This window comes from Vipera berus (assembly GCF_964194415.1).
Source record: "Vipera berus genome assembly, chromosome: 7".
NCBI lineage: Eukaryota > Metazoa > Chordata > Lepidosauria > Squamata > Viperidae > Vipera > Vipera berus.
In genome coordinates, this window is record NC_138209.1 from 40,661,506 (window position 1) to 40,725,530 (window position 64,025).

Consider the following 64,025-nt stretch of genomic DNA (forward strand, 5'->3'; position numbering starts at 1 on the left):
TTATTATTTGTTTAAAAGGAAATGAAGTTGTCCTTGCTTGAGCATAAAAGGAGTAGATTATTATTCAGAAATGTCTAATGAATCTAAAGGTCTGTAGGAGAAGCCACCTGAAAGGCATAAACTCAGATAAGTTAACTATATACAAATAAGAAAAGCAGAAGTTGCTGGCTAACTGAAACCGCAAGCAGAGGAAATATAGAAATAACTATAGGAGCCAAGCTTTGTTAACAGAAAATTAGATGGTGATAGGATGTGTACAAAGGGGCTTCCTGGACCATGGGAGGGATAGTGGTTTTAGGCAGTCTGGATTAGTTATAGGATGATTGGGGAAGGGGCGTTGAGAGCAATAGGGGAGGGGGGAATCTGGCTCGGGGGTAGGATATAAAAATGTGTCAAACAGCTCTTTAAGGTGTGGCTGAACTCTTACGTGTTTCAGCTCACGAAGCCTTTTCAAATACTTCTTTTTGAATAAAACTTTGTTGCTGGAATTCCAATTGAGTTTGTTGTTTTTTGGGGATCTTGAGCCACGTTCCAAACAAGCAGACATCAGGAATAAAAAGCATGAGAAAATGTAACAGTACAGTAGGGCTGCTGCTTAAAATAAGTGTTGCTTCATTTAAACAGAGCACCACTTTTATTTTCATTTCTTCTCCTTACCAGTAATCATCTAAGCTTTTGTTTCTGTTGTCCATCCTATTTAGAGGGGAAAAGAGAACTTAGTAATCACGACTCTACCAAAGAACAGAGGCAATATTTTTAAGAGATAGAATTAAATATAATAGATTTATTCTAATTATATTGAACTGAACACATTGTAGTGATTTAATTTTATAGGGTCACCTGACTATTTGTACTTTAGTCAGCCACATCAGTGTATGAATTGCTTTCAAGATAAGTAAAAATATAAATCACCCCTTCAGAAAGCTTTACTCTAGCCTGGATAGGAAACCTTCTTCAGTTCTACGTGTTTTTTTTATTGCAATAGCTAACAACCATGGCATTTGATGGCACCTGGAAAGTGGAGAAGAGTGAAAACTATGAAAAGTTCATGGAAGTAATGGGTAAGATCTGCATTTCCTTGATTCTTAAGAAAAATAAATTGCCGATGCAATTCAAGACACTTGCTGGAATTCTTCCTGGAATTCTTCTTTATTGTCCATTATTAATCACTGGACTTTCATTCTAGCTTTTTTTTAAAATTTTCTTTCCCTCAACTGGTAAACCTACATACTTTCAGGTTTGTATATTTCTTTCTGTAATGAACAGAAATATTGACAAATGTTTGTTTCTTCATGACTACGGAAGGGCTTAAAACAAAGTCCACAAGGCATCCCCCTTGTCTTTTTCTGTGTTGACTCTTCAAATCTTGGGGACTTGATTTTCCTTCTTCCAAATACATCCAATTCCAATCCCTACTTTCTTGTACAAGTTGAGTCTATAAGAGTTTGCTTTCTTTCTTTCTTTTTTTCTATATTTAATTTATACGGTCATTCTGCTGTTATAGTCAGAAGTCATTGCTGACTTCTACTTTCTCAAAAACTAGCTTCCTCAGACTCTTAGGATCTGGCTTCCTGAGACTCTCAGAATCTAACCTCAGTGGCTTTGCTTTCTACAAAATCTAATCTTAAAAAAATCTTGTGATTTCTTAAAGATCACCCAGGGATGTAGTCAAAAAGTTTAGGATCCTGGCAACATTAGACCACAAAATCAAACAATGAAAGCATTAGTTTATTTACTGAGTTTCAATTATCAATTCCTGCTCACATACCATCTTGCATCCATTCTGGGTAGATTCTGCTCTGGTACCTGGGGAAGATGCTATGCAGCAGATGGAGATCAGAGTCCAAAGTCTTCCAGCAAGATTTTTTATTCCATCCTCTATTTGTAACATTCTCATTACTGTTGTCTCAAATATAATTTCACAGATTCTCCTCTAGGTCCATATTTCCTTTTTAAATGGGATTAATTATTATTTATTTTCATATATGCTATTTGCCATTCTAGAAGACTCTAGAATGATTGGTTTTCTATTGTTACTAAATAGTATTTGTGTTCCCTGCAGTTGCACTAATTTCAAGTTTCCTTAGGCTTTTTATTACAAAAGTAGACTAAATACTGTATAGCTATGCAGTTTTAATTCTGCATCCAGAGCTTCCTCTTCTTTTTTTGTAATAACATTATTTTCCAGTACAGAAGTATGAGGTACATTTAGCTGATCTGAGCAATTTGACCTTTGACAATATTCTGGCTTCTCTTTAGATAAAAAGGTTCTGACAATTGTTTAGTGGGGGTTGGACTTATGTGCTTACACATATATTGCACATATATTATTTGACTTGGGGTTAGTCTGTTTTGTGAACTCAGCCACTGGGAGATATGGAAAAGAGAACATTAGTAGTCTGAGATGTACATCATGTATAATTCCACATTGACTAAACGACCCTAAGAAATCATAAGCAGATCCTGGTAAACTGGTTGTATTTGCCCTTAAAACCAAAGCCTAGACAAACAAGAATTACAGAGGACAGACTCAAATTGTCCAACTCTAGCCACTGTATTTAGACAATTTATCTAAAAATAATTATTTAAAAATAAAAATCTGTCTGCTGTGCAACTGACTTACATTCATCTTAACTTTCATAGGTATTAATTTAGTGAAGAGGAAGCTTGGAGCCCATGACAACTTGAAGCTCACAATCAAACAAGAGGGAAATAAATTCACCATTCAAGAACACAGCAATTTCCGCAGCATAGAGATAGTGTTCACTTTGGGAGTGAATTTTGACTACAGTTTAGCTGATGGAACTGAACTCAATGTAAGAAAACATTTTTTTTCCTTAGAATCATAGTTTTGCTGTTGATGTGGGCTTACCATAACCCACCTCAGTTACTGTTCTCAAGGACAAATATTCCCAGTTTCCTCAACCTTTTCTCACAGGAGGTAGTTTCTCATCCTCACATCCACTTTAGTTATAACCAGCTACAAATATGTTCAAACACATCAAAAATCTTCCTTCCTCTCTCTTTCCCTTCCTTCCTTGTATGCATGCCGTGTACTGTAGGGGCACTGGGACTTGCAAGGAACCCAATTGATAGGCACATTCACCCGGAAAGATAACGGAAAGAAACTTGATGCACTGCGGGAAATTGTAGGAGATGAAATGATTCAGGTAAGTATATCATAAATATTTTTATATACAGTAATCAACACTGGAAAATCATATTTTCTTAATAGGGAACTGAAAAGATGTAACAAAAAAACAAAAAAGTATTAACTTGCAGTTATAATAGTTGAGAAGCCAGTTATGAGGCTGAAGCAAAAAAAAGAAAAGAAAATCAGATTACAACCTAAGAAAACAATCTCTTCTAAAATTCAAAACATGAAAAACCATTTTTAAAATGTTTGATAATATATTAATCATAAGCGGGGCCTTGCCGTGAACCCTGGCCAGATGTAGCGCTCCTTGCAGGATTCCATTCCACAATCTGGTTTTGCCTATGTTTGCTTATTCCAATAGTCTCATCTCTGCCTGCTTGCTAATATGTGCCCTGCTGCAATAAACAATTTCTAGATCCAGCCATATATGCTTCTTGGGTTTTATTGTAGCTCAGCTTAGGAATGAATTTCTTAACTTCTGACACAATTTAATTAACTATTCCAGGATTATTGATTTTAATCTATTTATGTCACCTTAAAAAGGGCTGGTTTCTGGAATATAGATTGAAACTATTTCTGGGAAAATAAGCACTGCAAATCCAGAAAAATATTGCTGATATTCTGATTTGTTTTATTTATTTTTTAAAAAAAATATTTTCAGACTTACACCTATGAAGGAGTAGCAGCCAAAAGATTCTTCAAGAAAGCATAAACAACTATTGCTGAAGACTGAAGACCAATGGAAGACCGCTTGTGTATTCTTTACATTTTCTTAACCAAATACAAAGTAGCTAAGTACTAACATTCACTTAAAATGTATTTATCTTTTATGCAACATGACTATTTAGCTAAATGGTGTTGCTGAGTACGAATATAAAATTTGCTTTTTATAAATGGAAAAATAAACCTTATTTCTACTCTCTATTTTAGAAGACACTGTCTTTCATTGTTGTTGTGACTAAGTCTGGATAATTGCTTATTTAACTGAATAATTAACATAAATTATCACTCCTTTATAAAACACTTATAAAATTACTAGTCTGATCCAAATACCAAATATGTTAATTTTTTCAAATTCACCTAGTTCTACTTTTTAAATTTGACACATTCCCTCATTAGTTTTTATTTTTGTGATTTCTTAAAAATGTTAACATAACTATTTTTATGTACATTTTGACAATAAATTTTGTACACACCTTCTCATACACTTTCTCAAAATGTCACCTAATGTAATGTATCCTAATTTCTGTCCTGTATTCTTTCTTCACCTTTATTTGGTACTGAAAAACTAACAAATCACAAATTTCTATTTAAGAAGAAATTCCTCTTTCAAGAAATCCAAATTTAAAAATTACAGAACACTTTAAAATACACCTATAAGAAACTCTACATCATCTGTATTGAAATTAATTTGGCTTTAAAATGAAGAACTAGACAAACTTCAGATTCCATTGAGATAAGTCTATCAATCATGGTCTAAGTACTCATTCTTCAAAACCCCCTACAATATTCACATTAATGGCCTCAGTTTTTAGGGAAGTATATGCAGTTGGTTTATTTCAGTTAATCTGTTCATGAAGTGCTTTTAAAAATGATTCCTATTATGTATCTGTGAACAATGAAAGGTTCCTGGGCTCCAACAGTTGAACAAGCTTCATTTATTTTTCTAAAAAAAAACAAAACATTTTACTGGAGCATCTATTAATACACAGATCTAACTCAACAGTATGTAACTAAGTCTATTGCCCCCATATCATTTAACAAATAATATCCAAATTAGAAAATAGAGATTCAATGTTGTATGATTTTCAGTATTTGCCAATGCAAATCCTAATACAAATGATTAGGGGAATTTCAGCTGGGGTCTTCTTGTTCAAGAACTCTTGATTATTTGCTATTATGTTAGTGTCAACTTTTAATGATCACATAGTTAGACCTTCTATAGGATTACAGGTAGTCCTCAACTCATTGGCGACTGTTCAAAGTCACCAGAATTGAAAATATTGACTTATGATCATTTTTCACACTTAACAACAGTTGCATTGTCATGTGACCAAAATTCGGAAGCTTGGATTTATTTATAATGGTTCTAGCATCCAGGGGTTATGTGATCACAAGCAAAGTCAATGGAGAAGCCAGATACTCAACCTGGTCTTTCAGATCTTTTCACTCTATTGCTGTTATAGCTGAGTCTACCACCTTGCTACTCACTATCCTGTTTTCTTCCACCTCAAAACATTTTTCATAAATGAGTTAAAATACTTTAATTCCAAAAAATACATGCAAATCTGCTCATATCAATAAAACACAAATCTTAAGGGAAATTGATTATTTTATCTTACTAAAAAGTATGCATCAATTATATTTAATATATTTTAAATATATATTAAAATATGTATTTTGTTTGGACAAACAAAAAATGAAAAGGAAAGCTGAAGGAGAAAGATGGAAGCTGTTTAATGAATATAAATGGGTTGAATGTTCTTCCAAAAATACTTCAATCAAATTTTCTTCCTCAGTCCAAACTATACAAAAACAGAGGAAGAATTACTTGATTCAAATGTACTGACTTGAAAAGTTATTTGGCAAAGGAAGACAGCTAGAGCAAGACTGAAGAAAATAGAGGTTTTGACCTATTAGATGGGATATTATACTATTGGTGGAACAGTGGTCTAATGTCTCCTTAAGTAACACCAGCTGCCTGCAATTAGTGCAGGTTCGAGTCCCACCAGGCTCAAGGTTGACTCAGCCTTCCATCCTTCCAAGGTAGGTAAAATGAGGACCCAGATTGTTGGGGGCAATAAGCTGACTTTGTAATAATGCCGCTTGGGGCCCCCCGAAAGCCCTAATAAGCAGGCATATACATAGAATGAAGGCTATTGCTAAGCACATTGATTTGTGCTTCTTAGATTGTAAGCCGCCCTGAGTCCTCGGAGAAGGGCGGAATATAAATGGGATTAAAAATAAAATAAAAAAAATTAAACAGAAGTTTGAATATGGCTAAGAAAATAGATAACCATTAGAAATAAAAGTATTATTATAATTGGAAGGATAGGATTTGTAACTAGAATATTATATTGTTATGAGATGGAAAATATGAAAACTCTAAAAGGGTTTGAATAAAGGAAGCCTTTGGTTACCCAAATATAATTTATTATGACAAGGACGCTGAGCTTGTCGATCAGAAGGTTGGCAGTTTGGCAGGTCAAATCCCGAGTGCCGCGTAACAGAGTGAGCGCCTGTTACTCGTCCCAGCTTCTGCCAACCTAGCAGTTCGAAAGCACGTAAAAATGCAAGTAGAAAAATAGGGACCACTACGGTGGGAAGGTAACAGCGTTCCGTGCGCCTTTGGCGTCTAAAAATGCCAGCCACATGACCATGGAGATGTCCTCGGACAAACGCTGGCTCTTCGGCTTTGAAACGGAGATGAGCACCGGCCCCTAGAGTCGGAAATGACTAGCATGCATGTGCGGGGGACCTTTACCTTTACTTTACCTTTAAATTATCCTTTGGAACCAACTGTAAAATTCGGTAGGAGGTGTCGTACTATGATTTATTTATTAGATTTTTATCCTGCCTTTACTACTTTATAAGATACTCAAGGCTCTGATTATACATAATACACCTTCTTCTCCCACAATAAACCTGTGAAGTGGGATGGGCTAAAAATGGAATACAGAATAAGAGTTGGAAGACCTTGGAGGTCTCATAGTCCCTGCTCAAGCAGGAGATCCTATACCATTCCAGACAGACAGACTGTGCAATCTTTTCCGAAAAACCTCCAGTGATGGAACTTTTATGTAGTGAGTTACTTCAATAGGCAAGGAGCAACACAGCGTCATAGCATAGCTTTATTGCAACAGGAACAGAACTTTTTGGAACAACAGGTAATGGCCGGTACTTATACTCTTAAGCCCTCAGGTGTTCACCCAATTACCTGCCAGGAATCTCCCGCCCAAATACAAATGTTCCCGTTGAAATGGTTAGGACTGCCTGTCAGGATCCCCTGAGGGCTAGCCTCCGCTTGGCAGGAAATACCCGCTTAGCTTCTCCACACTAGGCGGGGGTCAATGGCTTAGCATATTTACAGTACAATACATAACAGGAACACCCACGACTTCCGGACATAAACCATTCCAAGTTTTGTCCTGCCTTCAGATGCTCTGAAGATACACCCGACAGTGATTCCAAGGCACACACACACACACACACACCTGAAGGTTTCTGTAATTGGGAAAAAAAGAAATTGTTTATTGGTATGTTCCAGATTGTTTGCCACCCAGCTGCTGTATTTGATCAATTAAAGCACTGTTTCCTCGAAGCCTCTGTTTGCCTTGCCTGATTAGACTTTTAACAGTATCTGGAACCTTACACAACTTTCATGACTAAGGAGGGACTAGAACTTAAGTGTTCTTGCAGTACCTTAACCATTACACCAAACTGATTCTCCTTCCTCTGTGGCTAGTGTGCCAACGGCCTTTTCCTTTGTCATCCGTTTGAAACCACTAGGTGAGGTCGTCCCTTAGCTGGGAGTCTTGTATCCGTAGTCAGCAGATGGTGGAAATGCTTGATCCCTCCAGCATTCTGTCTGGAGAGCTCTGCTAATTCCACACGTCTTAAAAGTCGCCAACTTTTAAAAAAAAAAACCTGTTATAAATTAACCTCCACCGCGAGAAAAACGATTGCTTCCGTTTAAGCTTAAATGAAAATAACACAACTCTGCAAGGCACGAAAGCTCCTTATTATCTCTATGCAACGCCATGGGCATCCAGCCCAGATTTCTATGTCAACCACAGTTTCTTGTACTGTACAGAATCCGCCTTCACGTTGGATGAACCGCAAGCTTCTGCCTTCGCCTAAAACCAAGGGTAGGCAACCTCGGCTCTTTTATGACTCATGGACTTCAACTCCCAGAATTCCTGAGCTGACTCAGGAATTCTGGGAGTTGAAGTCCATGAGTCATAAAAGAGCCGAGGTTGCCTACCCCTGGCCTAAACAGAGACATAAGAGCCCCACCTCACCGGAAGTCTCGACCGGAAACATCATTTTTGTGCCTCTCCTTTTCTTTTTGTCTCTATGGTAGTGACTGTCCTGCCTGCGCCGGACGCCGTTCGCGGAACAAATCCTTGCCTTGTGAGGGACGATGGAGGCTGCGGAAGGCGTTGAGGTACGAGAACGCCGAAAGACTGAACCTGAACCGGACCGGTTCGCAGCCGAGGTGACCGGAACAACGGGGAACATCGCCTGCGGGCCCGCTCTCTCCGGGACCTCCTATTGGCTGGACCTCTGGCTGATGATCCTCTTCGACCTCGTACTCTTCGTCTTCGTTTATCTGCTACCTTAGCGGCAGCACCAAAAGGGTGAGCCGAAAGGGGCGGCGGCGCAGGGAGACTTGACACGGGGGGAAACGACTGGGAAATGCCCAAGGCTAGCGGGGCCTTTTTTTTTTTTAAATCCCATTTATATCCCGCCCTTCGCCAAAGACTCAGGGCGGCTTACAATCTAAGCACAAATCAAATGTGCTTAGCAATAGCCTTCATTCTATGTACATGCCTGCTTATTAGGGCTTTCTCCCCCCCCCAGCGGCATTATTACAAAGTCAGCTTATTGCCCCCAACAATCTGGGTCCTCATTTTACCTACCTTGGAAGGATGGAAGGCTGAGTCAACCTTGAGCCTGGTGGGATGCGAACCTGCAATAATTGCAGGCAGCTGGTGTTACTTAAGGAGGCATTAGCCCACTGCTCCACCAAGGCTGTTTATTATGCCTAGAGCAGGGGTAGGCAACCTCGGCTCTTTTATGACTCATGGACTTAAACTCCCAGAATTCCTGAGTCAGCCACGCTGACTCAGGAATTCTGGGAGTTGAAGTTCATGAGTCATAAAAGAGCCGAGGTTACCTACCCCTGGCCTAGAGTGATTACGGGTCCCAAGGGCGAATTCAAGATTTGAAGAGAGATCAGCAGGATTCTGTTTGATTGCTTTGAGTTTTGTAACAGTGTGAAGCCGGCGGTTGGGGATTGTGATGTGCGTTTCCACCCCCCCACCCCCCTTTTCGGTTGTGAGGACACGATTCGCTAGCTGCACTGGGACGCAGTGAGCCCTCTACTTCCGGGATCGCCTCAGGCCATAATGTAATAATGTCATCCTAGACGGGTTTCCACGATGGGTGATGCTCTGGGGTGCTTTGAGATAAAAGCCAAAGTTTCTTGGTCTGTGGCAGGTCACTGAGCAAAACAGAAATCACATCTTGTTCTGTAATTAGAAGAATTGATGTTAAGTCGATGAAGCCTAATAAGTCTTGGAACTGTCAAAACTGTACTGTGGGGTATGAGAAATTGTTATTCACCAAAAAGCTTTAATAAGAAAATAATCAAATGGGAAAATATGAGTTAGAGAAACACGTTGTGTAACACTTAGGCAAATGACTTGGTGGTATTTCTTTAGTTAAGTCCAGAAGGTTTGTATATAATGGGACAATGATATATATTTTTTTTAGCATTTGGCCTCTGTACACCACCACATTGAATTTGAAATGAAACAGTCGAATGAGTGAAGACAGCCAAGTTTATTTCAAGAAGTTTGACAAAAGTGTGGCATTAACATTGAGGAATTACAACCATTTTAATACCCACACCCAGTTTTGGTGGCCCATTAAAGATGGAACAAACTAACATACCGGTAATTACAAATATAAGCATTGGTTTTAATAGTTGGATGAAAATCCTTTGCAGTCAATGACTGCCTAAAGTCTGTAACCCACAGACATGACTAAATACTGAGTTTCCTTATTTGAAATACTTTGCCACACCTTTATTGCAGCTGCTTTTATCTGTTGCTTGTTTGTGGGTCTTGTCATTGTCCCAATGTATACAAACCTGATTATAATTCCCTTTTCCTCAGCTGGAGCAGGTAGTTCCCTTTCCTTTGATACAGATGGTTTCTCTTCTTCAAAATGTTATCCTTCAACACCAGAACCCAGTTTCCTTTCCCTTCCTGCTAAGAAGCAATTTAATTCTTAAGTATAAATATGCTATTAAATAGCTAGTCCTGTTTCTGCAGTATCTGTACCTCAGGGTTAAACTGTGGAGTTCTTGGTGCTCTGTAAGCTTTGCGTTTATTTGCACATTTATTTACATGATTAGGTAATTTCATTAGTGTCTCTGTGGAGCTTCCTTGGTGGTTTCTTGATTGATTGTCTGACGTTAATCCCTGTTTATCTAAAACTTGATTGCTGAAGAGAATGATTTTTAGCCTTTTTGTTTTTTTCTTAGGTTTTCATTGTCTTTTTTGAATAGTGTGTGATCATGATTAATCTCCTTGTGTCTCTCGTCCTTTTTGGAGCTCTAGCATTTTTTTTGGGGGGGGGGGCGGGAGGAATCTGACTTGGTCTAAGACTCTAAGATGCTAATAGTTTTCCAGTTGTGAATTATTCTGCAACTGAATCCAGTTGTGATTATTCTATCCAAGTGTTAGATTAAGGAACTAAAAGCCATATCCCCACATAGACAGCAAACACCACACGTAATCACACTGATGATGTTGCATAATTGGGTAAGGCAGGGGTGTCAAACTCAATTTCATTGAGGGCCGCATCAGCATTGCAGTTGCCCTCGGGGCCAGGTGGGTATTGCCAGGGTGGGCGTGGCCTACTGGGTGGGCGTGGCTACAGTGCATATGGCCTACTGGGTGGGCATGGCCAGCTCTACATTGTTCGCATCAAGGGTGCCTGTGGGGGCCTGGGCAGGAGTGGGACAGATCTGGGGGTCTCTGGCAGGAGGAGGGTCTCTGGGCCAGGGCCAAGGCAGTGGGGGCCGTTCCCTCACTTTCCAGGATGGGTTCGCGGGCCACATGAAACCACTTCGCGGGCCGCATCCGGCCCCCGGGCCTTGTGTTTAACATGTCTGGGGTTAGGAAATGTCTACAAACACGTTTTCAGTGTACCAAAAGCTCCACCTAAAATTTAAGCAATAGCATGTGGCTCAGGTCCAGCTATATAGTTAATTAAAATAAGGTTCACTGTATTACACAAACCCAGGGCACAGGGTTAAGGAGTAAGCATGTTATACAAATTCAGCTTTATTGTAATATAGGAAGCCAAAATGCTGTGAATTGTGGATTAGTCCAGTGTGGATTAATCCAGCATTGATAGTTTTATTCATGTTTGATTACAAGTAAATCTTGTGAGACTCTTTGGGGAATATTGGTGTATAGCATTATTACGCCTGTAAGACGACTACTGTAAAAATACTAGAGTCAGTTTGGTCTAGTGCAGGCATGTCAAACTGCTGGCCCATGGGCCGGATGCATCATACTAAAACCGTGCCCACCCCATTGCCGGCAGTGGGGAAAAAGTCATGATATGTTACATGACGTCACGAGTTTGACATGCCTGATCTAGTGGTTAAGGCACCAGACTAGAAACCTGGAGACTATGGATTCTAGTCCTGCTTTAGCCATGAAAGGCAGCTGGGTGATGCTGGGTCAATCACATACTCTCAATTCACATCCCAGGTTTGTTGTTGGAGGGAAATGGGAGGAGGAAGGTATGTTAGATATGTTCTGCACCCTGAGTTATTTGTAAAAATAATAAAGGTGGGATATAAATAATATAATGGAAATGTGTAGTTTGGCAGGGAAGACAAAAATTTAGAATTGCAGCCTAGGATGTCTTAGATGGCATCTAAAATTGCTGAGGCAGACTGGATGCGTGATTTATTATGAAAGTTGGATCTCCAAATATTACTGCCACGCATTTCAGGAGGTTGTGTAGCAAGAAATAATAGTAAACACTGTAGAATAGGTGGGAGATAAATATGTCTAATTCTATGGAAGTGATATGTTTAAAACTTTTGAACAACTGTATTTATGAAGTACCAAGTTTACAGAATAGGGTTTTTTGTGTGTGTGTTTGAAAAATTCAGTTTTAAATGATTCAAAAGCATGTATATGAAACTTATCTATACTGCATTAATGGCTAGTTTGTTAATCCAGAATTATGGTTTGTAATTCCTTTGAAGTAAGATTTTTAACTGCACTAATCAAGTAGAGCCTTTGTGGAGCAGTGGGCTAATGCCTCCTTAAGTAACCCCAGCTGCCTGCAATTAGTGCAGGTTCGCATCCCACCAGGCTCAAGGTTGACTCAGCCTTCCATCCTTCTGAGGTAGGTAAAATGAGGACCCAGATTGTTGGGGGCAATTAAGCTGACTTTGTAATAATGCCGCTTGGGGGGGTGTATGAAAGCCCTAATAAGCAGGCATATACATAGAATGAAGGCTACTGCTAAGCTTGTAAGCCGCCCTGAGTCTTTGGAGAAGGGCGGGATATAAATGGAATTAAAATAAATAAAATAAATTGTCTTATTTCATTTACTAAAAAAATACAATTCCATTTTGGGGTTAGTGATTGAGACTGTTGGACTAATTCAGAAAACGAAATGATAGAACTCTTTGCAATTAAAAAAATTGAATGCCATTTATATCTTAATGGATATGATTGTTTTTACCTGTTGCAATCAAGAAGGCTAAGCAAAAATGTAAATCACTTTATGCCACAAAGGAAAAAAATTTGGCTGTCTGGTTATGTCTTTATTATGGCTCCATAACATTATACAGGTAATCCCCAAGTTTTGAGCGTTCACTTAATGCTCGTTCAAAGTTATGTGATGAGCGCCCTCTAGTGCTTACGAGAAGTCCTGAAGTTACGAATATTGCAGCACCACGGCAGTCGTTCGCCCTTATGCGTGACTGCAGTGGCTCTGCAACATTCACCCTGGTTATTCCCTCCCTTCTCACCTGTGCCCCGGGTCTCCCTAGACACCAGGCCTTCAATACTCACCCTACGAAGATTGAGATCCTTTGCTTTCTTGGCTGCTTCAGGCCTTCGGTGCATTCGCAGAGAATGGAGACCTAAAGTAATGCAAGATCACACAAGATCAGTGGGGTGAGATCTCACACTACTGATTTTGCGTGATCTCATGGTACTTTAGGCCTCGGTTCTCTGCAACAGAGAATAGAACCAAAACTGCAGGATGCTTCCAGGTGCCTCTGGAGGCTAGACTGGGGCTCCGGAGGCCTTTTCCAGGTTGCTGCGGCCCAGATATCAGGCCAGGGGATGCTTCTGCGCCTCCTGCGGCCCAATCCAGGCTCCAGAGGCATTTTCCAGGCCACTGCTGCCCAGATATGAGGCCAGAGAATGCTTCTGCGTGCCTCCCATGGCCCTATCTGGGTTCTGGAGGCGTTTTCCAGGCCCAATTGGGCTGTGCAGGGGGGGCGCAGAAGCGTTTGCTGGCCTCAGATGCAGGTGGGAGTGGCCTGGAAAAGCAGGAACCGTGGCAGAGAGGAGACGGATCTTTTACAGATGAGTCCGTGTCAGGAAGGGAAGGGGAAGTATGGGGTATCTTACAGTAGTGGGTTGGGGAGTCCTTGGGGGCCTGTTCCATCACTAGGCCCTCCATAGCCTTCCCCACCCTGAGGTACTTCATGTTTGCTTAACGAGCCATGTGTATTTTAATAAGCAAGGGAATGATCTCGTTCAAGGTATGAGATTTACAAGTTTTCAAGTTACGAGTGGAATGGGCAGGCTCCACTGCACTCATAACTTAAGGACTACCTGTACAATGCTTGAAAAATCTAACACAAAATGATGAATTAGTTTATAATTTATAATGTGGTTCAACCAGAAGTATCAGTGGCTATTAAAAATAGCTTTAAAAGTGGATCAACATTCGTGAAATATAGTTTTGCTGACTAACAACTGGAACAAATATATGACTAAAGCAAAATAAAAATAAAAAAGTATGAATAAACAGTTGGCAAGGAGCAACAGAATAAGTTATGTTCTATATTTAGGTTTATCAGGCAACTGATGATGCTGTACTAGAAGTCTGATGTGACAGGATTATTTTGTGTACAGGTTTTTCCACTGATGGATCTAATTTTTGTTTTCTTTATCCAGCAGACAACCAGACTGCCTTCAAGAAAAACCGGCCAATATTACTCCTTTAGCTGGCTTTGCTTCAGAACCAAAAATAAAAGAACATTGGAAAACTCTTACTTCAGAATTTTTAATAACAACTACTTTTTCTATTTGAACTGTTGAGATATTTTTGCTGGTGAACTTGCTCTGTGAACTGTCATTTTTCACATTATTCAGTAAGTTCAAATTGTGTTTTATGTTAAATATAACAACTGACATTGAAGTGACAGAACATTTTGAATTAAGTCGTTTATTTTCAGCAATCAACTCTGGACTGGAGACAGATATCTTTCTAACAATAATTTATGATGAACTCCTAGCATAAAATGAGAAAATGTAAACTGATCAATTCTGAGCACTGTTTTAGCTGCTTTTATGTAAAGAAGTTGCATATATTCTTCTCTTTGGCAAGGAAAGTCATTTGCTGTGTTTGAAGTTTTAAAGTACTTTGTGCCTTCAGCTTTGTGCCTTCAGCAGCAACGTGTGCTTGGACTATGTCAATGGTATTTTTATGGTCGTTTTTATGGTATGTAAACAGACCAACCACCTGAACAAATTTTGCTGTGTCTAATGTGGTCCTGATCCCCATTATGCTTTGGATTTGCCCTTTTGGAGTTTCATGTTCTAAAAGAAGTTGAAAATTAAGTCTGTAGACATTCCTGTTAATTTTCATAATTGAAATAATGTTTTTCTTTCAATCAGTTTTGTGCTCCACTCTCAATAATATATGAATGGAACATTTATTTATATTTATATCCTAGAGGAAATGGATTCTCCCCATTTTTGTCAGGCTGGGACCAAGGGCTTTAAGCATTGAATTAATTACATTCTACTTGGGCTGTATAAATTTGTTGTGTTGAGCACAAGACCTGAAGCATTGGTAGAGGTAGGGTGAAGTTCATTTGATATTGAGATTGAACTTGGGCTTATTTTCATTCGGAAACTTTGGAGGGCCTACGACCGGCCCTGTTGGAATGTCAGGGACAACCCCTTTTTATAAACAATAGGCTGGAACTAATCCAACCAAATTTATTTGCAAAAGCTAAATGAAAAAGTTCAAACAAAAGTTAAACAAATACAGACCAAGACTTTATCAGAAGCTGTTCAAACGGGTGCCTTCAGCAACTAGCACCTCCCACACATTCCCCTTTTAAACAGCAGTCCCAAGGCGTGGCTTCTCATTGCCTTCTCCCGAGTTGCCTCATTGCTTTTCTTTGCTCAGTTCTGCTAGATTGCCTCCTGCTCCTAGCGTCCCTGAACAGAGCCAGCTGTGGATCGTCTTCTTCCACTTTCATGTTCACACAGGTGGGTCTGAGGAGGAACAAGACGGGAGGGGCCTGGCTGAGAGTTCTGCGGTGCATCAGAACCTTCCTCTGACACCAAAGGCTCTCCAAACCCCTCCTCTTCCTCCTCCTCTTCAGAATTGTCAGACTGAGCTGCTGAAACCACATGCTGACGCTGAATCACAACAGGGGATTCTTGAACTAAAAATGTCAGAAATTTGAAGGCGAGGGTTATTTTTAAAGAATTGCTGTTCAACCTACGTAAGTAGATGTGTCACTTCCTCCACAAGAATTTACTGTATAGCCAAGCAGTAAAGTCTGAAGTGATTGAATCAGACATATTAATAAATATTGTAACTTGCATTCTTTGTTCTAAGTTAATATTCTAAAATTGTTCTTCCCTCAACTAATGAAATAAACCTTGTTATGTAAATGTGAATTCTTGTCTGCATTTACAAAATACAGTGATGACAGCAATAGTTTGTTCTCTGACAAACAATATTTTGAATGATTTTTCTTCTCAAATTCTAAACAAGCAAAGAATAGGAGTGTGCCCCAAAATATTAGGTGTTCTCTTAATTTTCTGAGTTGAGAAAGTCAACCTATTGTAATGCAATACATAGAGTATGAATCGAACTGAATTCACCGTCACTTGTTTCACCGTAGAGTCTAATACAATTCATCAGAATGAATTAACAGTCTTGAAGAAATGGGCGATTCATAGCCATACTCGTGAGTAAGAAGACCATCACATATGAATTCAAGTAAAACAATCCATACCTCATGATTTACTTATATACACATATTAAATATGTGTAGTAAAGTTATTTAGAATCTTTTATAGTGTCAGTATGTCCACCCCTACCCATTTAAAAAATTGGAGTCTTGGCAAACAGCATAGTGAAATGAAAACTGGCTTATTTAAATGAGTAAGGGTTTAACAAATATTCATTTGGTAGAATTGAACATTTCATCTGCTTTTACAGATCAACTGTAGTTTAGAGTGATACTATGATATGGAGCTGAATGCAAGTGTTACATTTTTTACCAGATGTTTAGTCACTGTATTTGATAGCAAATATTTACACTCAAACTGAGAACTGTATTCTTAAAACTAACAAATAATGATTTGCTCCTGTTTCACAGAAAAATTATACATCTGTAAACTAAGCAAAGAGATATCGGATATCTTATTTTTGTTTTATCAGCAGGTAAATGCAGGACAATTTTTAAAAGTTTAACAAAGATATTTCTCTATAACACGTTAAATGTATTTAACATTACAAAAGCCATATAGTCTAAAGGGAACAATTATAAAAATAAAGTTAAAAAAAATCAAATATTGTAAGCATATATTAAGACTGTACAGCCAGCTATAAAAAGTTGTCAAAATTCCCATTATTTAATAGCAATAAATTTGTGCAAAAAATGTCTATTAAGACTTATATTTCTTTAAAGCACATATACTCACAAATCCAACATTTCTCATTTATACAGGAAATGAAAATTTGGTTTACATTTTTAAAATACAGTAATATTCTTAACAGAGGTAATTCACATTAGTGTATACATATATTACAAATTCAAATTAATTCAGAAACAGTTTTCAATTGTACACTTTGATTCCAGTACTTATAGTTCTATTTTTACCTATAAAGGTGTTACATTATTACATATTACCTGCATATCAGGAATGAAATGAGACTTTTTTAATTTAAAAAAACTTAAAATATCAAAAATTAATTTGTTACTTTGAGTTCAAGTTACTTCTCTCGGTTTTATTTGTAATCATGAATATGTTAACTATACATGCTTTAAAAAAACCAGTAACTTCTGAAAAAGCACTCAAGTATGATAGATATCAACAAGATTAAAAGCTAAGTCAGCTCCATAAAAAGAAACCAACAATGTGGAGTTACATTCATAGTTAAGATGGAGAGTCAGTCTGATGTGCTGGTTAAAGCACCAGAACAGAAAACGGAACTCTTGTGTTCCAGTTCCATCTTAGGTACAGAACCAGCTGGGTGACTTGGACCAGCTTACTCACTTTTACTCCTAGGAAGGTAATGGCAAACTACTTTCAAATATGTTAAGACAGCAAAGGACTTGTCCAGGCACTTGTCAGGAGTCAAGACTAACGAAGATATGGAGAAGAAAATAGGTAAGATATTGTCAGTGAAAAAAGATATTCCATCTTTGTTTGTGCCTTCAACTCAATCTTGACTGCAACTTTTGGGGAACAGTTTCTGAAATAATTTTGCTAGTGCATTCTTTCTAGGGCTGAGGGAGTAATTGCCTCAGTCACTCAGTTGGTTTTGTATCTAAGACAGGACAAAAACTCCAGTCTTCTGCCTCTAATCTTACATCTTAGTCACTAGACCTACTGGTAGTCTTCAACTTATAACCATAAATGGGGCTGGAAAATTTGTTAAGCAGGGCAGTTGCTAAGTGAGGCATGTGACCCAGTTTTTATGAGCTTTTTGCTGCTCAGCAAATCACTGCGGTTAAGGGAAATATGTGACTGATATTTGTAACTTTCCAGCTGGCTGGAAAGGTCACAAATGGTGATTACAGGATTGCAGGACACTTCAACTGCTGCGTGAGGCAGGGGTCAAACACTCAGATCGCAATCATATGACAGATTTATGTCAGGTTTAAGTGCAAGGAGTGGTCATAAGCCACTTTTTTCAGTGCTGTTGTGACTGCAAAGGCGCATTGAACGAATGGTCGTAAGTCAAGGACTGCCCATATTTTTCAGACATTTGTTCTCTGAAGGTTTAGAGAGCAGGAAGACTCCTTCATTAACATAAATGTGGAACTTTAATGTAATCCTTATTGTAGGGAAGCATGCAAGCATCTCTATTTTTACACTGCTAATAATGTTCTGAGTAGGCTCAACCACCAATTTTAATAGCATTTTCCCCATTTGGACAAAATCACAAATTTGTATTTGCATTTACTCTAATTATAGTGCAAACTTAGAATGGAGTGTTCCAAAACACACAGCAGCTATCATGCTGAAAACTAAAACATTTGTTCAGTATCATTTTGTAGCCATTATTTTAAAAGGTACTGTGTCATACATTTTTACCTAAAAACTGCTTGTGTATTCCATTTCAATCTTTCAAAAGGAATAATCTTCAAGCTGAACTGGTCAGAATCAGTTTGTGCCTCTTGTTGGTAGTATCAAATAAGACTTTAAGAAAACCAGAGTACTTTCTATACATGCAATGATATTCTCCACAGCAGCTTTAATATAAAAATATATTTATACAATTTATCACATTTTTGCAGCCCAACAATATACTTAAATATTTTTATTACAAACAACTGCTATGCATAATTTTTGTATTTAAAATACTGCACGATGCAAGAAACTTGCTATTTAAAACTCTAGCTACCATAAAATATACTGTATATTAAAATAAAATCTAAGACTTCATTAAGGCATTATTTCAAATATTTAAAAGATAATAATGCGATCCTGGATAACTGATTCAAGAAAATAGATAAATGGTTAATATTTGTCTACTACAAAAGGTAAGTTTTTAATGCTTATGCCATTCTGTGCATATTTCTAATATCAGCATATGCTTCTAGCATTTAATACATTTTTATTAGTCTAACAAGGAGTTTTAAAATAATTCTGTCATAAAATTTCTTATGCTGCTTGTTTTATTTGGCAAAACAGTAGTGTAGACTATTAAATTTCTAATTAAGAGTACCTGATTATAAGGGGAAGTGAAAACCCAGTTAATGCACTTTTTCACTTTCTTGCAAAAGTTCTAAATATCTCACAAACAAAATTTCTAAGTGTTTCAGAAATACTTTCCAAAACTCTCTGGCTACTCAGGTCATTAACAAGTACCATGTTCCTCGGGAAGCAAATTTAATACACTTGTAACTGTGTAGAAAATGCAGTATTTCACACTGTGAAAGTTTTGTCCTGGAGCTAATCAGTTCACAGGGAAGTCATAACTACAAAATGACATCAGACACAAAAGCCTGGAAAATTGCTACAACATGCAGCCCATCCATATCAATCCATAAAGCTCTCTATATTTCACTTGAAAGGGAGCATTTCAAAACTGAAGTGTTTGGCACACTTCTGATACACACATGCACACACACATTTTTTGTGTGTATATATATATATATGTGTGTGTGTGTGTGTGTGTGTATACATACACTAAGTATAGTAGATACAGCATGTGTGTGTATAAATATACCGGTATACTGTACACATACTAAAATAATCCCATGTTGTCATACTGAGGTAGTACAGTGTATGTAGACTATATTCAATTTTTACATAGCAAGCTTGAAAGTGCCTTTACATGAAAAAAATGAAGTGCATGTAAACAATTCATATCTCTAAAAATTTCCTTTTGTGACAAAGTTTACATAAAATTTTCATAAGACGACAAAAACTCTCAAGGCCATTATAAAGATTGTACTACCTTGTTATTGCATTGTATCCTTTGGTGCATAAGAATAATCCTTATATTTAAATCTTGTTTCTTTAATCTAAAGCAGTACAAATTACTGTCTATACTTGTGAAGGTCAACTTATCTGTAAAAGGGCTTATCTGAGAATATATATCATACTCCCCATTTCAAATTCTGTGAAAGATTTTTTTCATGAGAATTCAACATTCAAAATAAGTTTACAGTTATGCTTTAAAATGTTCTGTCTTAAATAATATGGAAATTGCAAATGGATACATAATTGAGGTTTTATAACCTACAAAGTGCTATAATTAGTAAGAAATTTAACCAACTGTGTAATCAGATCCAAAACCTATTTTCACCCCAGCTCCGGCAATGTGAAAAAAGTTGCAATATGTCGTGAAACATCACATGATGCGGCAAGTTTGACACCCATGTTCTAAATCAAGTCATTTTTAAAAGAAATGGTATTATTTTTTAAAAAAACATGTGTCTATTTATCATATGAAAGCAAGTGTAAATATTTTATAAATTACTCATTTAAAAGAATAGCCACTTTGATTGAACCTATGCAAAATTGGCATTTCCACAAGCATAAAACCATCTTTGATATTTCTTGATCACGCATGCACATGCAAGGAACAATTCATTAATGTATACTTTCCAAATGAAATGTAGCTAAAGTATGTAAACTTAAACATCACATTGGGTTGGAGTTCTAAGGATTTATATTCATTTCCAAATTATTCATATTACACTATACTTTTCCAATATTAGATTTATGCTTCTGCTGAGATGTGGCATGATTTGATTCAGAAGTGTGGTGGTATGTAGTGTCCAACTGCATTCCAGTGGATAACAAAGATCTTTCTTTGTTTGACCCACTAGTATCTGCAAAATACAGTTTTGGTCTCTGGTGGTATTTAATTCTGTAAGTATCGGTCATACAGTTATCAACTGAAAAATAAGTAGTAAGCGATATAACATCATTTGCATTTGCATCCAGGGAACTAGAATTTGGTTCTGTAAAACAAGTCTGTTTCTTTAAAGGATTATTGGGTGCAGTGCATAAATCCTTTCCTAATAAGCTCGGTGAAAAACTCATCTTAGAGGACTCATTGTAATGAAGTGCTTTCAATCTTTCTTCATTTGCAAATGAACTTGTTTCTGGTATACTTTTTGAAGTAGCAATAACATGCTTTTCAATTTTTGGATGTTCTGTATAGTTCAACTCCACAGTGGATTCTTGTTCTACATCGTGCAAATGGGCCAGAGTGTATTTCTTTGGTGGTAAAGGTGGTGGAAGATTTTGGTAAACTGTTTCTGTTGCATCATCATGCTTATTACTGTACATGCTGGTTTTATGTCCAGTAGAAGGAGCAGATTCAGTACAGCAAGGCTTGGGTTTATTCTGTTGTAAGAAAAATGCAAGGGTAGGAGTGGAATTAACAGTCTTGGTATGAGATACCGGGCAAGGGGCTTGCAAATGGGTAGATGAAGATTCACAGTTGTTTTGAACTTTTTCAGACATGATTCCATTCTCACCAATATAAGAAAAAACCGAACTATCAGCACTATAGATATTTGTCTCAATAGGTACATTTTCACCAGACCATGGTAAAGAGCTTTGCTCATTGATTGTACTGGTTTTTATTTCTTGTTCAATGTGATCTTTTATAGCTGTCTGCACTGTTAATGTAGGTAAAGACTTCTTATTGCAATCTGGTACGTCAGTCCTAGAAAGCAAAGTACGGTATTTAAGGATGTAAGTATTAATATAACTATTGCAAAACAGTAAATATAATCCAATTCTATTTGCAATCATTAAAATAAAATAATCTTTGTTATTTCATGGTGGGATGGGGGAAGCCTATACGTTTTTAAGAATCTAGTAAAAATCAGAATTCTGTGAACAAGTATACAGGTATGAGCAGGCTTTATATTCATGACTGAAATTAGTAAAGGCAGCAAATGCTCTTGGGAAAGAAAAGAATCAGCCAGAAAATATGGACAGTAAACTGGTACAGGGAAGTTATGGAAGAAACATTCAGATTGTCTGTCTTCATTAGTTAGGCATTAAATGTCTAGTTGCCAGATGAAGCCAATGCTTCAGGCTCAGTGAAAAGATAATGTTTACAAAAATTCCAATGATAACTGGTATAAAGACAGAAAGTCATCAAAAGATGGGAATGCTTCTGCATTTTATTGCATAGTGTCAAATATATGTCTATATGACATTTGCCATGAACAATGCATACTGTTTGATACAATAAACCAATGTTTTTCAAATTATTCCATAGAACTCTAGAGTTTTGTGAGATCCTAAGAGCAAAAGAATAAGGGAAAAAAGTTTGCTGAAACAGTCAATTTTCTATCACAAGAGCTTTAATTTTTGATCAGTAGATCCAGGTTTAGTTTTTTAGCTAACAGTTTCCATGGCCTGAAAAGTTTTAAAACCCCCTGCAAAATACTACTGACTTTAAATCCCCTGAATGAACTGAAAATTCTTACACAGCCAGAGGTTTCTAGAAAAGATGTTTTAGGATACAATACCTGATTCCTATTCCCAAAATAATAGATTCTTTGCTGGTTTATTTCATGCCTCATATTTATGTGTATGTCTAGGCATCAGATATAATCTGCATTGTCCAATGGCCAAGTTCTAATCTGCTTAAATAACAAGGTTTGCGAGTGATCTCACTCTTACAAATTAACTGTGGGACAATATAAGAGTACTGATTGGTAGATTTCCATGTGTTCGTATTCCATCCATTCAAGATCATCAGCCAGCAGGACAAAAATTATCAATTGTTCGATTTACTGTGAGGTGGCATAGACTTGGGTAATCTCAGGCAAGAGTCACCTAAGTGAAAAGTTGCTGCTGGTACATTTTCAGTTCCAGCAATCTGTCACTTGTGTTATTTCTGAAAGTGTGAAGGCTGATAATGGGGGAATTTCTGCGAAAGCTATAGTCAAGCAGTTTGAAACCACACTAGTTTGGTTTCAAAAAAACAAGATAGGTGTTATGCCAAAAATAGAGTAGCTTCAGCCCATTATACTGCACAGGCAAGAGAAAAGGTCCAAAAACATGAACACTGCTTTTATTATAAGCATTTGATAAATAGCTGTTGATGGAATTCTTTCACAATGGCTTCATTAATTTACCAATGCTCAAATCAAACTCAGTCCCAGAGGAGTAGAAGCCAGCCATTTAAAAAAAGGAATTATAAGCCAGTTATATTAACAGTTGTTTCAGAGAAAGTGGTAGGAGAAATCAAATTAAAAGGAACTAAGAACAAAGAGAAAGATTTGCTGAAGAAAAATTGGCATGAATTTTGCAGATAAATCTTGCCTCACCCACTTTTAGTGTTTTCTGATAGCACCAATAATCAGAAAGCCCTAAGAAAGCCTTTTTAAAAGTTTCTAATTAAAGGCTTTTGAGTAAATGTACTGGCCATGGGCTGTGAATATCTGTGCTTTTGTCAACAGCTAACTGGCTAAAATACAGAAAACAAAGTAAAAGTGAATAGGCAGTTTCTCAATGGATGGAAGCAAGAAAGGAATTCAAATTTAGGAAGTATGAAGTGATGCACCCTCAGGCAAAAACCCCTAATTTCACTAACACCTTGATGCATCTGACTAGTCCAGGGGTCTTCAAACGCCTTGCCCACTGCTTGTGTGGCCCAGTTCCAAATGGATCACGGCCCGGTACCAGGCCACGTCTGAGGGATTGGGAACCCCTCCTCTAAAACATAATTAATTTGTGGAATTCATTTCTACAGGACATGATGATGGCCACTGATTTTGATAGTTCCTAAAAGGGTAAATTCATGGAAATTTATCAAAGAGTCTTAAAGAGTAAATATTATCTCTAAGATGGGGGTAGCGTGTCCCCAAATACTAAATGCAAAACAACAAAAGCAGTAAAGGGATATGTCTCCATTTCGTTTGTGAGCATGGACACAGTTTGGTCATTATGAAAAACAAAATGCTGGATTAATATAAATCTGTTCCAAAGGAAATGTTTGTACACAGATATAAATCCCATCCTAATAAAGCGCTTTAGTATGACCCTTTTGTCTGAACAAAAAAAAATAGTTTATATTTATGGAGGAAAGCAATAGAATGCAATCTTAAAACACTTATGAACATAGGCTGCCCCCTATCTGTGATACTGAATGGTCTGGATAGTAACAGAGAGTGCAGCATGTGAGCATTAGTTAACCTACATGACTATAAAAACTTACTTTTCCACACTGATTTTTTTCATGGTTGAAGAAAAGATGATATAGATAATACAGTCCTTTTTTATATGTATTTAACATCTCTAAAATGGTAGGTTACAATACATCATCTTTTTCTTTTGTTCAAATATTCACATGTGCTACATTGATTTTATGTGGTATTGAAAAAATTGAAGACTCCACATTTCACAAGTAGTCCTCGATCTATGACAGTAATGGAGCCTGCTCAGGTTGGTTGTTAAGCACCCAAATGGGGTATTGTGATGGGGGAGCAACCCTCAGAACTTTGGAACTAGGTCATAAGTATCTTTTTGGGGAGGGGGTCCATAGCAATTTTGACTGGTCGTAAGTTGAGGATTGCCTATATGTATTTATAGAACTCATTGAAACTTAAGCATCCTCAATGTAAAAACTTGCTACCAATCTAAATTGAAAGCAAGGCATTTGCCATTAGTCACAGTTACTAATGCAGTTACAACAGAATGTACATTCTGTTTAGAATTATAAAGAGTAACTTCAGAACTTCAAGGAATGTCTGGAGACCTATATAGCCATACAGAGTTACATATCCCTGCTACACATTACAAGATGCATAGTTAAAATTTACCTTTGTATCTGCAGATAAGAAGTTGATGATAAGTTAGGTGGCTTGTTGTTAATATGCGTATTAACTTCACCTTTCTTCAGTGCTGAAAAACAGTGTTTGTTATTTACTTTCAACCTATTTCTTTATAGTTAAGATTTACTCAAGTTAAACTGGTACAAAGCCTTCCAGCATAACACTCATAATTTTAAAATCCAAGGAGAAAGTATCAACATTTGTTCACATGTTTTCTAAATTTATCGTTTGAAATTCCATAATTAATAGTGAATAACAAGCAAGATATTCAAAAGATCCTTTTAGACCTAAGGAAATCAACCTAACATAAACTCCTTCAAACCCAGTGTTTCAACAGGAAAAACATATATGCATTTGATGCAGATAAAGGCCGACAATAATATTTAGCTCACTGAACATTTTCAGTTCCATGCTCTATGGAACTTTTCAAAATAAACAGGTTTATTTGTCACTGGTCGCTGGTTTTTCTGCTGCAGTGGAGAATCCCCAGAAAAGATCTTGCCAAACTACAATATTAGCATTCCTTATTATTTACCATGTTGGCTGGAATTGCTGAAAGTTTTAAGTCGGCAACACCTGCAAGGCTATGGGTTCAACATTCTTAGATTATTACTATAAACACAGCTAGATTTGAAGGAAGTAAGGAAATGGAAAGACTAAAGAAAGAATGAAAAGCTGGAGCTCTCAATTTCAAATGTGTACTGCAATGTGTATCTTAGATTTAAAAATAAAGAAAAGACAGTTACAAGTAATCCTCAACTTACAACAGTTCATTTTGTGATCGAAGTTACAAACAGCAATGAAAAAAGTGACTTACGACCGTTTTTCATACTTATGACCATTGTAGCGTTCCCATGGTCATGTGATTTACATTCAGATGCTTGACAACTGACTCTCTTCTATGATGGTTGCAGTGTCCTGGAGTCATGTTATCCCCTTTTGGGAGCTTCTGACAAGCAATGTTAATGGGGAAACCAGATTCACTTAACAAGCGTGTTTCTAATTGAACAATTGCAATGGTTCACTTAACAAATGTGGCAAGAAAAGTCACAAAATGGGACAAAACTCACTTAAATTTCTCACTTAACAACATAAATTTTGGGTTCAATGGTCGTAAGTTGAAGACTACCTGTATTAAATTTCTATTTTGGCTCAGTCTTTCCCAATAAGAATTACTAGACTACTGAAATAGAGACAATATTGCCCTAAACTCCAAGGAAAAGAAAAAGGAACTATAGGAGAATAAGACTGACATCAATACTGGAAAGATTCTATAGTGGATTGATAGAAAAAATTAATAAGCCCTTTTGGAACAATGTGATCATTACTAAAAGAATACATCTTACCCAACTAACCTTTTTAATTCATCAGTAGATTGTAACAATTTTAAATGTATAAATTTAAGCAACACATCTGATTAAGTCTCCCATGACATTATCATTTAGTAAGCAAGTTAACTGTGGAGTTGATTGTATAATCATTAAATAGATACTTAGCTGATTTGAAAAATGTGCCAAGAGATCATCAGTGACTTTTCATTTAACTGGACTAAAGTTATCAAAGGGGAAACCACACATTTACAGTAAATCCTGATCCCTTTGCTTTTCAACAATTTTATTAATCAATTAGATGAAGAGGAGGGCAAAGTACTTATCAAATTTAAGATGGATGGAGTTTAAGAAGATATAAATATTTTTTAAAAATATTTTGATAGTTAAGGGAAACCAACTGAAAATAATAGAATAAATTCAAAGTTGTGTCCATTGAATACAAAATACAGTATAAATGCTCAGATAAATGGTAGGGGATATTTGTATACCTAACGTGATAACAGTACTTACAAAAAAGATATTGAACAGTGAACCGTACAGAAGTTAGTAGTAGAATGTGATTGCAAAAAAAAAGCCACATGCAATTTAAGGTTGCATGGCCTAGGTTCTCTAATAAAGTATCTTGAAACACCATGAAAGTACTATTAATTATTACTATTTATCTTGAACAGGAGGTGGCGGTACAAGCTTGCAACCAAATACTCCCAGTATAGTAGCACTGTGGCAAACATTCAATGAGAATAGCTGGCTGATGTGCCTTCAGAATTCCAACTAATGTAAAAATAGATGTGTTATTTTTCTCTTCTGCTGACATGACAATCCATGCATGGCTAAAATCAGACACACTTGAAAGTAATTTTGACTCTACGTTCTAGTCAATTAATACTGTATGTCTGACGTTAGGACTGCACTTTTATTGCTACTATTAATGAAACAATGTTTTAGAAATTGAGAATAAATTTCATTTATATTATTTTTTTAATGTTTTATTATTTGCACATTATAAATTTCCACAAATTGGGTACTAATGATTTTTTTTCACAAGAGTTGGAAAGCAACAAATAATTTGCACAGAAAACCTACCAAAAGTATCAAGAAAGAATCTGTAGATAGGAAGTTGTAATAGCTCTAACATTTAAACAGTACATTGTTCACAGTCAAATACCAATTAACAATTCAATAAGCTGATGTAACACATATATTATCCTTACCTTCAAAAGAGTTTTTGTTCGGCTGGGAGAAAGACTGCAAGACATTTCCAGAATATCTGACTGATAGATTTTGGTCACTATGAAACAGGATACACTAATTATCAACAGCCTGTACAAATAGTATAACAGAGTTCACCAATCCTGAAACATTCTACTGAAACTTTTACAAAACACCTAAATGTTTCTACACAGGAATTTAGAAATTCAACAAAGAAATATATTTTATAGAAAAAAGTCAAACCTCGTTCCTCTTTTCTCTAACCCCTCCCATCCACTATTATAACTGGCAACACAAAGCAGAAACATCAAGAGAACATATCCAATTAAAGAAAAGTTAAATGGAATAAAGAGAAGCAACAATATTTTACATGATTATAATCTTAGTACTTTTACAAAACCCAGCTTCATTATTCAAATACTGCCATTTAAATATAAGTAATGTTACACATGGCTCTTAATAAAATGTGTTAAGTTTCCCCCCCTCAAATACAGGAAATCTACACAGATAATGTCCGTAATAAAGATAAATAAGCAAATATTTTCATTTGACAATTTATATCTTGATAATCAAATATAAATAAAATATCAATGCAAGCAATTCTACATACTAGACCAGGGGTGTCAAACTGCCGGCCCATGGGCCGGATGCATCATGCGGAAGCCGTCCCCACCCCATTGCCGGCAATGGCAAAACCGTCCCGATACGTTGCACGAAGTCACTTGACGTCGCGGGTTTGACATGTCTGTACTAGACAATTAGTTTTGTATTTCTCTTCTCCCAAGATTTAAATTACCAATAGAACTGGAATACCACAAAATCTATTATGTTAAAAATGTATTTTATTTTAAAGGATAAAATTTCTGGGAGAGAGTTTTGTGCTATGGTATAACAATACATAACAATACAACATGTATACAATACAACATATAACAATACATATGTATTTTGTATAATCACAAATATATTTTTAACATCATTACCTGCACAAAATGTTTTCTTTCAGAGTGTTTGGGTCAACTGGGCTATTTCCTTCAGTAACTGGTGAATCCAAATTAGCAGATGCATTGCAGATATGATCACTGCTGTCATAGCCACATTCAGTCCTTTGTGTCTGCCGATTATCAGGATGAATCTTTCTCTCTATAAATCCTGTTGTTTTTCCTCTATTTCCTTTCTTTCCCAAATCCAGTGAATTGTGGCTTCCTCCTTGTTTTGCTTCATCTTCATAGATAGTCATCAGACCCTTCTGACTCTGATTTTCTTTCGGGTAGTTTACTGAACTCTGCTCCTTTTCATGTTTTGGTTTATTGATTGCATTTAGCTTGCATTTTGAGCTATGCTCTCTTTTCTCTGAATCAGTAAAGATGCTATCAACATTCAGTGTTTCTCGCATGGGTTTCCAGCCTCTGCTTCGACTTCTGCTGCTACTGATACTTCCTTTGTCTTTGGAATCTTGGCTACTATCTGTTTCATAACCAGCTGTGTTGTCAGTTTTCATACGGTTCATCTTCTCCCCGTCTTCTGTTTTATTTGAGCTGAATGTCTGTACAGTGGGTCTAATTTGATTGTGCACCTTCTCATGTCGATAAGATCCTCTCCCTTGACTACCATACAAACGTTCACTGAAATGATGCCTAAATCCAGTTCCAGAAGGTGGTGATCCTGGCTTAAGATTAGTATGTATTTCTCCTGATAGATCTTAAACAAAGTACCAAAACAAATTATTTATAGTATTCAACTTTATTCTTTGAATAAAATATCTTTTAGTTCCTTAGAATTTCAAGGCAAACTTAGGTAGGTTTGGTGTATTGGGGAGGAATTAGCCAGAGGAAAATTCTGTTACCTTTTTGTTTTCCAGATTCTTTCCTTGATCCTCTGTCAGGGTTTTTTCTTAATGATGATGGGTAATTTTTCATCTCAGCTGCCTTTTGAGCACATTCTCTGGAAAGATCTTTTGCTTTTTCTCTATGATCATTATGTCCCAATTTACCTGCAGCAATAAATGCAATTATGCTGTACACATTCATGGTAATGGAACAGACAAAAAGATAATCTGATTCAGCTTTCCCTAATTTTTTTGGATAGACCAACAAAAGAAAATAACTTCAGCAAATATAAAAAAGTTTATCTCCTGCAACATATAATGCTTAGCAGATTACAATTAAATTATTAAAAAAGCAGTGGGTTACTATCCTGTATTTGGGGGGAATTCTCTAATTTTTCTTCAGTGGTATTAGAAAAATGTTGGATCTCTGAGGTTTCTTTTTTTTTCTGAAGAAGGTGCTGAAAATGATAAATCTTAAGAAGCAGCATATATAGGTTCATTTTCATACCTTCCCTTTTCCAAAGCTTAATCAGAACAGGAATGAGGAAAGAAACAAGACTGCTTCCAGGAGAAAGTAGAAACTATATTCTAGATTCTGTGGTAAGAACTCAATAATTCTAAAACAAGTCCATTCATTTGTAAATATACTATCCCTCCATACTCAACCAGATTTGGAATAACCAGACTATTTTTTATTTATTTATTTTAATTCCATTTATATCCCGCCCTTCTCCGAAGACTCAGGGCGGCTTACAAGCTTAGCAGTAGCCTTCATTCTATGTATATGCCTGCTTACTAGGGCTTTCACACACCCCCTAAGCGGCATTATTACAAAGTCAGCTTAATTGCCCCCAACAATCTGGGTCCTCATTTTACCTACCTCGGAAGGATGGAAGGCTGAGTCAACCTTGAGCCTGGTGGGATGCGAACCTGCACTAATTGCAGGCAGCTGGTGTTACTTAAGGAGGCATTAGCCCACTGCTCCACCAAGGCTCTTGAAACTACAGGTAGTCCTCAACTTACAACCACAATTGGGACCAGAATTTCCACTGCTATGCAAGGTGGTTAATTAAATGAGTAACACACAATTTTTTGATGTTTTTTTGTCATGGTTGTTAATCAGCACAGTTGATAAAGAGAATCATTCATTCATTAAGCGAATCTGGCTTCCCCCACTGACTTTGCTTGTTGGAAGCCAGATGGGAAGGTCGCAAATGGTGATCATATGACCTCAAGATGCTGCAACTACTGTAGATACATGTTGGTTGTCAAGTGCCCAAATTTTGATCACATAACTATGGGGATGCAGCAATGGTCATGTGAGGACCAGTTCTAAGTCATTTTTTCAGTGCCATTGTAACGCTGAATGGTCACTAAATGAATGATTGTAAGTCAGCGACTACCTGTACTGTAATTTCAAATATTGTTTTTTATTCATTTGTTTCACTGGGTTCTCTTTATCTAGTTTGAGGGTTTATGTGGAGAACATATTATGTTTTAGATCATATTTATGTAGAAATATAGAAACTTCAAAAGATATTTGATTCACAAAATTTGAGCACCACTGTAACGTGGTAGTTTGCTAAACATTTTATATAATTAGCTTATATAATGTTTAATTACTTGTAGGTAACATTTTTAAGAGCAAAACAAAATTATATATGATTAACCTTGCAATTAACCTAATTATAATTCAACCCAGTAATTTAAAAAAAGTGTATGATACATACTTGACCCTCTGACATTAGTAGGTTGAGAAAAGTTCCTAGTAAAGGCAGAGTTTTCTAGCTGCACTTTTTTACTCTTCTGGTTAGAGGTTTCTTCAAATCCATTCTCCTTTACATAATCTGATTTAAGAAAAGTATATTTCTCAAATCCTAGAAAAAAGAAATGTTAAAAAACCCTACTTTTAAGAAGAAGACATTTACTCATTTTATCTCTGAAATTGGTTTTCCGATGAATAACCTGTCTAAAAAAATTAAAAAATAAATGCCTGAATAAAAGATATAGTGGGCACACTACAGTTTAAATTTATTAGGAAAAATATTTGAAGAATGTTCAAACTTCACCCTTTACTAATAAATACATAGTAAAATTCCATTTCAGACTAAAAATCCACATTTTAAAAATATTTAGTTATTGAACAAAACAAAAAAACAACCAAGCAAGAAAACAACTAAGTTCAGTAAGAAGGACGCCCAATTCAACAATGAGCTACATGTATTCTCTGATTCTTGGTAAAAAAAACAACAAATCCTGTATCTATTTTGTATGTAATATATTACTCCATCCAATGTGAAAAATTAAATAAGTCTCAGACTCAATTTATTAATTTCCTAATAACTAAAGATCCCACAACTTTCCTATATCTAGCATTGACCTCAAAAATTGAGCATTAATACAAGCTTATTAGCCTTTCAAAAATTTCTTAAAACATTTTTTAGCACCTTAGGGATCCCATGGGAACAGGGATGCTGTAAAGTGGTTATATTGTATTTAGGATGTTGGTCTATTCTTAGTTGTATTTATGGTGATTTTTTTAAAAAATGGCTGTATAGTTGTTTTAAAGGGCCACCAAGTCATGTTTGTGAGATGGGTCGCTATATAAATTTGCCAAATAAAATAAAAATAAACATGTCCACTGGAAAATTTTGAGCGAGTTACTGTCTCTACCCCAACTTGCCACACAGTCTGAGAATAAAAACTAGGACAGACTTTCATGTATAATGAGTGGGGAAAAAGGTGGATTATGAATATATTGGCAGGCCAACTTTCAGGTTATATGCACCATATTAAGCATCTCATCTTACTAAATAAATATGAAGTTGTAAATATTCGAATTTCTATTACCAAATTCTTCACCGTTTCCTGTAGAGGCTTTATAATGTGACCAATGAATTATATGCTGCAGTGCATCTTCTGTTGATACTGGTGTACCATCTGGGTTTGCATAAAATAGTAGCAATGGTTGAAAGTGACACCGGATGCACTTGGATACCACATCTTTCCATTTTGTTCCAACCTAAAAGAGAAAAGTAAACATTTAATTCAGTTAAAAAAATGGCAATCTAATTAAAACTAAACTGGTATACCTTCAAACAAATCAAAACTTCTTTAAATAATTTAGACATGTGAAAAATAACTCTACAGCCCTTTTGTGTAATGCATGCTAGTAAAGCAGCAAATTCCCTGCATGACTTAGAACAAAAACTAAATCTTTCATTTTACGTCATATGCATGATTAGAAAATATTCTGACAGCCTCGATTTTGATATCAATACATTAGTTCATGTCTTGTTATCAAAATTAAAGATGGCAGAATGTTGTATAAAGTATCTTTAATTATTTTTAGGAGCTATCTGGATGCCTCTATATAAAATGCAATATCATAACTTACCTCTTTAACATTAGCATCATCAAATAACACCCATTTACAACTCTTGGTATGAAAGGCGAAGGCACAATAATGTCTGCTTGCATAGCATATCATCCCCACAAGGAAAAGCTCGCTGTTTTTGGCATGTTCATCAGTAACCCTATAGAACAACTGTAAAAACAATAGGTAAACTAGTAAGAAATAGAGCTGAGGATAAATTACAACAATTTTACATAGCCAGATTGAAAGAGTTCGTGCAGTTTATTTACTAAAGCATATAAAATAAAGCATCTGAATTCTTTCTGTATTTGTGCATTTTGACATTTATGTCACTGTTCACCGCCCTGAGTCCTTAGGGAGAAGGGCGGTATACAAATCAAATAAATAAATAAATAAATAAATAAATAAATAAATAAATAAATAAATAAATAAATAATACTGTAATCTTAGAGACGCCTTTTTCAGAATAAATCGTTATACAACCGATTCCCTCATTAAAAGTTTTATGTTCTACTTGAGTCATTTATTATCACTTAGATCAATGGCCTAAGACTTCCAGGCTGTAAGTAGGAATCACCAAATTAAAAAAATACCTTGACTTTTCAGAATGTACCTTTGTATTATGTTAACTATTTTACTGAATTTTAAGTTATCTTTTAAATTTCTGTTTCTGCTGTTTTAAAACTGAAATACTTTATACATTATATAATAAGTAAATATGCACATTATTGTGTATTCAATTATACATTTGTACTATTTTGTTCTAGGTCACCTGAGAAATTTTATTAGTTGAAGCACATATTTTAAAGGTTGTATTTTGTTTTGTTTTACACATCCAAGACTAGGTGCATCGTATCTTTTTTAAAAAAATAAAGAAATATAGGTCTATTAAAATAGTGGTAAATGATGAAGAATAACATTTCATGTGCAATCTAGTCATAAAGTTTAAAAAAATCCTTTTAGCATGGAATTCTATGTAAGCTTTTCAGGGAGAAATTCCAACTTCATTTGATTGAATTTCTTCTGAGAATAGAACTCTAGTATTAGACAAAACAGAGAACTCTGTTCTTAGTAATTTCATTTAATATGTTGAGAGACACAGAAAATTAAATATATTAATATGTTCAATACCCCTGGAAGATAAAGTTGTGTTGCCAGATTTCGGATGACATCTTCTGTTAGGTCAGAGTGTTCAGAATCCCAAACTAATCCAATAGTAACTATTTCTGGAGAATTCATTAGAACACGACGGATTTTAATTTTTTGGCCACAGTTGCTCTACCGAAAAAAAAAGAGGGGACAAACAGTATGATCTAGATGCTTTTGAGTGTCAAGATCTTTATATAAACCACATAAAATTCACTTAGATGGCTATGTTTTATAATAATAATAATAATAATAATAATAATAATAATAATAATAATAATAATAATAATAATAATAATAATAATAATAATAATAATTTAATTTATATACCACCCTTCTCCTGAAGGACTCAGGGCGGTGAACAGGGCAAATATATAAAAAATACAAAAATACAAAAGTTAAAAAGGAATTAAATATATGCCCACTAAAAACAGTAAATACAAATATTAAAATAACAATAAGAAACCCCACCCATCCCCCATCAGGCCAGGCCGGCTTGTTCAAATAAGAATGTCTTTAGATCGTGACGGAAGGAGCGAAGGTCGGGCGCCATCCGGAGCTCAACCGGTAACCGATTCCATAGCTCCAGGGCGCCCACAGAGAAGGACCTCCCCCTGGGGGCCACCAATCGACATTCTCTGATCGGTGGCACCCTGAGGAGGCCCTCTCTGTGGGAACGCACAGGGCGGAGGGAAGTAGATGCCGGCAGCAGGTGTTCCCTAAGGTACTCTGGACCCATGCCATGTAGGGCCTTAAACACCATTACCAGTACCTTGAATCTCACCCGGAAGACAACTGGTAACCAATGCAGCTCACGGAGCAGAGGTGTAACGGGAGTATCGGGGAAACTCCCAACACAACTCTCGCGGCTGCATTCTGTACCAGTTGGAGCCTCCGAGTGGTCCTCAAGGGCAGCCCCGTGTAGAGAGCGTTGCAGTAGTCCAGACGAGAGGTCACGAGCGTGTGAGTGACCGTACATAAGGCATCCCGGTCTAGATAGGGCCGCAACTGGCGCACCAGGCGAACCTGGGCGAAGGCCCCCCTAGTCATCGCTACTATGTGGTCTTCCAGAGTGAGCCGTGAATCTAGGAGGACTCCCAAGTTGCGAGCCCTATCTATGGGGGGTAATAGTTCACCCCCCCATAGAGAGAGATTGAATATCCTGAATAACCCGGGATGCCGGTATGCACAGCCACTCAGTCTTGTCGGGGTTGAGTTGAAGTCTGTTCCTCCCCATCCAGACCCGAACCGCCTCCAGGCAACGGGACATCACGTCGAGGGCATCACTGGGGTGGTTTGGGGTCGAAATGAAAAGCTGGGTATCATCAGCGTACTGATGATACCCAACTCCAAAGCCACGAATGATCTCACCCAGCGGTTTCATATAGTTGAACAGGAGAGGCGAGAGGACCGACCCCTGAGGAACTCCACAAACGAGAGACCTCGAGGTCGACCTCTGCCCCCGTCAACACCGACTGCAAACGTCCCAGGAGATAGGAGGAGAACCACTGCAAGACAATATCTCCAATTTATTCACATCCCAAATTCCGTTATTTCTGATCTAAATGGTCAATTAAAAACTTAAATATGTTATCAATAATGCAGCAATTCATCTGAGTTTCTTACCACGTTTTTTAAAAAGTAGGTTTCTTTAGAGACTAAAACAAATTATTGTAATTTTATTTTTTGGTCACTGAAGTGTTTAATTGCAATTAATTGTTTTGTTTATCAATAAGCTATATGATTTTTACTAAAAATGTGCACATCACCATTGTCATTTTAAATTCTCCAATATAACAATTTTTATGCTTGATAATATAAAGACTTTCTGTATAATAAATTTTGATATATTGTTTTAAACACAAGTAACCTTTTTCAAATAGCTATTATTTTATCTAAGAGCCAAAACCAAATAATTGTTTAAGGGGTTACTTTTCCTGGGATCTTGTCTTAATTTTGTATGCCAACATGTACTAATCTGATTTATGATTTAAGTATTTGAAGGTTACATTGACCTGCCAAGACAAATTTTAAAAATAACTTTTCACTTAATGTTAAAAGTTTGGATTTATCACTACAAGGGACCATCCCCCACCAAAATAGAAGAGCAATATTTCTTTGGTAAACTTACAGGACAGTTCCTGAAGTCATCTGTAGTATTTGCAGCCTGAAGGAGTTGAGCAAACATTTCTGGCTTGAGTCTTTCATTCCTTTCCACCATTCTATCAATTTCATTGCTGTAAATGAAGTAATTTGATTTAGTCCATTTTATTATTGCAATTAACAGAATGTTCTTATATTTGTTCCATTTATATTCTGATTTTTACTAAGGAGTACAAGATAGCACAAATGCACTAATTTGTCCCATTCTTCCACACAATAACCCTGTTTGGTAGACTGAGATGAGATCATAACTGGCATTTGCCTAGTGAGTTTCCATGTTTGAAGGTGAGCATTTTATTGTTTACATTAAAGCTGGTGAGAAAGTTTAGGAAAAAAAAAACCCAGTTATTTCTTTTACAGATTTAGATCTATTTAGGGCTATGCAACTCTTACAGGATATTAAAAATACAGAAAGGTACATGAAAAGAAAATGTATTATATAAATATGAATGTAAATATTTTCAAGGATGGAAAAAAGCAAAAGATGCTTGGACCTTAAAACCACACAGGGCACCTCAACAGCCTATGAACTGAGCTCTGGTCAAAACTTCAGCACTTTGCTATTGTTCTTATGACTGGAATTTCTTAAAAAAACACTTTGGAAAAAATTATTTGACCATTTCTGATCATATGAGGCGAATATATCTCACTAAACTTCTCCATTGTAATTAAAAATATCAGGCTATAAAGACAAAGTAAAACAATTTGCTATAATTTCAACATTCCCTAAACATTTCATTTGTAGAAAGCATTATTTATGGGCTTAAAATTTGGCAAATGTAGTGATATCTAAAAATTATGTTTGCTATTCCATTCCATCACAATAACTTGTTAAATGGATACATCTAGCTTACCTATAAATGTCCATTCTACTTGGAAGCAGGATTACAGCTTGGACTGATGGGAAATCGTTCCATGTAGGAGAATAGGATAATTTCCTCTGCTGTGCCTTGTGAAATACTTTAGTTAAATTCTGATTTCCATCATCTGGGAGGAAGCAACTTCCTATTAGTTCAAGCTGTTATGTTAGTTCCTAAAGAAGTAAAATAATGGCTGATCTAGTAACCTTAAGAAAGATTTGATCAGTCAGAAGTTGCCAATTGACACAACTTCTGAACTTTAAAACCTTTATATCTGTTGTTTTTATCTGATTGTTGTGCACCGCCCAGAGTTCTTTTTGCAAAATGGGTGGCTAAAAGGTTTGATTAATAAATAGTAAATAAAAACCTAAGCAGTCTCAGACTTAGAGTGAGGGAAAAAAGTATTTGATCCCCTGCTGATTTTGTATGTTTGCCCACTGACAAAGAAATGATCAGCTTATAATTTTAATGAGTTTTATTTTAATAGTGAGAGACAGAATCTTTGACAAGATCCTCCCGTGTAGTTCTGGTCTGATTCCTCACTGTTCTCATGATTATTGCAACTCCATGAGGTGAGATCTTGCATGGAGCCCCAGACTGAGGGAGATTGAATTATTTTGTGTTTCTTCTATTTGCAAATAATCACACCAACTATTGTTGTCTTCTAACCAAGCTGCTTGGCAATAATCTAGTAGCCCATTCCAGCCTTGTCCCTTGTCCCTGACATCCTTTGACAGCTCTTTGGTCTTGGCCATGGTGGAGAGTTTGGAATCTGATTGTTTCTGTGGACAGGTGTCTTTTATACAGGTAACAAGCTGAGATTTAAGAAAGTGCTCCTAATTTTAACTTGTTATCCGTATAAAAGACACATGGGAGCCAGAAATCTTGCTGATTGATAGGGGATCAAATACTTATTCACTCATTAAAATGCAAATCTATGTTTAACTTTTCTGAAATGCGTTTTTCTGGATTTCCTTTGTTGTTATTCTGTCTCTGTTAAAATAAACCTACCATTAAAATTATAGACTGATCATTTCTTTGTCAGTGGGCAAACATACAAAATCAGCAGGGGATCAAATACTTTTTCCCCTCACTGTAATTACTATTTCAATGAAGGACTATCAGAAAATACTAATGCTGTAATGCATTTGAAAAACATCCAAGAAAGCAATTCGAAACCATTTCTGCACAGTTGTGAAAAAAATTATGTAGACTTGTCCATCAAGTCACCAGAAGTTGAGCATGTAATATATGTTATTGTGTTCAATTCATCAGTGTTTTTATCAATAGAATATCACCTTACAATAGATATTTCATTCTCATTTGACAACAAATACAATGGAATTTTTAGAACATAAATATATATCTCTCCTAGGAACTGATTACACTTTCGGATGTGAATATTCTTCAGTTTTAACTTGATAAAGAGGTAATTGGATCATTAATCAAAGCTAGAATCTTTGCTTTAACCCATGTCTCACTATTTACAACTTGAATTTAAAATTGTTAACTTATGAGAATGGAGGAAAAAATACAAATCACAACAAAAATACATTTCCTTACCATAATGCTGTTGTTGAAATGTAACGTACAAATTCTGTAAAAGGCAAAGGGTCCGAGGATGCCCCACAACTCAGACATACACACTATAAATAAAAGAAAGTTTTTTAAAATTTTTAGAAGTAATGTTAAATGTTAAAGAAGTAAAATCAATATGAATAAATATCTTACCTGTTCATATAATGTCATAGCAAACTTTTGATGTGTTATGCAGGATTTAGAAGTGCACATATCTGTTCCACTGCTTGGTACTATGTGATAGTGAATTCTCTCAAGGATATTTTCCTAAACAAGTAACGGTTTTATTTTAATCATGATAATGATATGCCATCAAGTTGGTATTGACTATAAGAGGCCTCATATGCAAACATTATCTGTCCCCAACCTGCTCTTCACACAATACATTTCACCAACTGAACCTTCAAAATGGCTTGTATGTATGTTTCAATATGGTCATTTTTATCTCACAAGAACAATTTCTCTTTCATTCTGAAATAAACCAGGCTCCTTTGCTCTATGTTCCTATGCGCAGAATAAAGGGACAATAGTGACTGGATAAAAAAATCCCCATTGTATTCAGAATTATAATCTTTGTAGCAAATGAAATGATTACCAAACTCTATATAACTTGGTATATACAATAGCTCAAATAAATATTTTTGTATTACAAATTACCTTTATTCTCAGTCTTTTAAATAACAATAAAAAATCATTGTTGTTATAGTCCTTTTCAGAATCCCAAAGCATACTTCCCTAAAGTGATTTTTCTGACTTTTCACTGAAATATTGAATATGGCTCTTCGGCAAGAAGAAGCCAAGAATCAAAACAATACCTAAAATAAATGTTATATCATACTTACAAAACATTCTGCTGCATCATCCATAAAACCAAGCTGAAATCGCTGTTCATCTTTAAAACTTTCAGCCAAAGCATGCCTCATGTTATTTGATGGGAGAGCCTTTTCTCGACTGTGTTGGAATTGGGAAAATAATGTCTGGAAACCAATATTAATATTTCATCTATTAAATGATTGGGAACACTATAGTGTACTTGAATACATTAAAACAAAGTCTAGCATTTGGTAGCATTGAGAACTTGTGATTCTCCAGATGCTACTGAACTAGAATGAAGATTTTTCACTATTAGCTGGCTAAGACTTCTGGAAGTTGACCTTCAGCAACTAAAAGTCAAATTGTTCCCTATACAGTATAGAACACTGTTCTGTAACAATGGCCATTTTGAACACAATGCAGGTATCCAATAGTAAAGGTAAAGGTAAAGGTAAAGGTCCCCCACACGTGCGTGCTAGTCGTTTCCAACTCTAGGGGCCGGTGCTCATCTCAGTTTCAAAGCCGAAGAGCCAGCGCTTATCCGAGGACATCTCCGTGGTCATGTGGCCGGCATGACTAGATGCCAAAGGCGCACGGAACGCTGTTACCTTCCCACCATAGTGGTCCCTATTTTTCTACTTGCATTTTTACGTGCTTTCGAACTGCTAGGTTGGCAGAAGCTGGGACGAGTAACAGGTGCTCACTCTGTTATGCGGCACTTAGGATTCGACCTGCCAAACTGCCGACCTTCTGATCGACAAGCTCAGCGTCCTAACCCACTGAGCCACCGCATCCCTAGGTATCCAATACACAATACCATTTACTCACCATACACCATAATTCACTTTTGCTTTGTTCCTCCTACAAGTTGATAGGCTAAAAAGAATCGAAAATCTAAATCCTTGGCAGTTTACAATATGCTTGAATTGGAATCCTGCTGTTTTCTCTTCTAACCAATCTCATTAATAAATAAATTAGTAAGCCAGGAATCTGGAATCTTGGCACAATGTGTATGAAATAAACAATCATGAGCCATGGTGGGTCAGTGGTTAGAATGCAGTATTGCAGGCTAACTCTGTCCATTTCCTTCCATCCTTCTGAGGTCAGTAAAACGAGGACCCAGATTGTTGGAGGCAAAAAGCTGATTTGTAAACTGCTAAGAAAGTGCTGTAAAGCACTATGAAGCAGTATATAAGTCTATGTGCTATTGCTATATTTGTGCTTATTCCTTTCAAATAAGAGAGAATTATATGTGAAGTGGACTATCATGTTGTTATCATCATTAGAAATATATATATAAAAAATTTCCACCAAGAGAATTTTTTTGACATTTGAACTCATTGAAAATCCGAAAAGTTGAGCCAGAATGACACAGTTTGGTTCTGCTATAATTATGAGGAAATCATAAAAGGCTAAAAGATCCACACTCAGTATACTGTAACAATTCCCACAATGGCTAACCATGGCATGAAAGCTGTAACTTTACCCTCTCTTTAGTAACTGGTGCTTTTGTTCTGAGCATGGGTTCTACATAAGAATAGCAACAAAATAAATCAATATAATATTCCTAGTAGTAAATGAAAAACTGGTATCCAACAATTACACTTGTTTTTCTTATCTAATTCTTTTCCTTTACTAAGCTACATCTGTTTTAGACAAAGAGGACACAATTTGTATCCCTTAAGTCAATTCATACAGTTCTCAACCCAATTTCAAAACACCCATACAAAGAATCAATACAGACATCTGCCATTGATTATCTTTTAGTTGGGGAAATAAAGAGTATCATAAAAATGTAGATGTTCTAATCAATTTCACAATGCTACCATTATTATATGGTAATCAACAAATTATAACAGAAAGAACAAGTCCTTTCAAAGAAAAAAAAATGCCCATTACTGCTTTATGTACAGAATATTGATCCAAACCAATTAAAACAATTAACAAATCCTACTTTTAAGTTTTTTTTCCTACAATTTAACTTATTAGATATGTGTCAATGAACCAGAGATTTTCATGAATATTTGCCAAAATTAATTTTCATTTATACAAGGTAAATAAGAAAATGATAAGGTTACCTTCAAAGCACAAAATATGCAGGCATCACCTTGACAAACGTGTCCTGTAAGACCTCTTAAACTTCTACGGAATATATCAAGTTGCCATAAAACCTACAAAGAAGAAAATACTAACATCCATTTTTGCCAAAGATTTATTTTTATTCAAAGGTCAATGTCTACAATTAATTGCTATTTTTTTTGCTACAGATACACCAAGATAACATGAATTACTACATGTACATTGCTTCTGTGTGGATGCTCTTAACTTTAGTGGAACCTGCAATAATTTTGAATAGGTATTAAATGAAAAGCAATTGTTTCCTATCCAACTTGTTTTCTTTCATTCAGTCTATTACTGTTTAAACCAATGTATAATTTTACACAATATTTTACCTAGTAATTTTCTTGGATTATGGTTATACAGGATATAGTTAATGTATATAGTATATACGTATGTGTGTATATATAATTTTATATATCATAGTAACCATACATTTAATTAATCATAATCATTTCATCGAACATAAAAAATAATGAACACAAACACTGTAATAGTTATTGTTATATTCATATATCATATTGAAGCAACATCCTTCAGAACTGTGATTTAAAAAAGAATGGGCAATATTTGATCACTTCATATTTCAAAATAATTAAACCCATCGTTCCATACAGTATTTTGTACTGTTTGGAAGTAGAAACAGTAATTAAGCAGTTTTTTAACCTAAGAACATATTATAGATTTGGCTTGGTAGGGCAAAAATAAACCAGAGATTCCATTTAACAAAAAAAAACTTGGCATTACTCTCTGCTAGGAACAAATATGTAGTACATGAGGATATATTAATTCTAAATTATGATTCATATCAAATAACCATATATGCAGTCACTTCATATATACAGTCATGGCTGAAATTGTTGGCACCCCAGAAATTTTTCTAGAAAATCAAGTATTTCTCACAGAAAAGTATTGCAGGAACACATGTTTTGCTATACACAGGTTTATTCCCTTTGTGTGTATTGGAACACAACAAAAAAGGGAGGAAAAAATGCTAATTGGACATAATGTCAAACAGTATTTATCTAGATACTCCTTGTGATCAGTTTGTGTCAGAAACAGATACTTAGAATGGTCTTTATTAAAAGAGATAAAATGCCACAATTATAGCAAAAAAACATGCTTGGAGAAGCAGTAAAATGCCCAAACATGGATTCTTCTGTTGGAAGAATTTAAACACAAAGCTTTTAAAAACAATCTCGCTTCTTCCTTGATCAGTCACTATCAAGTCACAGAAACCTTTCACATAAGTTAAAGTTTACCTTGAATGTTTATGTTATGAAATACTTTGCAAATGTTGTTTATAGAATTGGGAAATATTATTATGGTATAAAACAGGCTTGCAGAAATTGTAGAGGGGAAAGGACTGCATTGATAAATTAAAAATCATGCATCACCTGGAGTGCCAATCAGCTGTCTGCAAGATAGTGGAGCAGCAGCAGTGTTGGAGGTGGCAGTGACCACAAGGCATAGAAGTGCTTGACAGTCCACTTTCAAGGCAGTGGTGAATTTATTACTTTTTCAAAAAATACTAGCAGGCTGCTTGGCATCCTGAGAGCTGTATGTTGCACAGGCCTGGTATAAAGTATTTTATATTATAAATTTCATTTCAATTTGATAGAAGTATCGAATACAGTCTTGATTTCAATTACTATAATTTTAGCAGCTTTTATATATGCATTTTTATTTTGTTTTAAAGAGCATTTGGCTATATTTTGAATTTTATGTGATCTTTCTCTATACATGAGAGCCAGTTCAGTCTGGTGGTTAAAGCATCCAGCTAGAGGCTAGGAGATTGTGAGTTCTAGTCTTGCCTTAGGCATGAAAAACCAGAGACAGTCACTCTCTCTTAGTCCAACTCACCTCACAGGGTTGTGGTTGTGAAGAAAATAAGAGGAGGAAGGAGAATTGCATGTGTTTACCACCTTGAGTTATTTATAAAAATAATAAAAGTAGGACATAAATAAAATTAAACATTGCACTGATGAAGAACTTATTGTACTTTTTTTAAAAAAAATATCTTTTTAGCATCCTATAAAATTAGTTCTTTCATTCTGATATTTCATTCATTCTGCTTTGATTTCTTTGGTCTGGTCTATAATTTTTCCCTTGATTATTATTTCGTCTTAAATAGACAACCAAATAAAAATTACACTGTACTGGAGTTTATGACTAGTCAGAGTAATAATTTACTCTCTGTTGTCACTAGAAAGTCTTTTTTCTTACAAAGGTTATCAAAACAATCAAAAGTATGAAATGGAAAACACTTGACATATAGTTACAGGAATATAGATTAATGTATCTTTCAGTTCTTTCACAACTCATGGAGCTCTTTGGGATTGATGTGTAGCTATTCCTTACCTGTACAGCACTGTTAAGAAAGCAGCTGTTTTGTCCTGGTTCATTTAACAAGCCTTTGGTCGGAGCCAAGGACATCACACTTCCAGGCTGATATACTTTTCCAAGATTTCCTCCAGGTTTTTTCAAGAATTTTACCCATGCCATTATTTAGGAAACAAATATAGATTTATATAAAGGAAGATGTAAGTAATCTGAGCTAAACAAGGCAATTCAGACAGTAGCCTTTAAAAAATTATGGCACTGTGATCATGCTCCAAGTCTTCAGCTTGTACTTCAATAACGTGGTTATGCTCTATTTGGTTTATGAAAATAGTTTTTAAAATCTGGTCAAAATAGAGCATAAGAATATCAGAAATTCCAGTGAATAAAGTTGATGTAATCTGATGTAAACTGTAAAAGATACTTATTGATAATAGTCTTCTTTATTTACATTCTAATGTAGTATCACTTTGTCAAAAGTTTTAAAAAATACAATAGCAACTATCAAAAATCAGACGTTCTTAGCTCGTATTGTACGCAGGGATTTTATGCTGATTCTTCTCTCTCAATATTGGAAATATATCACATTTCTTCTTTTGTGTCGCTGAAATAATTCTATGTATACTTCATATCATCTTTCAAAGTCTGAAAAAAACGGGAGTGGGAATTATGATTATACACTTTTTCACCATTTATAATCTTCTCTGCCTCCACCCAGAGAAAAAACTACCCAAGACCGAAACAGTATCAAAGAGGCCTGCACCAAAGTCACAAAGCACATGAGCATCGCTTCCAGTTACAGCCCCTGGGACAGACACTTTGCTTGATACCGCCTACTTAGTGAGCAAAAGAAGAAAGGGAGTGGTCAGTAAGCATATAAATAAAAGGACTGCTGGCAACAAAATGTCGAAAACATGCTTCAGGTTTTGTGTTGCTGTTTGCTTCAGCTATTACCTAAACACAAGTAGATTTTTTTTTAAATTCAGTATTTATTTACTTCTCATACTTTCCTATCACAAACTGTGGTTTAGATATGAAAACACTCTCTCTCTCTCTCTCTCTCTCTCTCTCTCTCTCTCTCTCTCTCTCTCTCTCTCTCTCTCACACACACACACACACACACACACACACACACAGACTTTTACCTTGGGGAGTCTTTTGATTTCAAACCTTGTTTACTCAGACTTGTGATTTGCTAGGAATGCTGTTTTATTAGGACAGATACTTTTAATTTATTATCACACTGATTTAAGTAACGCTATGATTTCATATGAAATATGAAATAGTAAATGTTGTTTTAGTAACAGAGCTTGGATTTCATTCTTAATTCTGTTTCAGAGAAAAATATTAAACTTTATTTGATAGGCATAGGTAACCACTATTTTTTAAAAGCACCACTGCAGCTAGAGTTTAATTTTATACAGTACTTTGAGTGCTTCAGAGAAGAAAGCTGTTAGCCTTTAATAAAGTTACTGTAGGTTCATCAGAAAGAGCCTTGTGTTTTCATGACACTGACTTAATAAACAGATATGAATTCATACAAGAAACACTAACTAAATTGCCAGACATGTGATTTCGTATCACATAGACTGATTTAATTGGCAAAGATGCATAACTCTCTCTCTGTGTCTCTGTCTCTCTCATTTAACAAACACTGGTTTATTGGGAATGAGTTTTGCAATTTTGGAAAAGTTCTTGTTTGTCACTTAATTTTTTTTTCTTCAGAGAACTTTAAGTAACACTAGAAACAAATCAATTAGGATTAGTTAATTGGGGTGGGGAACTAGTATCTTAGTTAGAAACATTGGTTTACCAAGCTACAGACTTATATGTTTATATCATATGAAGAATATTATAGTATTATTGGACTTTTTGCCATAAACAGTAGCATAGCAAGGCAGAAATCAAATTGTGATTTCAATTTCTGCCAATTTGTCACAAAGAAAGAGAAAAAATGTGTGTAAGAGAAATTATGTAGCAAGAGATTATTTAACAAGCAGATATACCTTATTAGGGGAAGAAATGTCAGGAGGTGAACTTTCATTGTTTGACAAATTTAATATTTGAATTTTATTCTATTACGATGATGACAAATCTCAGCTGATGTGGTTGAAGAAAATAGAAAGCTGCATGCTTGGTTTATAGAACATCTAATCAATAAATGAGTAATTTGCAAAATCAGTGGAATATCACTATTTTAATTCTTGAGATTAAGGCAGGACCAGATATTAAGAAAAGATGCTAGTAATCTGCAATCAATTAAGATACATTTTCAATGTCAGTAAAATTGTGAGTGTGGTTTGACCTGAATGACAGAACTGTTTCCAGAGGTAGGAAACTTTGAATCCAAAAACACTGGTTGACAAGTGGCAGAGACTTCTGATTTTGTTTTACAAGTAATGGCATAAGAAGAATTATAACAGAAAGTGGTTTATAAAGAGCAATAAAGAGCAAAGGATATTGATTTTGAAACATTCCTCAGGTTCAGTCAACCCTATTGATAGTGACTAAAGAAACTGTTTGACATATGTGCAGTACATATTTTAAAGGAACGAAAAATAAATAAATTCAGGAAAGTACAGTTCATTATACTGTATTATTTCAATAGTTTATGGGTTTGTATATTATCTTTATAATTATTGTTCATCACCCATAGATATGTTGATGGCTGAATGGTCTAAATAAATAAAACAGTATGGTTTAATTACATAATAATCCCATCCATGGGCTTCAAAAGTGAAAATATGGAAACCTTAATATAAAGCAAATGTGCAAGGCTAAATATAGCAGACACAAAATGTAGAAGAGAATGAATAAAAATGATTTTTTTGAAAATGGTTTTAACATGGTATAATTTAGGATTCAGTGAAGTAACTGAACTATATATATATTTACCTATATGCAGTTGTACCAATATTTATTCATAGCATTTGTTTACTGTCTATAAAATGATTAAGAATTGGCTCAGCTTCCTCTTTTCTCTGGATAACGTACTACAAAGATAATTCTGCAACAATGCCTTAATAACGAAGAAATTTAGAAAAAATATGCAGAATACTAAGTATCTTTTTTATAATCAGCAAACTAAAAATGCTGGTCAGCTTTTAGAACTGAATTATGTGAATTGTTCTGATTCAAAGAGGCTTGTAAGTTTACACAAAATCAATAAAAGCAATTTGTAACCTATCTAAACAGAAGAAATTGGGAGAAGACTGTTCCATAACATATAAAGATAATGATGTATTATTATGCTCTCTTATCAAAGCATGCTGCAAAAGAAACAGTAAGAAAATCATAATAATTAAAAATCAGTCCAATGAAATTGCTCAGAATCAAATAGAGACAGATCCAGTCCCAGATACATATTTTGGATAAAAATGTTAATAATGGCAGACAGTGGGAAAAAGGCAAGGCTGTTTGAGTAGCTTAATAGTCAAAAGATAAAGGAAAGCAAGCCATGGGAGAAGTGAGTAAATTGGTCAGCTGTGATAAACGAAAGCACAAGAAAGATGAGAGGAATGAGCAAATGGTCAGTATAGAGCAGGGGTCTTCAAGCTTGGCCCTTTTATGACTTGTGGACCTCATCTCCCAGAATTCCTCAGCCAAGCACACTGGCTGAGGAATTCTGGGAGTTGAAGTCCACAAGTCATAAAAGGGCCAAGTTTGAAGACCCCTAGTATAGAGGATTATAAAGAAGGAATTCAACAATTGTTAAGTAAACATCAGCTTAGACTGGATACATAAGAAGAGTCAAGGAAAAAACTCCAGATTGTCCCACCACCTTGGCTATATTTAGTATAAAACAGGTAGAATGTGTGTGTGTAATATCTTGTAACAATAGAGTTCTAATAGTGCATATCATCTACGAGTATTCTATCTCAAAGGGCTGACAGTCAGGTAGGCTATACTTAATTCAAATTAAGAACTAATGGGAAATGAAGGGAAGGGAGGTTTGTGTGTGCTTATTGCATGTAATTAATTACAAAAGTAATAAAAAAATTTAAGACATTCTAGTAATTAAGTTCTTATTCGGAGAGAATGTATTCTTTTGTTCATAAGTTATATCTTTCATTTTTTAAAATACTGCTGAATTAATTCCTAGAACAAAGTCAGTGATTTAGTCATCTAGTTAGTTACTTGTTAAGAATGCATATGCAAGAAGCTTATTCTTAAATATCAATATTTCAAGTTATTTCAGGATTCAGTTATAATTCCTATGGTAATCTCATAAATATTTTATATTATTATGACTGATGTACAGTCAGAGCAGTGTTTTTCTACATACTATATTAAAACAAAAAACAAAACCTAAATCCTTACCAGGTTCTATTTGGTTCTGCTACGTTTTTTTTAAAAATTAACTGATTCTAAACTGTGGGGTATAGTTTTTTTTTTTAACATCAGCTGATCTAAACAGCAAAGAATTATTTTAGATTGCAAAGAACAGCTATAATTACATCATGATGGTGCTGGAAAAAAGCTTAAGACCTCTTGAGTCTTTGGTTGTATTTTCATCCATTCTTTCATTCCATGGAAGACAAGAAAGAGAAAGAATACCGTAACTCAAGGAATGAAGGAACTAACTACACAAATGAAGTGAGTGGAGAGATTTGGGTCTCCCCAAATTATGATTGAAATTATTCAGATGGTATATTATTGGTATTAAACAGACTATTCCTCAGAAGGCTTGGAAGAAATATTTTGTATCACAGCATGGTAATTTTCATTAGGAAGGCTTGAAAAGTCAAAAGAAAATTTCTCAAATAAGGATCTTGGATAAAGAGCTGTTTACTGTAGAAAGAGAAGGTGTTGAAGTAGAGGTTTCTAAACCATTCAGTAAAAAATACATATACTGTATGATTATTGATACATAAAACTGTCTATACACTTAACGTTTAAAGGTAAATGTTTCCCCATTCCAGTCATGTCTGACTCTAGGGGGCAGTGTTCGTTTCCCAGCCAAAGGATGCAGCTGTTGTCTGAAGATGCTTCAGTGGTCATGTAGCCAGCATGATTATACGCCAAGGTGCACAGAACACTGTTACCTTACCACCAAAGAGATACCTATTTATCTACTTGCATTTGCGTGCTTTCAAATTGCTAGGTTAGCAGATGAGGCAAGAATGGGGCAAGCTTACCCTGTCACACAGTATTTGTGTTTTGAACTACAAATCTTTCAGTTTGAGAAGCCCAGCTTCTCAACCACTAGGCCAGTGTGTCCCCCTACACTAATGTTTACAATATGAGAAATATGATGACTTTAGGTTTTGCTATAGAACATAAAATATAATAATTGAAACTTGGCAGAATGCTTTTCATGACTAGATTAGAGCAACAAAAAGACACAGTTTGTTCAGAAGAAACAGAAACAATAGAAATAGAGAAGGAATTACACTATATGTTAAAAAATATCTTGGGAGTTAAAAATAAACTTAATAAAACTGTAAAATCATCTGAATGATATAAAAAGTACTGTTGGTATCTACTATTACTTGTCAACAAGATATAGTTGAAATCTTCATAATGCAAATTGTAGACCTTTCAAACAAACAAAACTGTACGTATAAGAAGCTTTAACTACCCTATCATCTGTTGGAAGACTAAGTATCAGCTCACTGCTTCTAGGAATTTGTGAAATTTGTTTCTGATAACTTTTTCCTTCAGAGGGAGGAAGGCACAAGAGAATCAGCTAGCCTTAACATGATACTAAGAAATACTTAATTAAGTATAAATGCATGAGCAAAAGTGTATCTTATACATCAAGAAAGCAGTTTTTAATAAACTCAGAGCATTGCTAAGTAGGGGACTTTGACAAAAGAAACTAATGGAAATCAGGCTTAAGAGATACTAAAACTTTAACTGCAAACAATATGGAAAAAGTGAAGATTAGCAGAAACAGATAAACACTGAGAATGTTTTAAAAATATGAAACAAAAAGATCATAGGAAACAAATACAATGATAGGTCAACAAGAAAAAATAGGTAACCTGGAATTTCCTGGTCCTGGAGCCTCTACTTTTCAGTATTTTCATGGAGTTATATGAAGACTTAAAAGGAAGCTTATGAGATTTGGAAATGATATAACACGGAATGGGATACAGTATTTAATAATGTAGAAGACAGAAATAAACTTCAAAATTATCTTGATGAGCTATCAGCTGAAAGTAATAGTGATGTCTGATAGGGACAAATGCAGAAGTTTAAAAAACAAAACTCAAAATATAGAATACTTCTCCTTCATTGATAGAATACTTAACCTGACAGCAGTGAAAAAGATATTGAATAATAGTTGAGTGCACACTGTTACATGAGTATGAGCTAGCTGCTAGCAGAATGACATGCTAGAAAAAAAGCAATTGTGGTATGAAGCTACATTAGCAGAAGTATAATTTCCAAATCAGACATTTTTTCTCCTTTGGTCAGACTTGGTTGCAGTTATGAACATCATCTTCTAAGAAGTGTTCAGAAAAAATGGAACTGATTCAGAGAAGTGGGGAAAGAGGATGTTCAGGGCACGACCCAAAAAATCTTATTAAGAGAGACTGAAGAGGTGAGTATACTTAGCCTTCAGAAAATGAGTGAAGACATTACAGCACATTTACAGACACTACAGCACAGCTGTAAACAGGAGCAGAACAATGTAGAAAGGCTATTGCCTATACCAGGGGTAGGCAACCTTGGCTGGCTAAGGAATTCTGGGAGTTGAAGTCCACGAGTCATAAAAGAGCCAAGGTTGCCTACCCCTGGCCTATACCCTTTTACTGTTTGACTTCCAGGAAACACTTGATAATTATGTTTGAAAACAGCATGCCAATAAAGAACCCTTTCTATGATTAATGTAACTTTTATGTTCCTAGATAGTATTAACAAGCCATTTGAGCAAGCCATCCCTAATGTAATCTCTGCCATGTCAATCATTATTCCATTATCAATAATAAAAGCAGTCCTAATGGAGGCATCCCATTCTGGAGATGGCTAATAGAAAAGGAAAAGATCCCACCTCTACTGTTTACACATTAGTATTTTTAATCCATTTTGTTGTTAATTTTAATATGTTTTCAACTTTTAATTGTTTTATACTGTTATTTATGGCATTTTAAACCATCCAGAGTCATTTGATAGTAAGATGGGCAGTATATAAATTTAATAAATATTGAGAGCAATTATCTTGTCTGGTATGAAATGTATCAGCACTATCATAACAATTTCCACTAAAAGAACAATGAAATAATATTCAACTCATGTTTACTTTTTCAATCTGGTTTTAAATTTTATGTCCTGCCCTTTGGCTATCTTCAATCAATATTTTAATTGCTACATTGTAGTAAAATATCTATAATCATTCATTATTATATTCATTATTTTAAGAAAAGTCTTGGTTATTTTACTATCATTTTGAAAGTGCATTTTTATTTCAAGATTTTTTTAGATGCACATGAAACACTGATGCTGTGAAAGCACGCGCACACACGCACACACACACACACGATTTTGCAGATAAATCTTAATGTTCTCCAAATAAAGAGAATGAAAATGAGCACTTTTGTTTACTGCTAAAATAATGTGTATCTGTACATTATACAGCATATGAATGTATTCAATAAGGGATTATGCATCCATTTTTCAAATAATAATTTAATTTAACCCCCCAAAAAGACTCCAATTTCAACTCACATGTTTCTAGTGGAAACTGATCCATAACTGAGAAGCAGCTGAATAGTTTTATTTAATAACTTGTATTTTTTAATAATTGGATAGAGAAGGTTATAAGAATGGAAACAAGCACAGATAACCTATGTGTTAAATTTAAATTTACAATGTGGCAACCCTACATCAAACACAAATTTCATCAGGCATCAACATAATTAGCAAATAACAATCTCAGCTAACTATTCTTAAGAGAAAAATGTATTTTGTTAAAATATTTCTAACATATAATGAAATTAAAACATGTATGTTAATTAAATTTTTGTTAAGTTCTAGGCTTGGAAATATATTCATAGTTCTAAAATTACTAAAACATGTTTAAACTTCATTAAAGTCTGTTCCTGACTCCTATGTTATAAGCAACAGCATTTTAAGAATTTGATATCTGACACATCTATGCCTACTTGTACTAATATGTACCATTTTCAAGAAATACAAAGAACAGGTTTCATACACTTTCCTTGAACCTGAATATAGACATCTATGGTTAAAACGCAACCCAGTTATATAACTTTCCAAAATTATCATTCATTTTGAAATTGAATCTTTTTATCCCTTCAGTGTGAATATTGATAGATACCCCAATTAGTCTTTATACAAACCAAGTTTATTATTTTTCACTGCACATCCAATTTCAAAAGTGCCCAAGTGTCCATCCAACCTGAAAACTTTCATAGGCTTAACTTGTCTCGACTATTCTAATCTACAGGATATCTGCTTTGGCTTAAAGCTCTGCAAATACAAGCGAATCACAAATAATAGAACACCCGATCGTTTTAACAATCCTACATTTGACGGACCTCAATTCTTACTGTAAATAAATTAAAAAAAAAAAACTAGACCTTCCGGTACTTTCCCTCCTCTTTTTCCCTACTGAGTTAGCCAGCCACTTGGAACTGCGGAGGGTTGGAGATGGGCTTTGGGAGGGATACTCCTGTGCTGTTATTCCTCAGTCTACACCAGGGGTCGGCAACCTTGGCTCTTTTATGACTCGCGGACTTCAACTCCCAGAATTCCCGAGCCAGCATAGCTGGCTCGGGAATTCTGGGAGTTGAAGTCCGCAAGTCATAAAAGAGCCAAGGTTGCCGACCCCTGGTCTACACACTTACAAAAGCCTCCAGGTTAAAGAGCAAGGAGGCAGAGGGGGAGGGAGGAGTGTCATTTTCCACGTTGCTAAGAGTTAACACACTAATTGTGGAGCCTTACGGAAGAAGCCGCGCACGTAGGTAAACAAGAAGGAGCAGAGTTAATGAAGGCAGCTGGACGGCGCAGCAACCAGAACCGAGAAGGGCGGAGGTTTGTAAACCAAAGGAAAGGCTTTTTAGTTGCCGTTCCTCTTTTCCTAGCAGACTCAGCAAGGGATGCCCTACTAAAAGATAGGAAGCCGACTCTCTTGGCTCGACCCTCGTCATTCACCCAGCTTGCCCAAGCACCCCGCGGACGCTTCCAGGAGGCTGCGTCCAAGCGAGCCAGAAGGAAAAGGAAGGAAAAGCCGCCGCACCTACACCGGGCACCCTCGACTCTTTCCCACCCCGCCCACCGGAGGTTTCCCCACCTTGCCGCCCCAAGGAAAGCCTTTTAGCTCCGGGTCGGTGTGAGCACGACCCGAGGCCCTTTCTCCTTCCCTCGCTCCCACTTGGCGACTCAGAGGGAGCAGGAGCAGCAGCAGCGCCGGGGCCCTCTGGGCTGGCCGGGCTCTGCCCTTCTCGCTTTTCGTCTGGGCGTCAGAAGAAGCCGCCCGAGTCTCGCGGGGCAATAGAACTTAGCCGGGTCGCCTGGAGATAAACGCTCAATCCCTGCTTTTCCCCGCGGAGGGCTTACCTCCGGCCGCCTCGACGACCGCTCTTCCCCATCCCGACCGCGACTCCTGCCGACGATCCGGCTGCGCCTGAAGCGACCGAGCTCCTTCCCCCGCCCCCATCGCCCTGCTCCCGCCCCCCTCGACTCTCAGTTAACTTTCTTCCTCCTGCCTCCAGCCAAGCACGCGCGGCCGCCGCTGGGAAGGGGCGGGGCGGAGAAACCACCGTCCCGGAGCGCTCGGAAGGCGGGCGGGCGTGCGTGCGTGCGTGCGTGCGCGCGCGCTGGTGGGGGGGGGAGCGGAGGAGCAGCTGGCGGGAGGGGTCAGGCCTCCTTCAGACGCCAGCGAGAGGCCGGCTTCCGATTGGAGGGAGAGGAAAACCACGAAGAAGGTACGCGGGAAGCGATTGGAAGTGCGGGGTTGGGAGGACGCTGCCGGAAGAGCCAATTCGGATCTCTTGACACCTGCCCCCCCTCCCCCCGACTTCTCTGTCTCGCCCGGCGGGGAATTGCGGAAGTGGACGCTGGGCGGCTAGGCTAGGTCGGTGCGCTAGGTTGGTTTGCGTGTTGGAAGGAGAACAGGCAAGATGGGGAGAATGAGATTGGGAATGTGTTCGTATATGAATGTGGTTGCTCTGCTTAAAATTGGTTTACCGAATGACTCAACAAGGGTTTAGATTCCCGTAGTGTGCCTAAGCATCATGATTTATACACAACCCACAACCTGGGATAATGCAACATGCAAGCCCATGAACAAGCAAACTTCTGGTTGGCTTTGGTGATGCATAAGCTTAACCTAAACTATCTTTTCCTTCCGTCCCGGATTTAGATGTATGCTTGTAGGCTATCTGCACAATGTGCTTAATGGAGCTGGAAAGCATTAAAAACAGATGCTTCACTGATGCTAACGTATTTTGTGAAGTTTTTTTTATTTTTTTATTTTTTTTTATTCCCATTTATATCCCGCCCTTCTCCGAAGACTCAGGGCGGCTTACAATTTAAAGCACAAATCAATGTGCTTAGCAATAAGTATCTTAAAACATTAAAATAGGCAACTCCTGGCTGATTGTTGATATACCCAGAAAAAACTTTCATGGGAATCTCTAGTGAAAGACCTTTAGAATTCACTTCATGAATTTCCAAACCATGTAACTGCTTTAATGTTTTGAGCACAGGTATTTTGCTTCTGTTGACTTGCTTTGCATGGGGCTAGTTATGTCTTATTCAAGTCAGTTTTGGCACATCACAAATTGTACAGCCTGGATTCACACAGGTTAGCTAGTTTGGCTTCAATGTGTTGTTTAAATACATAAAATTGGAGGGGGGGTTTGGGGGGAAGAACAGTTATCCACTAGACAACTACTACTTGCTGTCATTTTTTGTAATTGAGCCAAAAATGAGTATGTAAATAAAGCTAATAGTTTTCCTTTACGTTTCACAAGGTTTTGCTCTAGCACAGTGGTGGCGAACCTATGGCACGGGTGCCAGAGGTGGCACTCAGAGCCCTCTTTGTGGGCACGCACGCCATTGCCCCAGACCCGCCTCCCCCATGGCCCCCTCCTCACCAGCAGCCTCCCCCGGAGGAGAGTTGCCCCCGAGCGCAGCCCACGTGGAGCAGCACAGCCAAGGAAGGACATGGCAGCCGAGCAGTGGGGACAAGACTTTGCCCTTGTACCCATTGCACCAGCTGTTGCTGCAGGGCGCGGGCAGAGGGGGTGGCTGCCATGGCGCTGCTGGGCCGCATGGCTGATCCGCGGTGGGCTGTGGAGGCGGTGGGTGGCTCCACAGGCAGGTGGAGTGGCAGTTTTTGGGCACTCGGTCTCTAAAAGGTTCGCCATCACTGCTCTAGCATTTCCACCATTTCCTATACTTAGGAAGCTTCAGCAGAACCATTCCATTTGGAACAGTGTTGGAGAAGTCAATAAATATCAATTTTTATTTCACTGTTACAAAATAACAGGAGCTGTCTTTCACTAGTCAGAGAATCTGAGTCCATGTATCATCAAGGTGAACTACAGCGCCTTCTCTATGGGCACTCCGGCGCTATGGAACCAACTGCCGGTTGAGCTCTGGATGGCACTGGACCTTCGCTCCTTCCGGCGCGGTCTGAAGACCCACTTATTTGAATTATCTGGTCTGGCCTGATGGGGAACGTTAGGGTTTTTTAATGGGTTTTTTATTGCTATTGTAATTTTTAATTGGGCATTTGTTTAATTCCTTTTTAATTTTTGTATTGTTATTTATATATGCCCTGTTAACCGCCCTGAGTCCTTCGGGAGAAGGGCGGTATACAAATTTAATAAAAGTAAAGTAAAGTAAAGTAGCTAAATGTATGGCTGGAATTCAGAACAAGTGCCAGTTTAAAATTGCAGTTATGATGGCCTTGTCAGCTGGTACAAGATGGGGACAGGAGCCCCACATTGTTTCCAAAAGTGGACCTGTACATTATGGTGGGGGATAGAACACATGGCCTTCACTATTGTTTTCTGGGAAGTATTTGGATTTGGTTCTGCCCTCTTCTCCACCATTAGGTGATACAAATACATATCTGCAGCAGCATTAGAAATTAGCTGTTTCCCTGAAAGATACAGCAGACAGAATGTGAGTCATAACTATGCCATCCAAAATGCTGAGATGGATGCTGCTCCTCCTGGTGCTACATTATCCGTTGCTTGTTAGTGAGTAAGTTCTGGAGGCAGTTGATAATCCTTTCTCTTTGGACAGTGAAATAATTTGATCCTCGTGGAAGGCTCATTTTCCTGTGTGCCTCAATGCTAGTCTTTTCTTTTTCAAAACGTGGAATAAAACTCAGGAAACTTGCTGTTCTCATTTGTAAATACAGGCTCAAGTCTAGATGTGTGTACTCGTGAAGTAAATACAGATTTCATCATGGAAATTTGATGAACATTCCAATGGCTCCGTAAATGAATCTGAGATTTTAAAAATTTAAGCCACTGTGAAGAAAACAAAAGACTGGCTTAGCAGTCTAGACCTCAGGCAGGAAGAACTGTGGAAAGAATGCCGAATTGGAAAAAGGCCAAGGAGATAAGTCAAGATACAGAGAGCCCAGATGTACACTGTGTTATAGTAGAAGAAACAGTATCCATGTAGTTATGGAACAGAACCCTGAAGAAAGGCATGTGTAGAAGATAGCAGCCATTTGGAACAAGGCACATAAATAAATAAGGTATTTAAATGTGGGATATCTAAAAAAGGAAAATAGAGGAAGCTCATAATGCTGAAGGCCATATTTAACCTATGACTTGGCATGCCATGGTGTCCATTCCAAAAAATGGGGAAGACAAAAGATGCAAGCGGGGCACATACTATAATTAGTTTTACATCCAATGTAAAGATAATTACTGCTTGTATAATTGTGGATTACTCCCTATGTGTTTAATATCTGTAAATACATAATTAAATATAAACTTTATGGTTGCACTATAGAGACAACAGTATTTTCCCCACATTGCACTTTAAAGTTTGTAGTTAAATGGCAACTTCTGGAGGGAGATTTTTGCCTCTGCCCTCATAATGGGTGTCAAACTGCCAGCCCGCGGGCCAGATGCAACATAGCGAAACCACACCCACCCCATTGCCGGCAATGGCAAAAAAGTCACGATACGTCATGACGCGTCACCTGACATTGCAAGTTTGACACTCCTCTAATTCGATTGGTCAAAGCTTTATGAACTCTATGGTAAAATGTTTGGGCCCTTCTCTTGCATCTTTCCCCACATTCCAATAGTTAGCCCTCAGCTTATAACCATTCATTAAGCAACCATTCAAAGTTATAACAGCCCTGAAACATTTACAGTCAGTCCTCATACTTATAACTGTTGCAGCATTCGCATAATCAAGTGATCAAAATTTTATTTCTTGGCAATTGGCCTGTATTTATGACAGTTGCAGTGTCCCAGGATCATATGATTGCTATTGCAACCTCACCAGCTGGCTTCTGATGAACTAAGTCAATTGGAGAAGCTGGATTGCTTAGTGACCATGTGATTCACATATCTGTAGTAATTTGCTTAATCAATGTGGCAAAAAAGGTCGCAAAATCAGGTATGATTCACTTAACAACTGCCTTGCTTAGCAAGGAAGTTCTGGCCCCTATTGTTATTTTAAGTTAAGGACTATCTATATTCAGTATTTCAAGCTTGCTGAAATAATAGAAATAATTGGAGTATATCAGTAAAATTATTGTGGTGATGCAAGAAATGAAGAGGATTAATTTAAGTTAGGAACACAGATTTGCAATACTGTGCATTGTTACATCATGCGGTAAGATCTTACATTTTAAATTGTGGAGGAATTAAAATTCTTTGAATTAGAAAGTAGGGTTGCTAAGCACTTTCTTGTTTTGTCTCCACCCTTGTTCCTATTTTGCATGTTGTTCTAGCTCATTGATAGAACAAATTTTAAAAAATTGTTACTTTTTCATTCCTAGAAATTATGTTTATATGTTTAGTATTAATATATTGCTTTGTTATTAAGGAGGCATGACACACGGTGAGCTTGTCAGCTGGAAAGCTGAGAGTTCAGGTTCAAGACCTGAGCATCATGCAGTGGGGTGAGCTCCTGTTACTTGCTCCAGCTCCTCCAAACCTAGCAATTTGAAAGCATGCAAATGCGAGTAGATAAATAGTTATCGCTTCAGTAGGAAGACAACAGTCCTCTGTGAACGTATACCATAGTTCTGCTGGCCACATAGCCATGGAAGCGTCTTTGGACAACACTGGCTCCCTCGGCTAAGAAACAGAGAAGAGCACTTTCATAGAGTTGGACACGACTGGACAAGGGAAACCTTTATCTTTTTAATTCTAATTATTGTACAGTTAGTCCTTAAATTATGACCGTAACAGAGGCTGGCAATTATAGTCAAGTCATGACAGTCATAAATTGGGTTATGATGTGATCAGACCCATTTTTGGGACCTTTTTTGTGGCAGCTAAGCAAAAGCAGTAGAGTGAACACCATGGTCATTACATGAATCCATTGTTTTGTTATGGGTCTGCTTTTGCCAGAAGCTGCAAAATAAACACCCATTTCAAAAAAATCATTGTAAATTGCAGTCACATGACTGCAGAGTCCTGTAAATGGTCAGATATGCAGGCCACTTGCTGAGCAGGCAAAATGCAGTCATCTGACCGTGGAAGGATGATGTCAAAACCTGGTTGTAAGACATTTGAGGTGTCTGTCATAACTTTGAATTATTACTAAGTAACCAGTAATAAGTCGAGGACTGTACATGGTCCTCCACTGTTATATTGACCTCATATTAACAGATAGCTTAGTAGAGTGAGGGACTAAAGTTATTAAGGTGTACATGTTTGAGTGGGATTTGAATCTTTATCTCTACAGTTTTAGTTCTCAAATTTTGCTTACACCAATGGAGCTTTGCATGCCAGTGCAAGCGCCCTCCGCTTGCACAAGTGGATCTTCACGTGTGAGTGCAAGTGTTCTCCACTCATGAGTGGATCTTCGTCCACTAGCGCATGCATCCTCTACTCATGCCAGTGGAACTTCAGATGTGAGTGCAAGTGCCCTCCACTCTCTTCATGCAGGTGTGTGCTTGTCTGCCACTCATGAGAGTGGAACTTCACATGTACGCATTTGCCCATCTCTCCTGTGGCTCAGTTTCGAACAGCCCATGGCCTGGTGGTAGTGGCCTGTGGCATGGAAGGTTGCCATAGAAAATCACTCTGTTCTTAGTAAACCAACTCTTCAAAAATAAAACTTTGATCTGATTCTCGCATCTTATTTTGTATTCAAAGCTTAGCTAATTTATTTAAATGAAATAGGACATTGCTTTAAAGAAATCATGATCAATACTGAAGTCAAGCACATAAAGGAGTGTGTGACATGGAGTATATGTACACCAATCCTTGAGTGAATCGCAGATAGCATATCGGGTCAAAGTCTTCATCTGGATGAGGGACTTGGGTTGCCACCAATGAAAATACCTGAGCTACGCTGTTTTGTTTTAGCAGCTTTTTTCTCCATAAGGATGAGGGGGGGCGGAAATGTGAAGAATGTAAGAATTACAAAGAGGAGATGAGACTTGCAGTCCATGTAAAATTTTGTACATGAATTTAGATAATTGAAACAAGAAAACACCCTGCTGGAGAGTCAATATGAGGTTTAAATAAATTGTTGCTGTGAGGTAACAATTTTATTAACTCATATTACCTAATAATTGTATATGTTTGCAGTTAATTTCAGCTGCACTAACTTATGATATTAAGACTACTATTTGGCAGGTACTCCTAACATTAATCAATAATTGTTTTTTCATTCTTTTCTGATGTAAACTTTTAAGATTTTTTTTTACTTTATTGGGAATATTACTCTTTCTGTAAGTTCACCTTGCTCTGTGTCTTTAACAGTAATAGTTATGCACTTGTATGGGACCAGTTTCAGTTTGGCACATATTTAATATTTAATGTAACCATGTTTAGTGGTTACAATGGACTTTTAATATCTTTTAAAATTAGAATAATGATTTATCAAGATATAATTTTATCTAAACATTAAACAGGAAAAGCAACTTAAATAGTCCTATGCTATAAATACCACTATGCTATAATTTATTGTGGAATGGTATTATACAGCTGTAGATTACATAATCCTATAGCAGAGATTTTAGCAACAAGATGAGTGGTGATCAGAAAGCAATTTTTAAATCATTGAAAAATTACATTCCATTGTAATGTTACAGTTCTATAGCATGCACACATTCTCAAAGTGTGTTGGTATGTTTGTATACTAATACACACACACACTGTATGTCATAGTCCTCCTTTTTTACGATCCTGTAGTTCTTTAATTCGAGGTAGAGTCGAGGCAACTACTAGATGAAACTGAGCATTTCCTGACACCATGCGGAGTTTGCAACAGATATTTTTTCTTTGCGCCCTGGGAGAGAAATATTGGCTGCTACCTAGGATTGAATTCTCAACCTTATGAGGGGGGAGGGGCAAGCGTTTTCACCACTAGGCCACTACGCTGCTCTCTCTATATATCATACTAAAACATTCAAAACTTTAATACGTTGGATCATAAATGATGACAAATTATACAAATTATAATAGATGACCACTGAATAGTGTTACTTTTTAATTTCTACTATATATCCTTTATTTAAAAAGACAGAAGAATAGAGTTTATCTGTCTGTATGCGTTTGTGTGGTATTTTATAAAGCATTACAGTGAATTAACAAATCATGGCAATTTCAGTCAATTGACTAATACAGAAAAAATTACCTTAAGCACAAAATTCTTATTTAAAATAGGGATGTCACACCAGAAGTTCTATTAATCATGGCTGTTTTAGGGATAAATCTCAAAATATCTTCTACAGAGAGGGGGCTCCTATTCAGTCAAACTTTCTGTTATGTACAGTTTGAGATTTTAAAAGCATTTTTAATAAAGAAAAACCTGGAAATATGCATATCATAGTTTGAAATACTTATTTTTGGGAGGAATATTCACATCTTTTTCTCAATTCCAATATCTGACTTTTAGTTTTAGCAACTTTGAAATAAATTTATGTGTGGAATGGGAAAACATCTTTATTTCATTAACCAAACACCAAGATGAGTAGAAGAAATAGTTACATAGAAATAAGTGGGACATGAGCACAATGTCCATAGGATTACTGAAATTATAAATAGTGCAATGAAAAATTTATTCAATGTACAACACTGCAGGTAATATTATTGAACAACATTTTATAAACACAGCAAAATAATGAAGTTACCTTCTTTATCCACCTGTTGAAGATTATATAGAGATGCTTTTGGAAAGTATTATTAGTTGTTATGCAGAAAATATAATATTTTGTTTTAGGAAATATATCACCAAATTTGTCTGCAGGCATGTAAGTAAGATCCTTTCATTACACATATTTCAATTTTCAGAACTTATGTCTGAAAAAAATAGACTTGTGAACTTTAACAGTGAGGTCTCCACTCAAGATGTACACTCCATTGAGATCAATAGAATACATTCTCAGATAAGCATTTGGATTATCTATATAAGTTACATTAAGTATTCAAGATTGAAAATATTTTTAAAGATTGTGTATTAGTCATTTTATCACACTTATAAAGTTATTTAACTTTCATCATTCGGCTTCATAACTAAAGAGATCTTGCCTTCTCATAAAATGTTTATTAAACTTGATGGCAAGCTTTATATTCAAATTTTCTATAATCTATCATTTGCAAAAATAATAAGCATATTTAATGGTATCCTTTATAAAGAATCTTAGATAAGTCTGCTAAAAGTTATTGTATTAGAATTGCTGTCTAATGAATATGCACATGATTGTATCTTCACTATTTTACAAAGTGAATCTCATTTAAATGCTTGAAAATCACCCTTCCCCACCCACTCTGTCCTGTAAATTTGAATTCATACATTGCACTAAGCCAATAACATTAAACTTGATTTTGGCTTAGTGCAAAATGTTATTGTAGTGATATTGGTTTGTAATCAAGGACTTGTGGCTTAAAGTTCTATACACCCCAGTCAGTTATGGCTTATTTTAAAAATCAATTGCTGGAGTCACACTGGTATGCTGAAAAACCACAATACTGTAATGTGGTGAATATATAAATGTCTGTTTAACAAACCAGAAAGACAGAGTGTTTGTGGATTAGTCAAAGAAATCCTCAATATCTCAGAAATACTTCTTTAGAGCTGAATATCTGGCAAAATACTATACAAAAAAAGTGATTTATATGAAATACTAACAAGAGGGAAACAGAAATTTGGATGATAGAAGTAAAGACCTTGTATAGCTTGATCTACAAGGAACAGAATGACTTATTCCCTACAGAAGGGATCAAAAACATAGATGGAAACCACTAGAGTAGCTCTATTGATGCCCTGACAATCAGGTGTTGTTATGAGATGATAATGAGTGCTTGCCAAAAGTAGGCAGCCACAGGACAGCTTCCCATGGAATATAAGGATATTGAAGAAGTTGTCCTAATCTGAGTGCTCTGTTCCTCTCTTCCCACTCTATGAAATGTTTCATTCTCTAAATGAAAAACTTTTTAAATGAAGCCTGTTGCATTTCTCAGGACTAATCAAAGTAGTTTTACTTCTTATCCAAAGATATTAGGTTTAATTTTTTATGATGTTGATTCCATGTCTTAAACCATGACAAATACTAGCAGTTGAAATGAACTTAGTGAGAAAATATGCAATCAGTGTTATATTCTTTCCCTTTCAAAGAGTTCTCATTTGACATGCTCTGTTTCACACATTAGTATCAAATGATGCCTGTCTTAAAATCTTTTCCCACTGCTGTTGAATACTATTCGCCCATCCCTAATTTGGGAGAAAATAACAACAAATTCTCCACTCAGGTTGTTGATGTTTATCTTGCTCCCCTGCAAGTCACTGCAATCGCCTGACTTTGTTCCAAGATAATATATGACAAAGTTAATAGATGTATATGCCTTGAGGCTACCCTTTGATAGTATCAGAATAAGGAAGAAAACAATATTTTAACAGTACATCTAACATTGATTCAAGCTTGCCTCAGTGGAGTGGGGAATGAGATGAATGTGTTGTCCAACAGACTTGACATTAAAAGGAGATTCCCAGGTCATGTTTGTAGTGAGGTTAGGTTCAAGAAGGAGATTGCCTTTATATAAGCAGTTTATGAAACAAAGCTCATGTCAGAAATACATTTAATGAAATAATATATGCAACATACTATAATACGTCATCTCTATTATATTAAAATGTTAGTGACTGATTTCTGTGGATAAATGAATGTACACAAAACAGCAAAACTGGTTGTGAAAAATTTGCTTAATTCTGTCTATCTTACATTTGATGCATTTTATAGTGTGGTTAGGTTCATGAAGGAGATTGCCTTTAGATAAACAGATGGACATTTCTTGTATAAATCTACAGTCATACAAGACATAATGGGTCCCTACCATGAACAACTGCAAAAATTCATAGGAGTCATGCAACATGTGATCATAACATTTGAAAACATCTTAAACAATACATGACATCGTGTCTTACATATATTTTCAGAATTGAAATTAGGTGCATAAATATGTAGAACTACTTAAGATCAGTTTAATACAGGTAGTCCTTGAATTATGACTGTAATGGAGCCTGCCCATTACAGTCATGAATCGTGACAGTTGATAAGCAAGGTGTCCATGTGATTGTCTCATTTAACAATCTCAATCCCTGTTCTCACCATTGTGGTTGTCAACCATTATGGTTCAAATGAACCATGGGGTGCCTCAGTGATGGAGGAGGAAGCCTTGGGAGTCCCAGTGCAGTTCCAGGCCTACATTACAGCCCTTCCTGAGTTCACACATGGCCTGCTTCCTGCCTCCCCAGGTCTCCCCCACCTCTGTGGTACCCTGTGCTCTGCTTCCCACACTGCTAGGATGCCACAGGCCTTGGGAACTGCATAGGGAGGCTGACTGGGGAAGAGCTAGTGCTCCTTCCCAAACACGATTGTCCCTCGGCCCCCCTATACAGTACTGAGACTTCATTTGCCATTCCAGAAGTGGGCGCCATTCCCAAATGGCCACACTTCATTGTAGCCATTCCCCAAATGGCATCTGCTATCTGGATGGTCCCATGCGGTTTCTGTTTAGGAAGGCCACATGGCAGATCGACTGCTCCCTCAAGAAGATCTATGGAAAAGGTAACAAACTGAAATTATGAGGATGGAGGGGAGATTGTAGGACCAAGCAGTGTGGGAGGCAGGCCCAAAACCTGAGAGAACCAGCAGGGTGGGAGGAGAGAGCATTCATTTTTTTCCACATGACTGCAAGGTGGAGCGCTTCAGCGGACATAAGTAGGTAGGGGTTGTAAGTCCCTTTGTTCAGCTCCATTGTAATTTCCAATAGCTGCAGAAGAAATGGTCATAAGTCAAGGACAACCTTTAAACTGAAAGACTTATATTAAATTGCAATTTCCTTATGCTGTTCTAAAAAATACAACTTGCAAAAAGTTTATTGTTTCCAGAGAGGATTGTTT

At 36.5% G+C, this 64,025-nt stretch overlaps 2 protein-coding genes and 1 long non-coding RNA gene across 3 annotated transcripts; 2 read left to right on the forward strand and 1 right to left on the reverse strand.

Annotated features, from left to right (window-relative positions):
* Positions 1–885: 885 nt before the first annotated feature.
* Positions 886–3,992, forward strand: FABP2 (fatty acid binding protein 2). Its single transcript, XM_081332281.1, has 4 exons — positions 886–1,061; positions 2,644–2,816; positions 3,063–3,170; positions 3,819–3,992. The coding sequence occupies exons 1-4, from the start codon at positions 995–997 to the stop codon at positions 3,867–3,869; spliced, it is 399 nt and encodes a 132-aa protein (XP_081188407.1). The 5' UTR covers positions 886–994; the 3' UTR covers positions 3,870–3,992.
* A 4,226-nt stretch (positions 3,993–8,218) lies between these two features.
* LOC308670645 lies at positions 8,219–16,849 on the forward strand. Its single transcript, XR_014027051.1, has 2 exons — positions 8,219–8,517; positions 14,113–16,849. It is a non-coding gene; the product is annotated as an uncharacterized lncRNA (long non-coding RNA).
* A 3,381-nt stretch (positions 16,850–20,230) lies between these two features.
* On the reverse strand, positions 20,231–53,080 carry USP53 (ubiquitin specific peptidase 53). The gene is made up of 15 exons (XM_081332243.1): positions 53,019–53,080; positions 43,512–44,135; positions 41,111–41,203; positions 39,062–39,196; positions 38,373–38,486; positions 38,205–38,287; positions 35,750–35,855; positions 33,604–33,750; positions 32,494–32,643; positions 31,947–32,118; positions 29,115–29,261; positions 28,252–28,969; positions 27,271–27,347; positions 24,717–24,798; positions 20,231–21,601 (listed from the first exon to the last, which is right to left on the reverse strand). Exons 2-15 carry the CDS (start codon positions 43,653–43,655, stop codon positions 20,623–20,625), a joined length of 3,147 nt encoding a protein of 1,048 aa, XP_081188369.1. The 5' UTR covers positions 43,656–44,135; positions 53,019–53,080; the 3' UTR covers positions 20,231–20,622.
* Positions 53,081–64,025: the final 10,945 nt, after the last annotated feature.

Excerpts from the sequence above, each read along its gene's own strand:
- FABP2 (XM_081332281.1), top strand. The coding sequence starts at position 995 with ATGGCATTTGATGGCACCTGGAAAGTGGAGAAGAGTGAAAACTATGAA. Across the intron at positions 1,062-2,643 it reads AAAGTTCATGGAAGTAATGG|GTATTAATTTAGTGAAGAGG; the intron begins GTAAGATCTGCA and ends TAACTTTCATAG. Across the intron at positions 3,171-3,818 it reads TAGGAGATGAAATGATTCAG|ACTTACACCTATGAAGGAGT; the intron begins GTAAGTATATCA and ends AAATATTTTCAG.
- USP53 (XM_081332243.1), bottom strand. The coding sequence starts at position 43,655 with ATGGCATGGGTAAAATTCTTGAAAAAACCTGGAGGAAATCTTGGAAAA. Across the intron at positions 27,348-28,251 it reads AAAGAAAACATTTTGTGCAG|TGACCAAAATCTATCAGTCA; the intron begins GTAATGATGTTA and ends CCTGTTTCATAG. Across the intron at positions 21,602-24,716 it reads TCTTATCTGCAGATACAAAG|GACTGACGTACCAGATTGCA; the intron begins GTAAATTTTAAC and ends TTTGCTTTCTAG.